The following is a 72,089-nucleotide window of genomic DNA, read 5'->3' as shown; positions in this document are numbered from 1 at the left end:
TCCATTGATTATATAGTTTTTACGAACAACGACGATTATTGTTATTATATAGTCTTCAATCTTCATAATGTTCAGACAAATATGACACTGATAGGTATTTACTGTTGGAACTGTCATTGAAAAAACTGGTGAATAGGTTAAATCTTTTGTGGCATCTGACTGTCCGAAACAATGGTAGGTATAGTTAGTATAGAAATAAAATGTTATTGTTTCCACAATTTTCGAAGATTTTCACGTAGTGCAATATTAATACTTAATAAATATGAGGGGGGTACTCATACTACCCAGATCCAGAATATTATTATTTTTATTTTTATTTATTTTTCAAGGAGGTAATGGACCCCAGTACCCCACTGAACATATTGTTCATTATATAAAACTATTTAACTATTTCGTTGGGTATACGAAAAATGTCTGACTTTAAATTGTATAATATTTAAATAATTTTTATTTATAATTTAGTAGGTACATTAACTATGCGTCACAAATAGTCAATAGTTTATAATATTTTAATCGACACTTAACATTTATAATCTATACACAATCCAACCGTTATAGAAATAAAAATCATCAAGAATTTTTTGTTTTCTTGGCAAACGCACATGACGTGAACAACGATAGTGTGGTCAAAATGTTACGATCATACCTACTAAAAAATCGCACACGCGTCTCGCAACAATGCAATATTATATATTATTATAATGTTGTACAGCGATGATATGCGAAATGGGTTTCTAAGAATATTAGTCTCACAATCACTTCGTCGTACCAATGTGAGTAAAACATTTAAGCGCCATTATACCTATCTGTATACTAGTTCGACCGAAGAAAATATATAGAGATGTTACGCAGACACATAAAAATAATATATTATACTCGAAAAACAGCTACAGGCGGTGGTAGATCCTATACCACAGTCGTGTAGACAGCAGTGTCATTATACGATGATAGTTATCCCGAATAATTTTCCGTCGGCTTGAAATATTTTCCGATAGAATTGATAATTGGCGAGTATAATTAGTAGGTACACATATTTCCGGACACCTAGTCACGAGTATTGGTATATGTAGGTATAATATAATGGTATACAGCGGTCGGTCCTTGGAAATGTATAATGTGAACATTATAATCACCGTAGCGGTGGCGACGTGCGTATACCTAAATGAGGATGAACCTACAGGTAGAGCTTCGGGTGTTGAATGTCATATTCTAAGATCTCGTGAAAAGTACTTACAAACAATTCGAGAACCGTTCGAAACCAGCCTTGAACAACGTGCGTGCCAATAAAAACGAGGCGCGCTATAATCATATAAAAATTTCACGCACCCGGTTTACTTATTAGATATAGCTGACACCTCCGTCCACCATTTAAATCACGTCACGATAGTATATTTTTACACGTGTAATGCAAGGTGATCCATTTAATTGGCTACAATAACTTATATTTTAATACAATTTAATTTTGAAAAAATATTTAACCTACCGTTATTTATATATACGTAGTATACTAATATAGTTAGGTTGTGAGTACTTGCGAGGTAACGCGTGTAACAGTTACACGAAATCCACGGTGTTTCAAAACAACAACAAAACACCGATCCGTATTATATTACTATTCAATAAGGCATACATATTTGGAGAGTATAATATAACGATTTAAATAAGTAACTGTTCTTTTGGTAACTATACAACATGATATATCTGTATTCACTTCATGTAGGTATATGAAACAGGGACAGCTCCAAAGATATGGTTAGGGTGGGGCAAAGTCATAATTTTTTGGCAATTTCGATGATTTTTTTTTGTAATTTTGTGTTTAACATTATATAACATTGTTTAGAAACACAGATTGGGGGTCCTAGGCCTCCCCCTGCAGCCGCCCCTGATCCGACGTGTACATGTGATATGTGAATTGTGAATGTTTTTATTATTTTAATAAACAATCATCGTCTATGCAACTAGAACAATAGGCTGATTACTAAAGCATAAAACTATTGGTTTACAACATTAAAAACATGCTGCAGTAGAATCCCAGTAGTACAGTCGGATAGTAATTATGTATAACAGAAGACACTATCACCGCCAACAGCAGCTAGCAGTCTTATTAAAGAACTCGACGCGTACTTTTATATAATATATTTTAATAAGAGAGGGATGTTGTCTCGGTTCCGGGACCGACCCTCGTGAAATAACGCTATACCGACAATAATGATTATAAATACGTATACTCGGTATACACTGCAGCGATTCGATAATAATAATAATAATAATAATAATAATAATAATAATAATAATAATAATAATAATTGAACTTGACCCTTGGTCCAATTTCCGTTCTCTCCCCACGCCATAATACAACTCTCCCTCCATCGAATCACGTGATGACGTTGTGCTGCGCCGTGGTCAAATCGTCAACAAGTCTTCGGATTTCGGTTCGTTTACATATTAGTATATTACAATTATTATATAATGTATTATACACTTATTATAGTTATTACTTTCAATTACACGGATTCTGTGGGTCTACATGTGCGTGTGTTAATGACTCCCTCGACAACTTACTGTAATCGGGAGAGGGGCCTGCACCGTGATACCGATAAACGTATGCAAATCGCATGTAAAGTCCACTCGCATCCTAATTAATGAGTCCGACTCGAATCGAGTGACTATAAGGGGATTTACAGAGCTTTCGCGATGGTGACGAATAATTACGACCAGGACAAAATGCGTTTATTATATTATTATGTAACCATTATCATTATTAATATTATGGTCGTCAAAAATAATAATATATAGGACTAAATTTTTTAGGTACTCGATAAAAAATATCATTCTTGGACGATTATTTTAAGAAAGGTTGAAAATGCGAATACCGGACAATCGTTATGTGGATTAGACGCGATTTTTCTTTTCAATTCGAAAATACAAACGTATTATTAATTGTGCTTTGTACGCGTGCAAAATTCAAATACTACAAATTTATACACTAGGACCTGACATATACAGTGTGTTCACGAAAACAGGGAACACTTTATCACTCATTACCCTGTTAATATTTTTCAATTCTATTTGTGGGACATTCAAATAGACTAGTGGATCATAAATTCCTACAGGTTAATTTTTTTTGACTCATGTATTTTGTGCATGCGCAATACAACTTCATTTTTTTTTTATGGTTACCCCTATTTTGAATATTATTTTTGGGTTTATCATTTATTTTCAAGTAATTTTGAACCTTTAACTTGTATTCTAAACCCAAAATTGACGGAATTAGAGCTATGTATAAATTTTAAAAATATTATTAAATTCAATTTTATTTGTTTTTAATTGTACTATTTGTACGTATTGTTTTCTTTTTACTACCATGATAAAAATTATAATAAAAACATGAACATTTGGAAAAGGCCTATCAGTAATCATTTGTTATTAAGCCAATAATTGCATGGGCGAGCAAAGACTTGCAACATGATGCATTATGTATACTTGCCACAGGGAGCAAGGGCATTCAACCAGGTGAAAAAACTTACAATGGCGAATTAGGATTTGAAACAACGAGTAAGTGCTTGCAATGAAGATCAATGACTTGCAACGGGGAGCCAATACTTGGAGCAGTGTGCAAGAACTTTCGACAGCTAGCAAGTACTTAATTGCTCGTTGTTGCAAGTTCTTGCTCGATGTTGCAAATTCTTGCTCATCGTTACAAGTTCTTAAACCCTGCATGCGTGCATGTGCAAGTGCATGTGCAATGTGCAAGTCATTGATCGTCATTTCTCTTTGTTTCTAGTACTTGCTCTTCATTTCAAGTACTTGATCATTGTTTCAAGTTCTTAACTCGCCATTGCAAGTTCTTGCACCTGGTTGAATTTCCTTGCTCCCTGTTGCAAGCACATAATGCATTCTGTTGCAAGTCATTGCTTGACGTTTCAAGTACTTACTGGCTATTGCAAGTACTTTTTCGTTATTACAAGTACTTGCTAGATGTTGTAAGTTCTTGGCACTGTGTTGAAAGTGCTTGCAAGTCGTAATTGCAAGCACTTTCTCTTTGTTTCCAGTCCTTACTCAATATTGCAATCATTATTACTCGCCCATGCAATGATTAGTTTAATAACGAATGATTAACTATAGGTATTTTCTACGCACAATTAAAATAAAATAAAATTGAATTTAATATTATTTTTTAAATTATACAAGTTGATGGATCAAAAGTACTTAAAAAAATCGATCAGCCCAAAAATAATACTCAAAATAGGGGTTACCATTTAAAAAAAATGAAGTTTTATTGCGCATGCGCAAAACACACAATTTAAAAATATTTTAAGTTATAGGAATTTATGATCCATTAGTCTTGTTGAACGTCCCACAAACAGAATTGAAAAATGTTTACAGGGTAATGAGTAACAAAGTGTTCCCTATTTCCCTGAACACACTGTATTATGCAAAACAAACGCTGCAATCTTTAAGGTTAAAATATCGCCGACGATCATTAATTTTCCTGTACAATATAATATTATATCGTGAAACATCTATGTTTTTACATTGGGCAACAAAAATAATTCATATTATAGAGAAATTCGTTACATAATATAATACGACTGTTTCTCAAAAATATTTCATTAAACAAAAAATTTTGTTAAATGGAAGTTCGTTATAGCCACTTATAATAGGTATGGACGTAGTATAATGTTAGGTATATTTTATATTATATATAGGCGTGTAAAATGCAGTATACACAATCAGTGATGGATCCTAAGGAGTTATCCAAGGTGGATAATTCTGTTTTGTTTTAGATATTTGTATATGGTGGTGGACGTGAGTATTACGTGACGTCAACGCATAATATTATACACCTTATTATAATATATTTATATATTATTATGCTCAATAATTCATCACAGGTATTAATTGTTCTTTAACCGACCTCTTCGTCAAGTCATAGATTCACTGACAAGTACAATTATTAAACGCGTTAAATACAGTATGACACTTTTATAAGCGAATTAAGTTATCGTCATTGCATCATTTACGATGCGTTATAGTTAAATGTTTTTATTATACCACATATGGTGGTAATATCGGCACGGCGGTGAGTCACCATAAATAAATTATTTATCATAAATTCATAACAAATAATAGTTGAATAAATCAATTGAATTTTTTTATGTTATCGTGATCTCGCATGTAGGTCAGATACACAATATATATGGTTGTACAATCGTTTGAAGCACAAGTGCTCTTTTTTAGGTGTCTTAGCTGCTATATATATTATTCTCTCTGATAATGATTGTGCCGATTACAGCACGATCGTTAGGATAGATCAACTAAGTAAACAAATAAAGGTAAAAAAAATAGAGGTCTAGAAAATCAATTATTTATTCTGAAATACGCAGACACAAACATAAGCTGTTAATTATTATAATATAGGTATTGCAAAGTTCATTATAATTATGATGATAATAATAATAATAATAACATAATATTATGTTGTCTGAAGGTCTTATCTCCTTGTTTTCTATACGCGTGCGTTTAATTAACAGTTAGCTTTTGATTTTTAAGAGGTCGGCAGGAAATGTTTTCAAAAATAAAATAAAACAGTAAACAAAAGTAAATATTTTTAAATTAAAGACCTAACTCAGTACCTCTTAAACACGCATAAACACATTTTTAACATAAATGAGGACATGACTAATAGAACAGCTGAGACACGATCTATTACTGTTATTGTATACATTTACGGTCCAATATAATGAATATTGATCTATAGTAAATAATATGAATAATAATTATATTAAATTCGATTTGTTTTTATCAGACTATTATTATTATAGGCACTATCATTAATCATCATTATTATTTTAATATGTTTGTTTATTTATTTTAAACGTAATAATTTTTATATTGTCGATATCAACGGCCAAGAAAATGATTTAATTGGATGAAAAACACTTAATTAAAAACACATGTTACACGAATCGATTTATATAAGCGTGTTTTGTAAATAACTCACATCGTACAGCTCAATCTTTGATAACGAATAAGATTGATGTCGGTACTGCGGTTATTGTTATATTCTGTTTGAACGTTTACGAGTTCGAAACAATAATATTATATTATATTCTTAAATTATTTAATATATCTAACTAACACGCCAGTAATTGAATTAATATAATAGTTATGTATCAGACGACAGATTCACCGATATTACGACGATACACATTATTATTATATATAGATGGCCCGTAAAACGCGACGAACATTTAATAACGCAGCTGATGCGATGGTCGACGACATCAAAAAATATACAATTTATACAGACGGACCACACTATATATTATAGTCTTGTCTACAATAATACTATTATTGTAATAAGTGCAAACATATAAACGAATAAAATAACGATATAATATATATCGTCGCAGTGTGCGTGCTGAATCCGTCGGAAAGGGATTTTGGATGAGCGCGTGCCACACACACATACATATATTATATTATATATTATGATATATCGACATGGCCGTTCAAACAATGTATACGTACACATAATATAATACTATACAATATAGGTGAATCACCCAATGCCCTACTGCTGCTGCTGTACATCACCACGGTGTGCACTGTGTATATTTACTCAGGCCGGGCGCAAAAATCGCACACTCCCCTTGCGTCGACGATATGTCGCGAGCGTCTGAAAGCCGGCCGCCGACGGGTGGAGGGGTAGAGCGGAGATCGCGCGCAGTCCGACCGAGGGTGGCACCTCCCCGGCGGTGACACAAAAGGCGAGACACGGATTCTGTTTATCGAGTTCATTGTGTTTTTTTCCCTCCCCTACACCTCCGCCCCGTCGACGTATATATCTCCCTAAATTTTCGCCGGACTCGGTCCCCGGCCGCGGGAGGGTCCATCGCTCGCGTATACTGATTTATAGGTTAGTCGGTTTTCGGAACCCGACCCGGTACACGCGAACACACGACCGACAACCATGTCCGCGTACGACTGGCATCCGCAGCAGCAGCGGCAACAGCAACAACAGCAGTTTGTCGTAGACGAAACTCATCTGCACGAAGTCAAAGGTAAGTCGAGAATATGATATTATGATATACTACCTATAGTCAGTACGCAATATATATTGTATACGACGTAGCGGGAGACGAAACACTATTAATGTATGACGACAAGACTTTTGTGAAGAAAAAATCACTTTCGGTAGACTCTATAACCCGTCGTATTATAATATATATAAACAGCTCGTTATCATCGGTTTTCATATCGCGGGGTTCACGCTGCGCTTTTCCAGGTGCCGGCAAGAGGTCCAGGCAAACGTACTCCAAATACCAGACGGCCGTGCTGGAGACGGTGTTCCAGACTTCCAGGTACATAGTGCGGAACAAGAGACAGCAGATGTCGGCCGAGCTGAGCCTGACCGAGCGGCAGATAAAGATATGGTTCCAGAACAGGCGGATGAAGGAGAAGAAATGTCACAAGGAAACACCGAGGATCGTCGTCGACCAGCATGTGCAGCCTCGGGTGCAGGGCGAGTGCTGTCCGCCGACGGCATTGGTTGCCGGTTACGCCGAAGACTACTGCAACAACGCCATCGAGCCGGCCGACGACCCGAGGGACGACGACGTTTTCGGCGGAGGTTACCACCCCGCAGTGACCAAACACCGACCGGACGACGGCGGTGGTTACGCCGTTTACGGTGGATACGATTTGCTGACCACAACTACGGACCCGTACGACCAACGTGTGGCGAAACAACAGTGTTGGTCTGCTCCCGTCGACTTCCATCAAGACTTATACGGTGATGTGAGTACTTTCATTACAATAATATATTATATCAATTTGTTCGCAATATTTTTAGAATATTATCTTCCAATGTACGCGTAGGTAGATATATTATAACATGTGAGCTCATTCAAATGTATAAAAGACTTAGATAAACGCGCTCGGTCGCCATGTCCCCGAAAATACAAATAAAGTTATTATTTGGCTCATAAGATATGTGACTTCCCCCTCCCGCTAATCAACCACATCCCATTTACTTATTGTACTACACATAAATACAGATTGTAAATATAAATTTTTGTTCAATAAAAAAAAAAAAAAAAAAGATATCACTCAAAACTATAATAATATATCGTCTCGAATGACACATACGACATGGTCAATTGCAATAATGACGTAACACGATCATGTTCTGTAGATCCCATTATCTTCTTGAAGAATAAATTAAAATAAACCTACGCTTATATTAAATATTATATATTATATAAATATAGTGTAATTGATTATTATTTAGTATAGAGCCGAGTAACTTATATAGTAATTTTGAACCTTATTTTTCTTCATCAGAATATTTTTGAAGACCCTTAAGTTAAAAAGGTGTTTTCAAATAAGGTACCTGTGTTTATTTTAAAAACCAATTTTATTAATTATAAGTGATTAATTTTTCAGCTCGATTCAAGCCATTTTCAAAGACTTTCGACGAATCACCACCACTATCCGTTGAATTCACAAGTAATTAATGTTATTAAACAATACTGTTTGTACCCATATAATATAATGTTATTAATTTCCATTACTCGATGTCGAACGAATTACGTTCTTATATTAATACACAATTAGTTTATCAAACTATTCGAACAAGTAGATTAACTTTTAAACTTTACATCAAAGACCATTCTAATGTGAATCACCACGAATTTGTATATATATTAAAATATTTTCACGGCGGCGACAGCGCGTGTCACGATATTATAAACTATTTATTAAATTCGGTCGATCGTGTGTCACCTACCTACATATTCTAGGTTTGTAAATTCCGACCAAAAAACGTTTGTATCATTATTACTACATGGGTTACACGACCCTCGTTCCTTTGACTCGAGGGCCCATAAAGTAATATAAGTCTCGACATCGTATTGTATTGTCTACTCGTCGTAACGGGGTGGGGCACGTTTAATTTAATACTTAGTATATGTACATACTATACAGGTACAATATGCACCTCAGAGTCGTTCACATTTTAATATATTAATGTGTATGTATTTGTGTTCACAGGTACAGGACTACTGTCCGCCACAGCTGCAAGCTGCACATGGTTATTGACGGTGGTCACTGTATTCTTCAACACGAGTATAAATAGTATAATATGCAGTTCGACCTATATATTATAATATTATATTATTCGTTCTTGCATAATATCGTTCGACTGCTACATGGTGATAAAATTCTAGTCAATTCACAAAAAGGTGCTGTCCAGCTGATAACAGTCGTCTCGTAGGGCCAATCATGACAATATTACTATAAGATATCATGATGAATACGAAAACTCCGTCAGAATTACGCGCCCTTTCGGATCAGACCACCCACACACTGCCACCGGATGACGCTGCAGCTACTACACATAATTCGGTCCTAATCTCACTTAACACATGGAAATATGTGAATCATTCTTTATCATTATTATCATTATTAAGTATTATTACTTTTTTTTTTCTTAAATTTAAAATTCTAATCAAAATTATAGTATATCGTACGTTAATATAATTATTTTAAGTATATAATATATATAGATAACATATATTATAATAATATGTTATTGTGTGCCTACATAATATATTTTCCTGTGTGTTTTATTATTTGAAATATAATATAATATATAATTAAATATTAATAATAAGTATTTATTTTTATTACACTATTAATGCCAGTCAGTTTTTTTTTATTTTGTTTCAATAACAGTCAACATATTATTATAATCATACAGGTAACGCAAGTCTGGCACTTTCTGGAAAAATACCAATACATTAATGAGTGAAATAAAAAATTAAATGATACAAATTGTAATAATTATTATGGGATGGAGATAAGATGCCGCAATACGCATACGTATTTCGCTGATCGAAACCCATGTATAACACATAAATATATATATGTGACAATGGCATATACCCATATAATATTATATATAAATATATAATATTGTACACGTGAGGAGTCTTTCGGGCACGTACGCGGGGGTTGCTCTCCTGCTGCGCACGACCATTTAAACGCGCAGCTGCCTCGTCACCGTTGTGCACACGACGATATATTTTTCAGGTAAGCCGAGGGTTGCGTGTGCGTGCAGTCTCGTGCTGACGTCCTGACTGCGGTATATACCGGACGTAAAGGTAGGTATATAATATTGTTAATATTTATTATAATGGTTTTTTTTTTTTGCAGAGACAATATTATGAATTACGATTTTATAATATTCTATTATATATAGCGGTCTTGAGACGACGCTACCCGTGCATTTGATCTCAGACGTTTACAACAAACGTACGGCATAGGAAATGTTCACTAGTTTAAATAGCGCGCTGTTGGTTTTGATATTAGAGGAAATCGACCTTGTAGTCTAACTTATAGGTAAGAACATTATTACGTCATAATTTGTGCTTAAGCGTCGACAATTTGTTCAATATTTTAATTTTCAAGCAAGAAACGAGTAGGTGAAATATCACAAATTAAAAAAGTTCATAATATCTTGCTTGAAAATTAAAATATTTAAAAAATAGCTGACACCAGATAATGTTCTTACCTAAAAGTTTGGTTGTATTCAGTCCAATATCAAAACTAACAGTGAATTATTGAAACTAGTGAACGAAAAATTGGTAAGTCGTACCTACGTGTAAAAGACGAAGACAACAAATGCATATGGGTAGCGTCCTCTTAAACACTATAATATATAAACGCTCCGCTTATTGCGCCGACCGTATACTCTGCACGTATTTTGTCTTATGTCATTATTCACACCCCTGCCTAATTATTATATAAGACCTATTTATAGCCATATACAGTGAAACCTCGATAACTTGAATCGGTCGGGGACTAAACCAAAATTCATTCTTTCGAAAATTCGAGTTATATAAAAAGTTGTATGTATATTATATGGATATTGAAATGCAGGGGCAAAGAGATTGCTTCGAGTTATCGAAAATGCAACTTAAAGCGTGTTCGAGTTATTGACTATTAAGGTTCCACTATATATATATAATATATAAGCGATGAAAACGCACAACTATTTTACCTAGATTTTACTAGAATTTTCCAAATCCACATAAAATAAACACATATTATAATACGTATACGTATATATACCTAAGTACAGTTAATTATCAATAACGGTCGTCTTAGAGGCATTTATTATATTATGAAAGTGTGTATTCCTATGAAACCCAATAAATTTCTTACCCTGACGCTCATAAGTCGTAATCTGCTTGAAAACTATTGATGTGTTTAGTAAAAACAAATAGTTTGGCAATTTGCAGTTTAACCATCATAATAATGCGTTTTAATTCCCATTAATTATACTTCATATTATACTCGTTCGTCCCTGTTGCGTGGTGATGGAGTATTTAAAAGACGACTGACTCTGAGATTTTAGGGGTGAGTGAATGGGCCGTGACTCGTGACTGGTGCAGGGTTTAAATTTTATATAGGTACCAATTCCAGGCTTGATGTTCCCCGAGATATTTATATCGATGGTGGAGAGGAAGTTGATGCGGAGAGTTTATAGAAAATCTCGCCCTTTGCAATAAAATATTTAGTTGACCACAATACAGCGAGTTTTTAAAGGTCTTAAATAAAATAGGGTATATATTATAGACTTGACACAAACTATACGATTTATAATAAATACGATGTATCTAAACATTACGAATTTAATATTTTCAAATTAACTTTCATAAATAATTGTTGCGGTATTATAGCCGAACACGATATCATATATAATATATAGCTATATCGATTAAATAAAAGTTGTAGTAGGTACTCACGCACACGTCGATTTGCACTATTATAATATAATATTATTATTATATCCTTCAATTACCCATAACTCGTCGTTTGCTAAAATACCACTGCTGATATATTATTTTGTATTCGTATTCTCGTATTTAATAAAATATATAATATTAATAATATATGTGGGTCACAGCGCGATGGCCGATTGTTGCGACGTCATCGTTGCACCATGATGACGATGCGCGACGCGGCGGCGTAGAAATAAAATACGAAATGGAGAACGGCGGCGGCTGCGGCGGCGATATACACCTAATCTGCAGATGGACATTAAAAACACATTTACGATATGAGTTTTGCAAAACATCGTAAATTAACTGGCACTGTGTGGGAAAACTATGATTTGTGGTCGATGAGTATACCTACCTACTCACATGTATAGTAGTAATAGTTGTAGTAGCTGTACATATAGTGGTTACCCGTAAAGCCTCGCAGGTAAATTTCGCTTTCACAAACGACAATTACTGAACAATCCATTTATATATCTAATATTTCTGCATGGCCCAGGCACAGGAGCATGGCCACTCACCGGCTGAGTATTGCTTCAGTGACTTGTATTGGACACAAATGTATTATTATTTTTAAGATAGGAAGGCATGTTTCCGAAAGTAAAAAATTGTGAATTAGGCAGGTATACCTATTTGTGATGGCTTACACAATAATAATTTATTGTCGTGTACCAGAACATAGTTTTTTCACGAAACAATGTCCATCCGCTGTTTGAACTATCGCAACGAATAGAAAAACTATGAATCCAATGGCAGAAGACTACCGAGGGCCTACGACGCTTAATACTGTAGGTACTTGTTTGAGAGCACGATTCCGTAAGCTAAATAAATTTTATTGTTGTGAGGTGAAGCTATTTAGTCCATATTGAACAAATTCTTCAAGTATAAAAAACCAACCAAATTAAATGCATTTTAAAAACATATCTATAGATGAGAGCTTAGAACAGCTGCTTATAGTAGCGCTTACATAGAAGCATCACACTAATTACTATAAAATATAATATATTGTAATATATTATAATATTATGTTCAAAATTATTGGAAATTTAAGAAAAAACAATAGTGACACAAATGTGATTAATTCTCGAGAAATATCCATAATAAATGGCTCAATCTCATTATATCCGGTTTAAAACACATTCAAAATCCAATTAAAATACCTGCATAATAAATATAATATTCACAAAAATGTTTTGATGATTTATCTTCAATTGGCTTTGTTCCAAGGAAAAAGTTTATTTTAAATTATTTACGGCGAGTTCAGTATTACAAGCTGACAAAAAAAAACATACAATTTCATAACTATTTTAGATTCTGCGCGGAGCGAGGAAGCTATTGGTTTTACAATGGTGTTTATTTATTTATTTATTTTTTCATTTTATATCCTGTATACAAAATTTCTATCAGAAGGAATACTTCGATTTCAACATATAGTACCTTATCTTTTAGCAAATTGGATCAAGATGGTACTTTAAAGAGGTCATTTTTCGATTTTCTCAATAGTTATTTAATGCCACGGGAAAAACCACCGAAAAATTACGAAAAAACGCTAAAAATGGGATTTTAATTTCTAACGCTCTATTTATCACCATAGAAACGAATAAAAAATTATGATATTTTAATATTAATTCAACTTACATGATAAAATAAATAAAAACAATATAAAATATCCAGACTGACAAACCGTCTCCGCTCAGAATCGTTTTTCTTATACAATCATAGGCGAATCTACAGGGTGTGCCTGGTGTGCCAGGGCACACCCTACGACTCGTATAAACCTGTGTAGGGCCCATAATACTCATTTCAGTTACAATGGTTTTAAGTCTAAACATTAAACATTAAGCAATTTGTATTTTAATTTTAATAAATCGTGTCCGCGTCAGGGTTCAGATATTGTCAGTAAATATTATCGTGATAAGCATAGTTGATTGTTGATAAGAGATCAGCAATATTATCAAGAAAAGAGAAAACACTCCTGTTTATTTATAGCACGGCTACAGTCGTAATTTATAGCCATAATCATAGTTATTTTATGTAATTTAATTTTACCAGTTATTATCATTTTTATAGTTATTGACAAAATGAAAAATACTTTATTTCGTATTAAGTATTAACATTTAACACAAATGTACCTATAAAAAATAGTTGTTAATTACTACCAGTTATATTATAAATTTAATACAATTCTTTGTTATAATGATAATAAAATCAAGTTATATATTTAATACAATTCTTTGTTATTAATGATAATAAAATTAAGATGTTATATTAAACTTCCAAGAATTTTAAACATAATTTATTAACAATTTAATTGTTGGTTGTAAGTATGTCCAAAAAAAATAATTGAGTAACATATATTGAACTTTGCAATAGTTGTAGTTTATTAAATTGAATAATTTTGAAACATAACATGTGTATTTTACAGCATGAAAAATAGCATCTAAACTAGGTAATAAAAATTAATCTTAATATTTTTTAATATAATTAATATTGTTATTTCAAATGGGAAACATATTTAAACGTGTGATAACTGAGAGGTATTTTGAACTACAGAGGGCCTTTTTGAGGTAAAGGCACATTCTGCTATGAATTCCTAGATTCGCCTATGTATACAATGATATTTTATCATTGAATTCAAGTCTAATACAACCCATTATACAATAACCCACATGTAACCTACTGTACAGCAAAGCGACATCCACTTACCTGCTTTTTTTATAATTGTTATTTATTTATAAATTAAGTCTATTTAGTATGCAATCGTGTAGTATTTAATTGATTCTTTTGTTATTCTAGTAATATACGTTATCAATTTATCATATTCCTAAAAAGTAAAATCATTTAACTATCGGGTTCAACACGAATTCAAAATTCAATATGTATGAATAATACATTAATTATAAATACCTACTATTTAATCTTGGGTACTCGCAGAATGCATCCCTCATCAGTATGTCTAGAAAACGAAATTGTTATTTTTTTATTTTTAAATATAGATTAGGTACATTAGTCTACCAGCTATTCCTGTAGTAACAGCCCTCCTCCACACATAATCGCGGGTTACGTCACACGGTTGAACTGGAACAATATTGTAGTAGGTTTAGGTCAGTTTTTGAGATTTGTCGATTTTTTTGTAAAATAAAAATACCACAATCGAACTATATTGTGGACATTTTCAAAAGATTTTTTTTTTATATATAAACACCAAAAGAATGTAAAATACTTTTGTATAATACCTTTATAATAATAATATATAGATACATTATATACCAATGAAATATTTTTCCGGAAGTATTTGTGAAACATGTGAATTTGTTTTTTCACGAATTTTTTTAATGTTTACGCCTTCACAAGAACAAAACATTCGGACACAACGGTTCACAGTCGGCGGTGGCGGCGGATCTTCTTAATGGTTTTTTCCGTGACGATCTCGGCGCGCGGAAACACCGTGACCGAAACGTTGTGCATTCACCTCCACCCTGCGTCGCGAATCAGCTGCTGTCCCTTGTTTTTTTTTTTGAGCACCCTGAGCAAATAAAAAATAATAATATTAACACACGTCCGCCGATACAAAGATGACTGATGATCTCTCTAATCGACCACACACACGTCATATTATTTTATATAATACATTGCAGCATAATATTATATATTATATTATATTAATGTGATACGTGCGCCAAAATAAAACTATCAAATCCCAAAAAATATTATAATCGATAATAATATACTGGTATACTTTATGCACTGTGTCGCTTTATAATAACAATATGCGTGACTATATTAAAATATAAAATACAATACTATAACATATATAGTCACTAACCCTTTGTCATGCGCGTACTAAAAAATATACACCACGGAGCGAAAGCTGCAGAATATTACAATAAATAATGTTTTACGTTTTAGTGTTTTACTATTAATAGTGGTTCTGAAAACCAAAAACCATCAACATATTGAGTACCGGAAATAAATATATAAATAAATGCTTTGGAATAACCGAACCCAGGAACATTCTGTTTAAGCTAATAACGAATACTAGCTAGTATTTTAAATTTTTGAAATATCTTCTTTTATTTAAAATGATAATATGTACTTTATTCTTAAGTTATTAATAAATTAGTGACAAAAACGATTTCTTCGTGTTTTACATTTTGATCAAATCATAAAAAATCTTTTTTTAGTTTTGGAAACGATTATCATCAGAACTGCAGGACAGCCCCATCGTACGTATTTTGAAAAACCAAAATGAATCCAAGGCGCTAAATTCATAAAATGATCTATAGATTTTATAACCTTAACTGAATAAATCGAAAGGTAACCGATCCATTGGTATACGCTACGATATTGAAAATATCTGATCACAATTTATTTCCACTCGAGAATCGAATTAAATAGGTATAAAAATAATAATGTCGTAGGTACATATATTAAAGTCTCAGAATCTCTTTATAGTTCACATTCGTTTAAGTCTCCGCGAACATATAGCAGTCGGTAGTAGCTGCAGTGGTCGCCCGACAACCGTGAAAAATAATAATTTAATAATATTCTGTCGATGAACAAACGTATATTATAGTGTCACGGTAGGGAGGTGTACGCCGTTCGGCAGTGTTCGCAGACACCAGGTTTCCGACATTATAATATTCACACTCCCCACGCGGCGGTAATAATAAATGCTCACGCGCGGACGTTTGTAAATGATGTAAATATGAAAATTTTTCTCGCGGTTATAATCCTGCGAATAAAAGAAATAGGGTGCGGTGGCTTCGCTCCACCATACGTCGTTTACGTGATAAAGTGAATTCGATTACAATAATATCAAGCCGAGCCACGCACGCACACGTATATATCATATGTATATACGCATATTCGCACTATACTATTATTTATGCTGCTCTTAAATTCATGTTCGACAAAATTTTTCACTGTTGTATAATAAATATATATTATACTATCCAACTAGAATCGCCGGTACAATTTCTACGCGGTTCGCTTGCCCCGCAAAGTCGTTTTCGTATATAATACGCCCACGACAGCCACCAAGAGTGAAACAAAAGCGTCTCGGCAATATTCGCGATTGAGAATGAAAAAAAAGTCCATTAAATCGAAAAAAATTTCAAAGTAACACGCCAATTTGGTCGTCATCATTAGTCAAAAGATAAAAAAAAAAAAAAAAAAAAAAAAAAAACAACAACAACAAAAACAAAAACAACACCAACAACAACACAAAACTCAGAACCCTCTGAGAATTCCTTTTATATTCATTTCGAATGGTTGCATGTCATACACATATATATATACGTACACGACAGCGATACGATGACGGGCGGCAGAGGGTGGTGGTGGCGGTTCCGAGGAAAGGGTGGTAAAGCGGAAAAGAAACAATGCGTGCGTACGCGGTTCGGGTTTTAAATTTTCTCTCCGGGCCAAGGGGCGGATTGTCACTCAAGTTTTGAACTGCATTGACTAATGACACCGGGCCCCGGTATTGGCACACACCCCTCCACCGCCACCGCCGCCGACGTGTACACTACTCTCCGCGCTGTAGGGCTGTCAAATACATAAAAGATGGATGGATGTTCGCAACAGGCAAATACGCGAACGCACGCACACACCCGCGAGTACGCGCTGCACACACACGCCGGCACTGGTGCAGAGACCATTTTGAATTTTTTTCGCCTTCGACCCATCACGGAAAACAATACCGCACACACGTCGTTATAATAATAATATTAACGTTTATGCGTGTCGGTAATGAATTTAATGATATTTTACGTGTCCCGATATTTAACTGTATAGATAATATGATGATCGTATAATGTTGTCATAATGTACCTCTAACCTAACCTTTTGTCATCTCGCACCAGATTTTTATTCTGTATTATTTTTTTTACACATAAACCTGCGACTTCCGAAAGGCATTTTCTATTTGAACACTGCGGGAAGAGTTATAACGAGTTAGGAATAACTAACATAATTTTACTATATAATATAATATAGGTACATTCATATATTTGAATAATTATATTATACTTGTTATAGATATGACCGATATCTGCAAACATTTTTACGTCTACATTCGATTAATCGTTTTAAAATGTAATATATTTAGTTATCAACTCCTACTATAATTTTCTCAAAAACAATTTATCGTATTATGCGGAAACGTAAACCTATATAATACTATTATATATGTACAATATAATATATATGTTAAAAGATGAAGAAAATGTACAGGGTTTGCGAGAAACATTTCATATACTATACAGTATTGAAGAATCGAATAAAAGTATCCCCATCAATTTTACCTATACCTACATGAACGGCGTTGTTCGTGGGCGTATTCGCAAATGGAGAGGTAAAAAATCAAATCGCAGAAATTAAACGATAATAATAATAATATAATGATGTCATACGTGACCACAACTTTTGTGGCTGACTTGCCGCCGCGGCTGTATAGTGATTTTTACAACAATAAAATCGTCAGCACGTGTGTGTGTGTGTGTGTGTGTGTCATTATTTATCACTGTCTTCGCGTGAGAACGACCGCGACGGTGGCTTATTGCGCGTTAAACTGCAAACAGCAGCGGACGACGGGATCGTGTTATTATACATTAAATATTATAATATAAATCGCACCGCGGGGCGCGCGAGGTCGACCGACTCGAGTGCGGCCGAATGACGGGATCGCCGGTCGTACAGTTTACGACGCCGCCGCCGCCGCCACTGTTTTATTATTACCATATTATTAGTGGCGTGTTACATACCGGTATATATACGTATATACCGGGCCATAATATAATATGATATAACAGTACGACATTTAGCTTCGGTGCAGAGAGAGAGGGCTGTTGAGAAATTTATCGGCTTATGAAGAAACGGCGGCGGCGGACGCGCATGTGACGAGCATCTGGTCAATACGCACGCCGGAAACGCGAGTAGCATTCGACGGTTTACAATGTTATGCAATATTATATATGTTTGGCACCGCTGCAGTTCCGCGTAGGTATATAATATTATATTATAATATATCATACTATGCGATTCTAGCTTGTTGCGACGGTATGGGGGGGGCAGGAGGGAATTTTTTATTTGTTTTGAAAACGACGCTTGTCGACGTATATTATTGTTTAGGTATACCACTTGCACTTCTTCGACAGTTCTCGTAGGTTGCCGGCAATGTCTTATCTTCACACAGATTTGTTTTATCGAGAAAAAATCCACGTGGCATTTTAAGAGGGTGTCAGCGCGATATTTGTTTTCTTTCTCTGGTCCACGAGTGCATCATAGCAAATTTACGTTTAGCAGAACCAACCCTATGTTATTACTTTCGATATTTGAGTGAATTCACTGTAATTCTATTATCGACCTTTAAGTTAAAAACATATTTATCTGTATCCCTGCGTTGGCTATCTTATGATATTTTAATTTGAATTTAAGTTATGAGCGTATAAATTATTAGAATTTTAAAAATTCTTATAAATTGTGCAATAATTAAAATATCGTAAAAAAGCTACTTTAGTGACACAGGTCTTGTTCTTAGCTTAAAGTTTGATAATTGATGAATTCATTCTAATATTAAAAGTAACAACAAGGTTGGTTCGGCTTAGCATACATTTGCTATGTTGCGCGTGGATCGGAGATAGAAAACAAATGGTGCTCTAACATCATCATCATCATAATACGCTCTATTATTAGTCTTTTATTATTTCACTGTCATATTATTATAAATAAAATAGGTATACAATATCATTCTTTGATTTACTATATCAATCCAAGTTAATTTTATCATCTCGCATGACGTATGTAATAATAAATGAACCTATTGCTAAACAATAATAGGAATATATATAGGACGTATTATATAATAATATAATAGTATAGGTGAATGAAAAAATAGTGGATATACCATATTTTCAAGATTACATCAAAAATAATTATTCGAAAGAAGACATCTCGAGTGACGTGTTCATCGGACATACTGACCACCTACTACTTAGGAATATAATATTACTGCGAGTACCTATCGCCGATGTATGAAATTACAATAATTGAATAATCTTGCAGTGGCGCGTGACGTCGGTGCGTGGTGCATAATGAGCCAATTCGAATATCATTATACTTGTGGACGTACCTAAACATAATATATGTTGTAAATGCCCCAAAGAACCTTGAGCGACGTTTTCCCCCGTCAAAAGGCGAACGACACCGAAAAAAAATTCAATCTATCGGGACAACAATAATAATAGAATATGCATTATTACTTCGATGCGATTGTGAATGTGTCGTGACGTTTTATACTTTTATCATGACAATATTATAATAATATAATGCCACCGAATTCGTTGTCCACACACACACATACACATTATACACACACACACACATAAATGTAAACATAATATACACACCATCATGTCGTGTATGTGCATAGCACACAACACTGCGAGGGATTTATCATCTTTTTTGAATAACAAAACGGAATAACCCTTATCATAATATCGTGCGTGTACGAGGCGACGATATCATCACGTTCTATTGGTAATTAAACATTTTTGGCACACCGCTTGGAGGGTGCAGACGTGAATCTTTATCACAAAGGCAACTCGGAGAGTCGCGCGTCAGGGGTGGTGGGTCGGCGTGACCCCAACGCTACTGTTGCAGTCTTTTTGGCACTCACATAAATACTTCACACATACACACACACAAACACATACACATATACATATGAAATTACTTTTTTTCTTCACCATCGGTTGCAAGTAAAACGCTCTTTTTCACCGCCATGGTTAGTGCACTCGAATGAAACGAAAAACGATTATCGCGCGTGTCAAATATAAAATATAATACATCATAATATACTTATAGTAAGTATAATATTATTATAATATATACTAACCTCGCGCGTGAAGTTGCCATGCATATTATATTAGTGTAAGTGCTAAAACAACGCGAATGCCACCCACGTTTGTGTATAGATAACGAGAAAAGCTATACTATGCTTTGCGATGATTCGCGAGTTAATTTGTTGAAATTCGTTAAATTACGCACCGACATCGTGGAAATGTACGAAAAGTACGGTAATCGGTACGTTGGCCCACCCGAGTCGTCATGTAGAACTTTCGAATCGGTGTCGATTTGTTCCTCTTGAGTGCACACGAGTCTCGTTTCGGATAGCTGTGCGGTGCGTGTCGTATATATAGGTGTGGGCAGAGAGGTATATTAAACGCCTACGCGGGAAAACATAATATAATATTCGTTTGTCTCGTACCCGTATGGCGATCAACAAAAAAAGCGGTGTTGTCGTGGAACACGCTTAATCGAAATCTGCAAAGTAACTCTAAACGATGAACGATACGTCACGCGCAATAAATATATATATTATATTTAATAGTGACGTCGCCATACTGCAATGTTATACGAAAGTGATAATATTATAGAACATTCGAATGTACCAAAATATTATTCATAGCCCAGAGGCAAGTGGTAGGCAGGACGTATGCATGATGTGGATTTCGTTTCGTGTGCATTTAAGTATAATCCGTTTATGAGTGCATACGAAGGCGAGTTTAGACGAATTATATTTATTATTATAGATCTACGACCGTTGTCAGTGTGCCGAAATGTTGCGGCTGCAGTGTATACAAAATTCATCGACTTCACTTTAAACGTCTTCCGCGGTCCGTTTGGTGTACAGCGATGTCGCTCGTGCATTACAATAATAGTACGATACACCCTATTGTTTGGTATTTGTATCGTACGTTAGAATTCGTTTCACGCGTGTTAAATAAAGAAAACAATAATATAACAAATAACAATCGATGAACTGTATACACATACTGTCGCCAAACTGCGCGTGCATAATATTATGTATATACATATAATTCGCGTCCGATCGCGGTTCGAACCGTCGTGAACATTAAATCGTATTTTATGCTAACGGAATATCGCGTGTACACGCTCATGGTACGGACTGCCGAGTCGCAATACGAATGTTATAAATCATTAATCATTTTCGAAAAGTATAAAACATATATTGTACTCGAACGATTAACGTTTGACGGTCTTTTTTTCCGCGCATATTTAATACTGCGGCGGTCTGCACACCCCTTCGTCGTATACGTATATTTAAACGACAAATGGGCATAAAGCAGGTGACGGTTAATATAATAATATGAGTATCGAAACAATACATTTCTACTATAGGTATATTCGTATTGATACGGATATAATATAACATTTATAGGAGACTTGAACCGTGTGGACAGAACAACATTGGCATGCACGCTGCAGTACTCGCGTCTTAAATAAGGGTTTTGCTTATCACCTTATTCACTGCAGTTTTTTGTGCATGTGTAAGTGCATATAATTATTATGCAACACGAGTGCACCGCAGTGGAAAAAATCGCCGCAACGGACGGACTCACCAGCTTGAACACTGCGTACACCATTATTAAACTTAAACTTTAAACCATATATGCCAAGTAGTGGCAAGTACGTTTACTGACAGCACCTAGGTATATTGCTTGTATTCAGTAAATCTGTCGAAATACAAAGCTATACAAAATAAAAAAAGGTAAGTACGTATTAAAATCATTCGCGTTCGGGTATTTTGTATTTTTTTAGAACAAACGGCAATCCGCCTATAAGTTCATACAACGTTATATACTCGCCTATAACACGGTTACCAGCTAGATCGTACTACTCTAGTAGATAACCGTGGCCTATATACATATTATTGTATCGTACGTACAATTAATATTATATTAGTGATGGTTTTTTTAATTTCGTAGTACATATGCGAGAAACGGTTTCGAGGGTCGTCCCTCGCGTTGCCGCCGTGTACATCGTCGTCGACACAGCTATAGGTAATATTATTATTATTTGAGCACTTACGCAAACCGGTTCCGTGGGCAAAGGGACTCTTTCTGAATTCTGGAAACACTTTGCACGAGGGAAATAAAAAAGGAACGTCACCATGTGCACATTATAATATATACATATTATGTATACTCGTATAATATATAGTCAAAAGATTTGGAAGACCTATTAAATAATTCCCATAACGTAACCTGTTGTGTACATACTATATGCACCGCGCTTACGACAACGAATTATATATACATAATAAATAATCAAGGGCAGCGGCACAATTTGACAAATCGTCAAGTTGTTAAACGCGCATAATTCGTTATTCAACATTTCGACGCGTGTATTATATAATATATATGTATGTATATGAATGTTTAAACTCGGTTAAAATTATAATAAGACTAATTACTCTCTGTTCTATCAAACTATATCAAACATATACACATGTATCGTAAACATGGTCATGTTTACTCGTCTCTTGTGTATACTTCTTGAATCATGTACAATAATATCATATTATATATTCATACGGAGGAATGGTAGGAACTATTCGTCAGCTTCGTCAGCGCTCGAAATTTGTACTTTCCAACGGTTTTCGTCATATACGTATACAACTAATTATTTACGTCTGCAGACTCAAAAGTAGGTAAAACATTATATTACACTTGGGGTGGCTGCTGCAGGTTACCGATAGCTGAAACGACATACCAATAATATTTGAATATAATACGACCGTTTGTTACGTTGCTCTAAATTCCCCCCCAAAAAATACCATTCAAATTGTGTATACATATATTATATTATATACTCTGTGCGCGGCGAGAAAACACGCTGCCCGACAAAAATCGGTTCTTCTGTGCATCCCCCGAACATCACGTGACACCTTGCCATAATGGAACCGAGGTCTCAATTATGGCAGGGTGTCAGGATCGGCGTGTTCTCTCGTTAGACAGAGTATACCTATAATATATTATATAGTTTATCTATATGAAATAATATTTTTCGTTGATTCGAAATCGTATTCTTTTCATTATACTCGGATCGTCTAGACCTTATCTAGGTAAGGACCTAATTTAACCCCTAACCATCACCCAAACTGTAATTTTTTTAACACCATTAATATTATCCCTTAACTGTTTGATTATTTTTCTAATCAATCGTTTTTACACGAATTATATACAAGAAGGTATATAACGATAATACAAATATCGACTTCTGAGTTTGTGGCGGGGCCCATGCGATCTTCTTAAAGAATAAATATATTAATAGATAAAATCTGTTATACTATAAAGTGTTTCAAACAGCAAAAAAATAAAAAAAAAAAGACCTTGAACCGGAGTTAAACCAAACATACGTATAATTTAGCCGTTGAATATTATATAAAGATCACGTGCGCGCTTCAAAAATTAATACAACGTGTATTGCATCTGTATATATATTGTATCTATATACAACAAGCGGGTATATGCGCAGTTGTAAATAACAATAAATAAAAAAAAAAAAAAATAGAAAAACTCGCAGAACGCACATTAAACATACGAGGAAAAAAATATTTCCTCTTAAAACACTGCCGCCGAAAACGCTACCATCTGCGCGGTATATCATAATATAATACAATATGTATACATTTTACGACGTACAAATTAGACGTTATAGTTATCCATCAGCTGTGTCACGTCGTGCGTGGTCGAGAGAAATTTGGGGGAATTCCGTCGTCCGCCGGACATTATTATGGGGATCGGTCAAAGGACTCGGCCCGCGGAGTGTGGGTCGATCGTACTAATCGCGCGGACGAGCTAAAACGGGACGAAAATATCGTCTCGAAACTACGTCTTGCGGGGCAGGTGTTTGATATAGTTATATCATGGTCGAAATATACAGGTTATTGCATATCGAGTCGAATCGTTATCATCAGAAACAAAACGGTTGCGTAAAGGGATATCACAAATATAAATTTTTCTTATCATCAAAAATATACGCTGACATAGCTAACAAATTCAAAATCCCGCGCATACATACTCGATATTATTATGGGCTCTGTTTAGGCTGCCAATTTTGTTTTTATCATCAAATATTTGATTGAAAAGCGGGATGTATATGTATGCAACAACCTTGTATATTTCGACCATGACCTATATATTATAATATATGCAGTTCAACACGACATCTAAGACGTCCGACTGTATAGCCTGCAGAGGGTTTATCGCATTATAATACGTCGATACCAGCGAATGACTCACCGCGCCCTGTCAAGTCAGCGTGGCGAACGCGTTATCGCTGCAGCAGGTTCCGAGTGGATCGCCAAGTGACAAACGATGTCAATCTGTCCAAGGTGCGACTATATATGGACAAAGTTTCGGCAAACTCAAGGAAACGTCAAGACTGCCTGTATACACACACACATTAGGCATGTGTAATATAATATTATGTATAGATTAGACGCAGACACGCGCTCGTGCATAATCATCTATATAGCGATGCTGCGGTGGACCGCGAGCGGGACAGCGGGTTTTCGGTCAAAGTTTGTCAAAATCTTCGGCCGCGATAGAGGGGTCTGTCGACAGGCTCGTCATGTGTGTGTGGGTATTTGGGGTGGGTGGGTGCGGGTGTTCGCGCGCGCGCGCGTGTGTGACGCGTATTCGATAACAACCCTCAAGAATCCGTGTGTGGGGTTGTTGTCGGGCCCCGCGCGTTTACCGGTCGCGTAAGACATGTGTTAGACACACGCACACACCCGCACAACTATACAATAATCCAATAGACACACTGTATACAGTTCTCTGACTTACACGTGTGCGTCGAACTCGACGCTGCAGTATCCTCCCATCGTATATATATATATAAATATATATGCATATCCTGCACCAGCAGTAGTAAACGACATAATATTATTTATATGCTATACATATAATATATATATATATATATATATATATATATATATATAGGTTAACATAAGCATCGTACGCTGCGGTATTATGTAAACGAGTAAACAAAAGGTTAGGTATATCACAGAGACATAGGAAGACGCACGCTATATAGTCCCCATATTATATACGTTGCAATAGACACTAAACATTTAGTTAAGAAACTACATACCTATATATATATAATATATATATAGTCTAGACCTGAGATGGAAGTGGGCCGCCTACCCCTTTTCATCCGGCCCACGCTCACCCTTTAAACATGCTTCTTATTTTGACCTATTTAAACAGTTTGAATAATATACGCCGCCTTTCATTAGAAAATTAATAATATCGTCCAAACATAATATTATATTATATTATGCTTCGGCTCAAAGGGATTGCAATCTTTAAAAATTGGCACATATTAAATTTGAGGCACACGTCCTTGCACGAACAATTATTAGTGTGTATACATTATACCCTATAATATATTATATCCCTTCAGCTTCCTAATTTGTACAATAATTAATATAAATATAAATAAACAAGTATAAGCATTTAATCAATCACGTCATATTGAGAAATTGGAATATTTATTATTTATGATGTTTTTCGTTTCAGAATGGTTCTTAGAATAAAATAAAACGTATGTATACCAAGCCTTCAAAATTAAAAAATCCTATTTAATTTTTACTGATTGGAACCAGTTTCAATATAATTTATAAATAACTCAACCAAAAATAAATAAATACTATATACTATAATTATACGGAAAGATGAAGCTTTTGGTTATAGCTAGCAAAATATCGGTTCCTGCAGAACCAGTTTTTTTCTTATGGTTTGGATTGAGTCCCTGCAATTGTATGTTGGATGGAATTCGTGGCCATGGGTTATTGCGGCTTTCCATTTGAAACGCATTCGTACGTAAATAAAATCTACAGTATAAATCGATGGCGAAAAAATGTCACATCACATGGTGAAAAGTAAGCAAAGCGTTACGGAAAAATATCGATTCGGATAAGCCGATTTTATTAAAATATTAAACTGACTATATGCACTATATAGTGCTGCATTGAACTAGCTAAACTCCACATGCTACAATCGCTTCCAAAACCAACTACTTCACCATTACAATCTACTTATCACTTGACTCTCTTATAAGTAATAAGTATTATAATACAATCCCAGACAACCCCAAAAAATAAGATTAAAAATACAATATTGTGTCTTAACCTGCTTATCTTATTATATAATGATAAGGTATAAAAATAAAAGTTGTTTTAGGTATATTATACTAAATATATAATATATACTTACATACAACTATTTCATAACCTGATGAATATAATACTACTCAAATGAACAAACACTAATTATTTGACGACGGTCCTACTGGGAGGTCTCTTCACACTATATACATGCTAGTGTAACTAATATTATCTATATCAATTGATCTTATAATGTATTACACATGTATAGTGATGTTATAAATATTTAGCCCATATTGAGACCTTATGTAAAAAAAAAATTATATATAATTTAGACACCAGTGGCAAATGGCAGACTGGCGAGTTGTCGGGAAGATTCCCGATGGACCGATCATATTGTGTTATATGATTTTATTACGGGGGCGGAGTCGACCATCTGGATATCTATAGAGCGTATTGCAAACGAGATAAATTTTTAGCAATTTTATGGTCTGATGATCATTTTCACGTGTTTGCAAATCAGGCGAGTACCTATATTATAGAGCTGAAAATAAAAACTTGTACTTACATAGACATTATGATTACACTTTGCTAATATAACTTAAAGTTAAAGACGACCGCGGCACGTAGGTACCTATAACAAAATATATTGATGTCATGTGTTAAATTTTAATATTTCAGTATGATTATAATTGTACTGTATTATGTGTTATTATAATACGTAGGTTACAATTAAAATAATTTGCAAATAAATAAGTAGGTAAGATTTTTATAAAAAAAGACTGTGTTTCTTTAATATAATGTGGTAAAGACTGAGGTTACTATTTAACTTAATTTATACCAAATAGATAATTTCAGTAAAACAATCAAAATAATTAGAAAATTATTAATAAAAATTGTAACCACCTCCCCTAGGTAGTTAATCCTATTAAATCTCATACCGTTTAAAAGTTATTTGTACACTTGTACATTCTTAAAAACAAATTGACATCTGGAATCCCATATTCAAATAGAATTATCAACATTTTATAATAATATAATAATAAATCATAAGCAATTAGGCATTGAAAAATCTCCGAATAGCTTAATCTATTTATATTACCTAATAAGTAATAACTATACTTAAAATATTCGTGTGATTATAGGGTGACATGGCGTCGCGGGCTATCGACGTTACATTTAAAATATAGCCGTGTTGTGCAGCAATAATCACGGACAAAAGTGATGATCATTAATCATTATATCATACTAAATAATATTATTATGTAGACATGTAAAATCACCGAAAAGTCTTCGTGCTGCATGGGACGCGATTAGTAATAACGGATTTTTGATAATTACATTATCGCGTATCTTGAGTTGAAAAATAGTTTGTCATTTAATACGTCATGTCTGATTTGTAAGTTTTCGATGTGTTTTCTATCAAATAAATAAGTTACGCTTTCGTGTTTTAAGGTAATATAAGATGAATTGATTAGATATTAATATATATAATATATATAGACGTCCGACTTCGGTTACCGATAACGAACAATTGACCATATCGTCATCACCATAATATTTAATAGGTACATATAAAATATATATTATATTATTGATATAGATATATAGTATAGGTACTTAACTAAATATTTTTTTTCTGGACGATAGAGTTGATGTGGAAAAATATAAACTTGATTATTATTTTATCATTTGAAGAGTAAAAATACACAGATAATATATTGGACGTAATTAATAATGCAGAAAAACAACTCTATTTCACTTATTTAGAAACTAATAAAAATACATTATATTAGTAATTAGGTACATTTATATTATAATATAAACTATATAAGTTATATCTTAATATTTTAAACAATATCGAACGGGTTTACATTAATTGCTGTCCCTATATCTGGTATGGTATTGCCACATACAAAAAAAAAATTGTTTATAATATATTTGTGCATATTTACTTATATAGGTAATAGGTAATAACAATAAAATCATTTTTATTTCTCTTCATTTATTATATAATTTTCATAAAATTTTAAATCTCTTACTTTAATGTAATTCCTTTAGACATACATATATATGTAAGAAACACTATAATTACTTGTAATAACTATTAGGTAACTAATTACATATAACTATTGAACATCCATTTATAAATATATATATATATATAAGTTACATGAGCCTATATAACCAATTCCACAGAGGGTTTTTATAGCTATAAGAAATAATTTAATTTATTAAATCATCACAAACCTATATAAGTATATTATAATATTATATACATAAACACAATAATTATTATTTTTATTCTTTAATATAATTTAATTATTTGATGTTAAAAGTGTTACAGCCGTAATAAAAATAATGTATATCGTTAATCGTAAATACCGATTACCAAATAACTAAAAGGAATTATAATTAGGCAGTTATAATAACTACTTGTTATAAAATAATAATTATGTATACAGTGTTGTGACATGCAATCTATAATTTACAAGCAACATTCGATTTAATCTTACATAAACATAATAAATTGAGTGTGGTTTCTGATAGAAAATTGTAGATTTTGTTGGTAATAAATAAATTTGGGAAGTAGAAAATGGGAAAATAACCATTATTAATAATTGAGAGAATCTAATAACACATCACCAATATTCACGAAATCTATTATGGTGTTTTTTTTTTATGATTCAATAAATAATAATCACCGTAGAGACTTTAAATATTTATTCTAAATACTTATATAATTCAAATTGTCTAGACAATAATTACAATTTGTGTCGACTATTTTTTTAGCTGCCCATTTATATTTTATATACATTTTCAATATTCAATTATTTTCAGTTTATGTTGATAACATATCAGTCAAGTAATATGTATACGCATTTACTACAAGATTCCTCATAATTTTAGTTGACAATAGTCATACATATCAAATATAAGTACATCCTCAAACCTTTATTGTATTAACATAAGAACTTCGAATTTTGAAGAACTTGAATATTTAATCGAAAAATAACTATTTTTCCTCTAATAATTTTAGTTAATTTGATATAATTCAAAAAATATTAACCGTGAAGACTTGAAACATTATAGGTACTTCTGGACATTATAATATGTATATTACATTATTACCATTTACATATCTTATATTTATATGAACCATTAAATTTTCAAAATATTTAGACAATTTTCAACCTATTTTTAGGTCCTACTACAAAATTATTCATACCTGCAGTGGCTATATTTATGTTGATACTGAGTGAATGATATGCAATTTTATTGGAACATATTAATTCAACATACCAAATTAATATAATAATAATATAAATAATATAACATAAACTATACCCTTAGAAATAAATGCTAATTCAGTAGTAATCCACCCACTTCCCAGAGATGGCTGTATCATTTTTTATACTTTTTATTCATATACACAATGATTTATCATTGAATTCAAGTTTTACTAATCCTTTAAAGTGACCTACTCAATCACTGCAGGGCACATAGAAATACATTATACTGAAGAAGTGAGCTTCCATTGTTTTTAAAAATATTTATATGGTGTAAGGGCAAAGGTGGGCAAGTTCATGAAAATAATTAACTGTGGCAAACTAAGTTAATTAAGTTAAATTGCCTTCAGTTAAATGTTAAAAGATGAGTTAAAAGTTAAAATAAAAAATAAAATAAACTTAACTTGGTTAAAAAGAAAGTTATTTTTTTTAATGCTACGATATTTTTATGTCATAAACTGCCCTAGTATTTGATTTACACAAACATTTCCCAAGAATTTTAATATTGTGTAAAAAAATAAATTATTATAATATATTATAATTATAAAATAAATGACTAAAATCGAAAAAAAGTCAACGAATCTCTATTGTCTAGTTGGTTCTGTATGACATGAAAAGCAAATTAACTTAACTGCACGACAATAATAATTAACTACACAAAATTAAGTTACAACAATGCAAAGTTTAACTGAATAAGTTAACAAGTTAAAAACAAAAATAATTAACTATAGTTAAGTTAAAAAGTTTAAAAAAATAACTTTTTAACAAGTCAATGCGCACCTTTGTATAAGAGATCGGGAATTCCAACATACAATTTAATTTTAATTACTAACTTTCAGTATTTGTTATTTTATAGAATTAATTGTATTTTTGTTACACAGTCAATCAATCTGCTCGAAGTGTCCGAACGTCTTATACATCTGCGGTTAACAGTATTATTCGATATAGAAGCCATTATTATTAATTCTCGTTAAGATATTATAGCGAAATTTAGCCTAAGTTCTACACAATGCGAGATGCGAGTACTTACAAATAATGTCATAAATAATTTCTTTATTAAACCTTACTCGTACCATTTGAAATACAATACTTAATAACATCAGCTAACGAAATAAATGTATATTTCAAATATTCAACAAAACATATTAATTGTTGTAATATTATAGCAATTGAAGGTATAATCACAATCCCAACAAAATATGATAATAGACATGTAATATTACGTATGCAACTTATAAAATATATTACCTATAAGATGGGAAACGGATAATAATATAATATACATATTATAAACCAATTGAAATATGTGAGAAAATCAAAATCAAAGTTATTATGAAACAATATTAAAATTAATAAATTTACCAACAAGCATTGGAAAATAATAATATTATAATCCATAGAATCGTTAAAATTAATGATATTAAGTTGTTATACATTATTTAGCATTATTATTTGGTCATTATGATTGTTTCATAATTATATTTAAGAGCAATCTCATTTTCACAAAGTTAAGACATAAATTATTTATTTTATATCTGTGTCAAAAAAAAAAAAATGTACTTAATCTCTAAGATAAAAATGTGTAGGTACTAGTCGGCAGTGTTCATACTACATTGCGAAAACGACATGCAATGAAATAATTCACGTTAGGACATTATAATATATCGTGATTTATTAGAAAATATAATATATTTATTATAATATTATTATTGTTTTCCGCTCGTAGTTAAAAGAACAAAAAAATAATAATAATAATAAATATATTAAAAAAATAATAAAAATAATAATAATAATAATAACATAAAACCGTGTATACGCGAGCGCCTTGGCCGGACGGTCACCGGCAACAACTCGGACACGGCTGCGTGCGGCGTACGAAACAACGACGTCCGCGACGAAATAGGTAGTCCGAAGGCGGCGGCGGCGGTCACGTTCCCCCGCCCCCACCGCCACCGACGGCGCAGCGCACACCGGTTCATTCATGCGTCGTCGTCGTTGCCGCCGCCGCCGCCTCCGTCGACGGCGGCGGCGGCACACGAGGGACTGCCAGATCCGAGCGCCGACCGTCCGGCGTCCCGATTGGTCGACGGCCGCGGTTACGTTCGTACGGATACGCGCGCTCACACACAGGCGCTCACACACACGCACACGCACACACAAGCACACGTACACGCGTACACACGAGCGCGCGAACACGCGCACACAAACGCACGCACACGCACACACGGGCACAGCGCGCGCACGTCTCCAGCCGCGTCGGAAGTTGTCGGGTTTCGGAGTGAGTTCGGTCCTCCGAGTCGGTCCGCTGTACTGTTCCACTCGCCTCCGAACGCGGATCGCCGCCGCAGTCGTAAATTACACTAGCACGTGGCCCCCAGCCCCGTCCGACGGACACGTACGACGGTACATTAACATTATTGTTGTCGTATTATTATCGTAATTTAATATTATTATTCGGCCGCGGCGCGCTTGGTGATTTTTCGACGTTCGACGTATTATTTATTTTATTATATTATTATAATAATAATATACTATTCGCGTAGATATTCCGCGACTATTTAATTTTTTTTTTTTTTATTTTCGTTTTCAAGTGCGTTCAATTTCGTGTTTTTTTCCGGATAATTTTCCCATCGATGCAGCAGACATTATGACGCGGTTTTCGAATGGCATGTTGGAGACCTGACGACGGACCACTGTCAAACATAATATTTGCACACCGTTGTCCGTAAATATATGATACATATTTATATATCGTCAAAGCACGGTTCGTCGGCCCTCCGGTGAGCTTTGTATATAACAGACGGGCACAGTGACCGGTCGTCGAAAGTAAACGTCGCATCGAAGCGCGCGCGCGCGATCCGAACCGTTTAGATGAACATGAGTTCGTATCAGTTCATGAACTGCTACCAGCAGAGCCAGCAGGCCCAACAGCAACAGGGCCGAGCGGTCACATCGCCGGTCGACCCGCTACAGACGGGCAACAGTCCGGGCGGCGGCGGTGCCGCTTCGGCCTCGGCTGCCGACTACTACGGACAGGCTGCCCAGGGCGGTGGCGGCGGCGGTGGCGTGTACAACGCAGGCCCGGCCGCCGGCTGCTACTCGCCGCAACAGTACGCGTCGCAGTACATGCAACAGTCGTCGCCGTCCATGATCGACTATACGCAACTGCACTCGGTCAACCACCAGCAACAGCACCAACAGCACCAGCAGCACCAGAGGCTTCAGGCGGCTGCGGCTGCTGCGGCCGCTGGCGCCCACCTGCAGCACTTGCAGCACCACGGCGGTGGCGGCGGCGTCGGCGGTCTACCGTCGCCCGGTGGCGGTGGCGCCATATCGCCCATATCGTCCGCGCTCAACAACAACGTCGTCGGCATGCCGTCCGCGGCCGGCGGTGTCGTCCAGTGCAAGTACGAAGTGACCGCCTCGGCGTCGGCCACGCCGAACGGCATCAGCTCGCCGCAAGACCTGACCACGTCCGCAGCACCGCCACCCGGGTCCCGGTCACCACCGCCCGCCGTCGTCATGAAGTCTGTCCGGTCGTCCGGCGGCCCGGTGGCCGGTTCCTCGCCCGCCACACAGGGCCCCGTCTCGCAGACGTCCTCGTCGCCCGCCTCGTCCATATCGTCCACGTCGTCCAACGGCGGTGGTGGCGGCGGCAACGGCAACGGACCAGCGTCTTCGGGCGGCAAACAGGGCTCCGGCCAAAACCCACCGCAGATCTACCCGTGGATGAAGAGAGTTCACCTCGGACAGAGTGAGTACACCCCATATATTGTTAATAACCGATTATACCCATATATACCGGTTTAGGTACCTGATTTTAATATACATATATGTGTAGGTACATGTTATATTATATAGGTAGAACACAATATACCGTGTGTCGAATGTTACTTTAATGACGATATTGTTTCAATAGTAAAAGTCATAATATAGTATACACCCATCAAGTGTCGTATCGTAGGATTTCGTTAGAGTATCGCGATAATTGAAATATAGACAAAATATTATTTACGTATGGGAGGTGTAGGTAAAGTGAGTTTTTATTTCGTGTTTGAAATTCGCGATTGTAAAAACGATAATCACTGACCTATAAATATATTATCTGAAATTTAAAAACACCTATGAATAATATAGGTATTGGCAGTTTTAAATTTTCGCATAGTCAAGACCTACCCATTTCGTAAAATTCTAATCGTGAAATGTGCCCGTTGTGTGTGAAATTATATAATTTGAATAAATAGGGTAAATTGTGGTTAAATATCTGCTTGACAGAACCTGTTTATGATTTCTCACATAAATCATCTCACACATATATAATATGTGTACAAAATTAAATCTACATACTTTTCGTTTTAAATCTAATACAATATTATAAAATAATTAAACATTTCCATAACTGCACTTTTTATATCGTTAAATTTTGAAGTGCTCTGACAAAAATATAATTATTATAAAATATGTTACGTATAATTTAAAGTAATAATATTATATCATTGACAGTAGATTTATTTGATTGTCAAATGTTTAATTTTCAATGATTTAATTAAGTTTTAACTAACCACGAAATCGTGGATTCACGATTAGAATTTGTTTGTGTTAAACATCAGATATTTAAAAATCAATTTATATACAATTTATCTTGAATACTTTCGTCTTATAAACATTAAACAAACATAAATACGATAATATAAATCAATTCTTCTCGGTAATGGAGATGTTGTGCACTCATGTCTTAAGGAAAATATTTGCTCATGAAATTAAAAATCAAATTTATTATTAAAATAACATACCTATTTAAAAAGTTGTTTGATGGACAAAAAATAAAATCTCAAACCGTTTATAATTAATTTTGGTATTTATAAAAATCTAACTCTGAGTATATTCTGTTTGAACGTGAAATAAATCACGCTGGGAGTCTGGACATAAAACATAATGATATTATAATAATCCGAATAATAAAATAATGTTAATTTAGAGTCAATAGCATACCACTGAGGTCGCGCGCGGGTAGTTAAAACTCGATTTGAACACCGATAAAAATAAATTATTATTGTGGTTAAAATATAATTTGAAAAACAACCCTACTTTGAAACAAACAATGGGACTGTATAACACATTAGCTATTGGCGTAAAAAAACCACTAACGACGGTTTAATTGTTAAAGCATTTCTTTTATAACACTCCTGCAATGTTTTGTATATTAAACTATATTATGCATCGAATTGAACGAGAATAATATACACCAACATTATTCGTTACTGACGAATGGATTATGTATAAAATAATTTTTACCGGCCTACATTAAAATATATTCTGTTATAATTCAATAACACGTTCGAGCGAAACACGTTCGAGATATCATAATATTATATAGAGTAGGTCAAAAGTAAAAAATAGGTACTGTATGGACTACTAAATACTAATATTGTATAACTCGTAGGTAGGTATGCATAATATATATAGGGACATGTATAAATTTGAGTACTACTTGTGAAAAATAAAAATCTAGTTCGACATCAGTGATAGACCGTAACATTCGAAAAAACGATTATCAGTAGAGCCCAGATCTCAGCAAAATTCACACTAAAAAATGGTCTGATTATTTGCTAGGTAGGTAGGTTACCTATATAAAGCATCGAAGGACTTGGTGCGGATACCATATAATAATGCTCCGTCGTTTCAATCTATTTGTTCGTTTTGTTACAACTTACAATCACGATTTCTACGCCAACAAAACTTTGTCGATAATTTCGCGAAATACTGTTTAACAGCTGAGTATAATAATACATTATGTCACGAGTTTTCAGACTTATCGGCTTATATAATAACAAGAGCAAACGAAGTCGGTGAAACATAATAGTATATGGTACTATAATTTGGTACTCATACAAATATTTGCTCGCACCACAATTTCTCGACCAAATTCTCGTGTCCCAGCTATACTCGTATATAACATTGCTGCCTACAATACTGCTTGAAGTGTCTCATCGGCCAAAATCCCAATGCAGCTATAGTATAATAATATGCCAACGAACTTGCCAATACTAGTACCTATACCCTGGTTTCGGTTAAAAATGAACCGCTGCAAGTTTGCGTGAAAAAAAATACTGTCTCATCAGAACCGTCTCTGGTATAATTACACTAAAATAATCGGCAACCACCCTTTTTCACTCGCTGACCGACTTTCTCTTATCGTGTGTCTTAATAAACACAGAAATGCGAATACATGCGAAATTCAGATGGAAATTATTATATAATACAGTGTACCCATGATAGCGTCGGAGGGTCGTAAAATATGTGTATCACATAATATTATCATTTATAAATATACGATTTATTAATTTAATAATTGGTTGTTTTCATCATCGTATAGCTGCATGCAAAACTCTGCTCACCCTGCAGCACGGGCCACGGCCAAATACCAAAGTAATAAAAATATTGTGTACGCGAGCCGAGAGGATCAAAATCTCGGGTCGTACGCATTATTATAGTTAGTGATATATAATCACTGGACTCGCAAGTAGGGGATTTTTTTTTATATACACACGATAGGGATCCCTCGTAAATAAAGTGCGAGATGATCGCCCGCGACCGCCCTTCCCGCTTATAATATGTATATATAAGACGCCTTTTCGTGTCAAACGTCGTCGTCCTCGTCGTCACTGCCGTTTTTCGAGGTCCCCTCACCAGCGTGTGTTTACATTTTATATGCGTGTACCTATACGGAAAACGATTACCCCGATTACCACCAGTGACACACTTATTGGTCGACGATCGCTCCTCGGCTTGACTATAATATATTATGTACAATAATTTGGTTAAATATATGTAACAACCGACGTATATTATGTCAAAGTTGTCTCCACAAATTATCATAATAATATTATTACTGTAATGGGTGCACGTTCAAAGGTCGAATTGTAGAAAACGCCGCCGAATTACGCACGGTTTAACGAATATCGAAACAGTTATTATGTTATATGTATATCGTCACACCACCGCCGTGTGCCCGTGTCTGCAGCGATATCGTGTACACTGTACAGTGCAGGAAAACTACGAGTAGAAAATATATAATATATATATATATTATATATGCATATGTCCGCATATAAGTTGCCCGAATCAAGTCCTCGTGGAATGTATATGCGATGGGACCAACGACTGCTGTCGTAACTCGTAATGTATAGTCTGCAGCACATATTATACGATGATAATATTATATTATAGAAGTACCTACATAAGTACAGGACGATAATTTGAACGTCAGCGCCGGCTTATTTTTTTCTTATTACCAGCCGCAGACGATATCCACCATGATTACTGTACCATTATAATAATAATAATAATATATACGATGGTCGACGTTGCGTAACGTGTTTTAATGAAGAAACTATAATATAACACAACACCATTCAGTGCGTAAATTATTATAAATATTATAACATTAAACTATATACAGAAGCGCCCGTGTACCTATTATATTAAATAAATGCACGCATGATATTAATTTTATTAATTCGTGATTATAATATTATATTGTATAATATGATAATCCATAATAATTGGCGTCGGCTATAGTTCGCTTGCTGTATTTACATAAACAGGACGGATAGTACTTGTTGAATTTACGCGGACATAATACGCGCTCCTTCAAAACCGAAATGTATACTACAATACGAAAATGAAATTTGGGATAAAAAAATACTGTGAAGATTTCAAAACGTGTCGCAAATCGCACCCCATTGGAGGCAATTTGCCGATGATCGATTTTTGTAAGCCACGAGCGAACGCCCAGCAGGTATTCTACATAATTTGAGTTACCTATAATATATAGGTACGATTTGACAGTATAATGATTATATTGTACATATCGTTTCAAGTACTGTTTGTTTGCGACACATCACGAAACTCTATAAAACGCAGTACCTATCTCGATGACCAACCGGCCACCGAGTCCTATAATTTGTCCATATATACACTCAGCCCACCGTGTCTTAAGATTTTTATAACGTTGGACTACAACTTACAGCCTACTACCATTACTGTAGTATCACCTGTACGGTTTCATAATTCGATTCAATCATATCTTCTATACTAACGTTCGTATTGTAATTTCGCATCATCACATGAAATAAAATTTCCACCAAACACTCATGACTGCAGGCCCATCGAAAATTTCTCGGGATAGCTCACCTCCCTAAGCCGGGCCCGTACGGTTTCTGCAGTGAATGGCGAGATCAAAAATCGTATTCCACACACCATAGAGCCCGCGTGCGAAAAAAAACCGCAAATTTTGGTTTTCCTCCCCTCATATATTATGTATAATAGCCGACAATCGAACTAGCGTTTGACTATTATAGGCGATCGTGTACATAATAATGTACGCATAGAAGTCGGGAGTGGCAGGTGTTGTCGCGTAATGGCCGTTTCCCCCTACGCCACGTCCTCGTGCGGTGACGACTTTGGTACCCCCGCGAAAAATCAACCCTCGCCGATACAATGTGCTGCAGCGATATAAACGCGCGTACAATATAAATGATACAATCATTATACGCAAACGGTGATAAAATTTTGAAATAAAAAAATCGGACGAACAAAACTGTCATTTTCCGAAGTACAATGCTTAAAGGGGGTTCGGGGGCGCAAATTTTGGGCCGTCGGCGGCGGTTACACATACACGCGATAAGGGTCGTTCGGGTCCGGGTCCGTCGCGCGTGCAGTTGTGGGACGGTCGGCTGTCAGTCAGTCGGTCGTATCGTCGTCGCTATGCTGCAGCATATATATGTACGCCACTTTGTGTGTAGCGCATAATATATATATATATATATATATATATAGGTACATATACAGCTATTATTATTATTCCAGCGAATGGTGGAAATCCTCGTCGCACCTCCGTCTCTGAGTAGAAATAATAATATAATATACGCACACGTGCGGCAACGTACAAAAAAAGGCGCCACCGAGGTCGATGTGGCAGACGTTTTGAAAAGAATTCGGAGTGAGGAAAAAAAACGAAATCACTTGATATGCCGTATCGGCGTACGAACCATAATAAAGAAACGGAAAATCGTAATTAAATAATTATTAAATCACGTTTATATACGGCTCGACCGCACGACGATTCGGTTGTATCGCGTCCCCAATCCATAATATAATATTATCAACCTACAGCTGACGAAGGTTAAAAAATATATAGGTGTAGGTATATAATATATTATTATATGTGCGAGCCGGACGATAATGTTTTTATTATATTGCGCTCGTTATAATATACCTAACCGATCACACGAACAAATGATATTTTACAAATTAATATTTCCCACGCGATTTCATAATAATTACGGAAATGTGTCACTGCGTTTAAATTTTATTTTTTTATTTTCCCAACATGACACCCCCCCGCCCCTCGCTCAGCGTTGGGCGACTATATATTTGCCCGTGATAATAACACACGCACGCGCCCGCGTAATACGCGTCAAACCATAATGACTTTTACCATTAAACATTATTAGGTATATACTGGTAATCGGTCGTCGATTCAGGAATGAAAAAGGGGAGGTGCTATGGTCGATAAATCATATTTAATAATACGCGCGTATGTACGGTGCAGCAGTATATAATTGTGCATCGAAAGCCTAAAAAAAAGTCGCATTTAGTAGATATAAATATTAATCATGTACCTATCATAGGACTTACATTGGACTTTTAATACTTCTTGGTATTCGATTTGAGCATATTAATAAAGACATTTTTTTTCATACACAACTTTACTTATAAATTATAATAATATAGTCAGATCCGAGCTTTATATGGACCTATATCTTTTAAATAAGATTCAATATTAAGCGTTTCAATTATTATACGGAGGTACAGATTATTACATACTACGATTTGGATCGGTTCAAGAATGAATTCTATAATGAAGAATGAAGATTGCGTTATCGGTATTTAGGACGAGATTCGCTGACTATAGATATTATGATATTATATAGGTAGGTACAATGTGCATGTAGGGCGATCGAAATGTTGAGAAATACTCAAACTATACGTGAAGCGTATTGTACGTGCGTTTTGTACGTATATATAGTTTCCAAACATTATAAGCACCGTGTATATATAATTATATATATATTTATGTGTTTACGTTTTGATTTTTTTCGTTTGTTATAATGCAGTTATTTTTTACGACTCTCGTCGTCCGTTTCCGAGTGAGAGCAGTAATAAAACGACGACATTTTTTTTTAACACTTAACACACTCGCCCGTGTGACTTGTTTACTGTAATATTATATTATGGCGAACGTTATAAATATACGATTGCAGCACCGTTACTAACTATTTATTTTATAAGATCGCGATGTATTGTTACGAAGGGCTTAAATATGTCGTGAAAAAAGCGCGAAATAAAAGTAATATTTACCTATATACATATATCGTGTGTCCTCGAAAATCGGGTACACTCCATAAATCAGTTACCCACATTACTCATTCATTACCCTAAACACATATTTAAAGATTCTGTCTGATTGACGATCCAACAGTTGAGTTTCATATCGAGATAACGGAATTCAAAAATATCTATAGTGCATAAGCACCGAGTACCTATAATATTGGTAATTTAATTGTACAGCTGTGTACCTACCCTGTTTTCGCGGACACACAGCATATTATTATTATTTTTTTTATTACAAAGATAAACCTCGGCAACAAGGCCATTGGGAGATATATTATATTACAAAATTATATTGCAGCAAAATAAAGAGGAAAAAAAACAAACAAAATTCTATATAATAATGTACATGTTTGTTAAATTAATTTGAACAATCCAGTTTGTTGGAGGAAGGCGATTATGTTGGAGACTGGCAGGTTTGGTCCGAGGCTTTCAGATATATCTTTCGATAGATCCAGCTTGTATCACGATATGTGTTACACTCGGTCATGATGTGTTTGATTGATAAAATTATTATTATATAAAAACGAACGGAATGAATAAATATCGTTCGGCCAGCGTATTGCGTGTGTGTTTGCCGCTCGACGGAGATGTATTTTAGAAGGAGCTATGGCTAGGTCGGGTCCGGTCTAAACTTTTGCTTTCGACAAGGAAACGGTCGTAATGATAATAATAATAATATAATAACATCACTATGGCGCAGTGCATATATAAACCGCATCATACCCATATATATTATTTAATATATAATATGCACATATATGTATATAATAGTTATATGGTGTGCGTATTATAATGTTTATATATATAATATGTGTATTATAGAGTATTATGCTCGTCTCGCGTATCAATAATTATTGTTTAAGTCTCGCGCCTTCGGGCACAGCCGCCGCCGCCGAAACCGCCGCTGTAGTACGAGTTTGCGCTTGTTTCATGTACCTGTGTACAGGACGCGTCCTACCAGCTGTGGTATTATAATACCAGCGCAGTACGTATAAAAATGTATATATATAGGTATCGTAGGTATACTGACCGGTAATTATCGTAATCGATCGAGTCGTTGACGACGGGGGCGTTTATCCGTGTACATACGAAAAACCACTATATACCAGATACATATATATTATATATATATTCGTAAGAGCCGGTATATTATATACGTATAAAATAATAATAATATTGTAAATCCATAAAAAAAAATATAGTAATTATAAGATATAGAGTTGTATACATATACCTACGTATAATAATATATATATATAATGCCGCGATATTTTACTATATATTGTATTATAAAATAGTATCATATCAGCAATCCAATTGAGAGTTTTTTAATCGTGCGCCCGCGTGCCATCAATAACACCGCACGTTACATTACTATATATTGTAATTATTATTACTGTTATTCATTGTATCACAATAAAATATACAATAATATAAGTATCGAATCTTCCATTTCGAACGGTCGTCGTGGCTTCATGTTTTTTATACGTCTCTATCGGTTTTTATTCGCATGAACTTTTTATTCATCGTGCCCCATTATTGTCGTATACGGCACAGTTATTAACACGAAATGCGCATTATATACACGGGCGATGTATATTGTTATAATTACATTATATTTACATTTATAAAATGATATATTATGTATATATTTGTGAGCGTACCTACATATGTTCGGGAGACCGCGCGCGCGCTCTCGTCTATAATTAAATCTTCAAGAAACCGCTGAATGAAAACAGACGGAACGTAACCGAATTTTCCTCCGCGGTCGGTATACAAAACTCACGAAATTCGTGTACTTAATTATAGGAATAACAATATTGCTGGAATAGTGTCGTTATTTTGAAGGTATACATTAATGTCATCAATTGTCGTTGGAATTTTTGCGTTGCATCACCGACAAGACATAATTTTTATTTTTTTCCGTTAAATTAATAATGGAATTCCTACGATCATAATTTGCCCAAAAAAAATTTCGGATTTGCATTGCTTAATTTTCGCATTACAGGCCTACGCATAACGCACGGAGGTAGAACAGGTAAAACTGAAAAACTGTTGTCCAAAATGCATATTATAGCAATAATAATAATATGTACACAGCATTGTACACTATAAATAAAACAAACTCTCTATATAGATATTATTATGACTGAGCCTTGGCCACCGGGTAAACACCCAACTTGGCGCTGCTCAACATTACGGATGTTTGACCGCATTCATTTTTTATATACGTTACCAAAGGTTTAATTCAAACGGGCAAATTAAAATTCGTAAGTGTTTTTTAAGAGATACTGTCGCTCATGATTAAACGTCGAGAAATGTAATTACTATAGAGCTACTCTAGTTATTTTTCCTCGTGTTTACAAAGCTATTTAAATATAACACTTGAGCTAATCAGAAATGCGCATGTTGAAAAAAAATCAAATAAAACTCTACATCTCGACCAATACTAAAATAAATCAAACTACTACTAATCACAGTAGCACAACACCGAGATTTATGTTTTCAGTCTCACTCTTGACAACGACGTTTCAATTCTCCTGATATAAGATAATCCAGCTAAAATGTTTTGTACACACATCTCCAAAGAAATCTAAACTAAATCGTGCTGTAATTATTAACATAATAACAAACGCTAATTGATAAAAATATGCTGAGTACCTATTTGAACTGTATAACTATATAATATTATATGGAATAGTCTGAACGTATTCGAATGGAAATGTATTGATATCTGCAGCAATACCTATGTGTGCTCCTGGCGTTGCGCAGTATTAATCAAACAATAAAATATAATATACATTTTAACTTTAAAACGACCGTTGTATACAATTAAATTCAAATAATTTTTAACATAAAACAAATGTTATCCGATATATACAAATCGTATATCAACGGGGGCAATGGCACATACCTCGCGCGCATTATAAAATATTATATATTTATATTATTTATATACAGGATATTATTGTAATTTTTAATTACTCGAGTGACGTTAACGCATTCGATACTATGACCACCGATTGTCATCGCAGTGAGACCTGCAAATACGCGATGGATCGAACGAATCTCCATAGTTAGAAATGGGGGATGACCGTAATAGTATATTATATTATTTATTGTTGTAAGACTCAATCTAATTTATAAGTTATTTCTTGTTATACGGTACACATTGGATGAATCTAAACACGACTCTGATACACCGCATATATTTATATACTATGTAATTAAACAAACGTGCGTGAAATTATACTACACACAAACACGCTCGTATATATACCTACTATTCTTACCATATAATTTACTATATGATTTAATACTATATATTATCATATACGAGAGATAGCGATCGTATATAATATCATTCTTCCAACAACAATACACTGTGACGTCTGCTCATGATGTTCAATCACATATGAAAATAGTATATTTTATAATATATAGGTATATTATAGTAAACCATAATCAGTCTCCAAACGTAAACTTTTCGGAAAGCCATAAAATCGATAAAAAAAAAGAAGGTTTAAAATAGTGATTCAATATTATATCCGGTACATATTATATAGTGATCCTAATCAAAGGTAAATTTAAAATTCGTAACATATACGACTTGATTTTGGTTTATCTTTTTTGATTCCAATAAACGGTTAAACCAGTGCGAGCGGAACTCACTGTGTACTATTGCGTACTCGTATAATACTGCAGGTTGTAGTCTTGCAACAGTTGTCTTGGCCCCTGCAGTTTGATGCTCGTTCGATTTCCGGATATTAATTTTCTCGTACAATATTGAAAACGAATCCCAAGATCGTACGACTTGTCCGAAACTCTCGATCAGTAGTACCTATGAGCATGTAAAATTTTGTTCTGTGAAACCCGTTCGAATGGATGGGCCCCGCTGCAGCATACAATCGCGTGTGGCTTATATTATTGTCGTACACGCGAAGATGATTCGGAAATAGTTTTCCGGCACACATGAGACGGTGATACGATACGTCCCGAGGCGGCGGCCTATACAGAACATCACAGTCTGTCGCGCGTGGTGTAAATTATGTTAACGAAAAAAACCGACGGAAAAAAAACCGCGTCCGTACAAATGATTGGAGTAAAAAATACACGCGTACATGTATGCGGGAGACGCATACTCGTATAATATATATATATATGTGTAAAGTATACATCACACGCGGCGTAAATAATGTGTTTTTGGCGATCGAGAAAAAAAAGCGAAATAATAGTAAATCATATACACAGAAGACGTTTTATGTATGCCGCCGACGACTGACTGACTGCGGCGGGAGTCAAATCGGTCAGGTTAAATGTGCCGTGTTACGCGCGTAGTCATCCTCTCTTTTGACTAGTGCGCCAAAAAGGGGAGCGACGGCGTGTGTTGTAGCATATTATTATAATAAGTCGTACAATAAATTAAAAGGAGACAAAAAAAAAAAAATAATATAAATAAAAATTCTAGAAAAAAACGTTAACCCCAATTATCGGCAACATTATAATAATGTTACACGCATATCGTGTAATACATAATAATATGTGATATAGGATTTGGGGTCGTTCAAAACTATCATCACCACCACCATTACTACTACTTCTACTACTACTACTACTACTACTACTACTACTACTGTCTACTTCAACTACAAATATTACGATTGCCACTATCGTCGGCGGCGTGTGTGTAGAGTAGGCAATCCGTTGTAGTATAGTACAACTGTATACGGCGTTTTTAAAGGGGGCGACGGGGACCGCATATTATATTATTACAATATTGTCGGCCGGCCGAGGACGTCGTAAATTATCGGTGGCGGGCCCTCCGCCCCCGCCATCGCACACGGCCCCGGTCGGGCGTTAATTAAATAACTGTAATGGAGATAATATTGAAACATACGCACAACACGCACTCGCGCTTAAAGCACTATATATATATATGGTGTATGCGTTTAAGACGTATATTATAATAAACTACTTGTAAAATTAGAGTGTGTGTGTGTTAAAATTTTCGATGAAGACGTTTTTTTTTTACGGACCGCGCGTTTGTATATATACAAATATATTATGTGATATTATGGTCGTAGTTGTACCGCGGCGTGCCGGCGGTCAGATTCAATTCGTGTCGGAATGATTTAAAAGCGTACGTGCAACCGACAAATATAGATATATTATACTCACGTATATATATATTGTATAATATGTGTCCGATATCGTTTCCGTTTATATATTAGCGCGAGTTGTAATATATTATATATTATGTTATATTATCTCTCTGCCGACGACCAAGTCTTCTGCACAGGTACCTTATATAATATATCATCGTCACGTGCGTTTCGAATCATAATAATAATATATGTCCACCCGAACGGCATGATATCTCAGACCAGACCGAGATTGAAAGTCTACGAGTTCGCACCGCGATGTCACGGTATGCATATTAGTATATTATTATATTGTATGGGTACCTATTGCAATAATATACCGTGGCCATGGTTCGTAATCGTTTTGAAGCAATTGGGTGGTGGCCAATATTTTAGTTAAAAAAATTAACGCACTATATATCTCTATACAACCATTGTGTTATTAGGAGGAACGAATACAAACAAATTTCTCGACGATATGTGTGTTTTCTGATTATGAATGTATTTATGCAATGTATACGATAAACAAAAATATATACACCTATGACCTTGTTATATAGTGCGGTTGCTCTCGTGCGATAAATCATTGAACGTTTCTCGTCTACCGTCATATATATATTTCGATAAGCGCAGATCTATAGTCACACGTCTACAAACCATATTAAATGTAGGTATTTATTTTAAAACCGTTCTGAAGTACTATGTGGATTTACTTTTGATAAAGGTATTACTGGTTATACCAAACAATACCAATGACTATGACGATCTGTTTACATACTTACTTATATAATTCTCAGGTACCTATATTTATTTTTGCATGGTGGTTATAGCACAATATTATAACACATCCGCATTTGCCACTCTGCACTCACTATATCGTACCTGCTTGTATAATTCAAAATTCAAATCAGGCAAGATCAATATGATATAAATTCTTTCACGTCTATAATATCATGTTTTATCTATAAATCATTATAAATATTCACTCAAGTGTTATGTTTTTTTTTTCATTACAGAATTATAAGTAAACAGGTAATTTAAAACATATTTTATACATAATACAAAATAATTTTTTAAACCAAACTTAACAAATTTTTTTTTTGAAGTCGTGTGTTGTATATCAATATTATAAAAACCTTTATTTCTGAACCTACGCAACTTCTACTTAAAAAAACTTTTATTGACCGCGTATCACTATATCAGGTTATACTGCGATCGATCGCGCGAGACCTATCGCGATCAGTCTAGTAATCCCCAACCCCCGATTTAACACGATTATACACTGGCGCGCTTTTATCGCATTGTGGCGGCGTTCAGTTTATTTGTACGACGAGGATGGAAAATCGTTTCGTATATGAAAAGCACACGTCGCGCCCGCCGTACACAAACCAGACGGAAATGCGAACGCGTAAACACAAGACACACCTGCAACACCGGTACGAACCTCGTCGACGGAAAGACGAACCACAACAGTACAACAGTTATTCTAGTAAAAAAAATAATAATTAATAATAATAATACGATATTAATAATATTTTCATCCCTGGGTTAGGTATAATATATATTATATACCTACCTAATAATAATTATTATAAGATGTTGTACAGACGAGTTTACAGTGTTACCTTATACTTATGATATACCTGCACGCGTGTTATTATTATTACATGTATAGTGTCCGTTGTCGCCTCGGCAGCGTTTGGTTCGCGTGATTTATATCCTATAAAGTATACTATAAACGACGAAATCAACGGATTTTTGTCTTTTTGGCGGCGGCGACAAAAGAAAGTTATAATTAAAACTTTGTTCGCCGCAAGCGCGCGTGCAAGTATGTGCGCGCGCGTGTGTGTGTACACAGTGTTCTGGCAAAGTATTTTTTTCTTCTGTTTTAATATTTATATACATATAATATATATTATAAAACCGTTCAGAGATTTTTATTTTTTAAATAAGCGTTAGTAGTGTGTTTTGTAGAATGATTTATGTGCCGAACGCAGGCGTGGGCCATGTAGCGTACATGCTCTCTGTATTAAACCAGCTACTATTATAATATTATGTGTACCACCACACACACCCCGCGTGCAACAGTATGTCAGCCACCGATACGAAGGAACACACGAAATAATAATAATAATAATAATAATACGATTATAATATTTTAAATGTATATAAAATAAGCTGTGTGTAGGTATAATATAATATTATGCACCTACCTATAGTCTTATCGATGTGTGCTGTATGGTGTTATGTTTCTGCGAGTATATTATTATGATGACAGAAAACAGGTTCGAACTTCGAACCGAATTTTATTATGGCAAGCGTAAAATATATGAATGGGTTGCGGCGGTCATAGTATAACGGCGTACAATCATGGATTCGTGCGAGTCCAGGGGTAGTCAAATATTTATGACTCATAAAATATGTATAACGTTAAATACAGATATTATTATTTTTACAATTTTTTTGGAAAAAGTTGACATGTAATGTAAAAGTTTTTCCAGTAGGTATATTCAAAAAAGTTACTATCGAGGATATCCAGCGTTAGCCATATATTTCACCGTTAATTGTATTATCTATAATTCATAAGCTTTTAATATTGTCAAATTGTTTTATTGTTGGTAAAATTGTAGTCCCATAGAATAAAATACTATTAAAGTTGAAAAAATGTCAAAAGTTTAAAAACATTTGAACTATAAAAACTTTAGGTTCTGTCTACATACTTACAGTATATAATAATATGATAAATACTAATATTATAATATATTACTCTATATATATTATCAACGAATACGATGAACGATGACGGACGAATATAATATAGTATGGAAAATGTCGGCGACGACGCAAACCATCGCCACCCGAACAAAATGTCTGTCGCAAGAGCAATTCGCCAATCGCTATGACATAAAATTATAAATATATATGATAATAATATTACATATTTTAATATATAATTCGTCACACGCAAGTCATACGACATATTGCATATTATTTTATATTAGCTGTTTAAATTTTTGTTTCTGTTTTTAAATTACGGTTTTGTTGAAAACTTGCTTCAACCCGAATGAATTCGTTTATTTATTAACTTTTAATCACGGTGACGGATTGCTACAAAAACCACGGGGATTAGACGAACACGATTTATTTATACCTACATATATTTTATACAATTTAATTACACCATGATTTATGTTCAGAGAAATGAAACGTTGTTGCATAAAATCGCATAACACGTTAGGATGGTAACAGATATATAACAATAGGTACATAATATATAATATTGTATATTCTATGAGTAGAGAAACGATGACATTCGTTCGATAAAAACTACGTCTTATATAGATACAACGATTACAACGAGTGGTGCCATATTTTATAAAATCACCACGGGAACATTATTAGGATATTTTTAATATTTTGAAATTTTATAACTCCGTATTCCGAGATCACATATTATTTATTATAAATTGATGTATCGTTATTTTAATTTTCATAAAAAATACAGATTTGGGTTCGGTGAAAATGTTAATTTCACACGTCATCATGTTTATGCGAAAAAATAACATAAGTCATAAATATACATAATAATATTATTCATCACATTGACACTAATAATATTACATTATAATATTGTTCATTAAATATTTACCGCGGTGGACGAGGACGATACATGATGTACGAGCTCCGCCAACTCATTTTTGAAATTTCTATCCATAAATCTTCTATGTATCATGCCAAATATAACTCTAAGTCTCTAATACCTATCGTATGCATAAAAAAATCGCGTGTGTGTGTACGATTATATATACACTCGTAAATGTTTTATTACAGTTTTTCTATGTACACAATCTGTATTTACAGGCCTAAGGGAGGTTTGCTAAAAATACAATTTAAACGAAATGCGTACACCATTGTTCCTAAGTACATAGCTGTATAATATAGTGTATATTATATACTATATATACCTACCTATATTTATAACATAACAGGCCGAGACGGACAATTAAACAACGACATGAATAGGTATTATATAAATATGGAATTAAAAAACCGTATCGGAATGAGAAAAAAATAACAATAACATAAGAGAATAGGCGAAATAAAAATCAATTTTCTCCGGCCACAGTCTCGTTTTGTTTTTTATCGTTTGACATCCCGACCGCCGCCCGTGACCCGTATACCCATATATATATATAATATACTCCACACGCGTGGTGGCGGCTTACTACTGCTTGTCCCTTACAGTGTACACACGTACCTACGTATATAATACACCACGCACGCAATCTCACGTTTGATTTACGATCACCGGGTGTGTATCAATTAAACCATTTCCCTTTGGCCTGAAAACACACACACACACACTTAGGAAACGCGGGGGACCCTAAAAAACAACGGGTCGAACCAATTCCCATGGTGTTTTATCAGTAAAAAAAAAAAAAGTTCGAGGTCTATTAGCTCGAGAGCAACACCCCGTGGGAGGAGGGCGCCGCCCGCGGTACCTATATATATATGTAGTATGTGTATATACGAACGTCGAGAGATAGCTGCTGGCCGCACTTATTCTTTATTATGCGCGTTATTTTTTGCACCGCACTTTGACCGCAGGCGGGAGGGCGAAATGCTAACTGGGGGGGTGTGTTTGTGTATAAGTTATATATAGGTATAAATGTATAATACATAGGTGTATATAATATGCGGTGCGCACGTTGTATAAGAAAACGGTAAATTTCCTTTGCCCTCCCCGCGGCGGTCGACCGCCGCTGTTGTGCGTGTAAGTAGCACACACACATACACACACACTTATTCGGGCGCGTATATAACAATATATATAAACATACAACGACTGAGATATCTCCGGCTAGCGAGTGACAGCCGAGGAATCCGGCCGGGCACCCAATCTAAACGCCATAAATTTCTTTTGGGCCGCCGCCACCGCCGGTGGTTTTTCTCGCCGTGCGTGTGTATTTTATTTTTCCCCTATATTATATACATAGATGCGTATATCCATCAAATACAGTGCATTATAATATTATTGTATACGTGCACCCGAAACACGACTAGAGTGTTTAACTTCGGTCTGTTTATGTCGTCGGAACGTCGAAAATTGATTTAAAACACACGCCGCGGTGCCACTGTAGACGTTATAATAACAATATTGTGTACCTACATAGAAGCAACTGGTAGTCGCGCATTACGAATAATAAATAAATATAGGTATTATATACACATAAAACCGAGTGCGATGTTTTCGTTCGCGTACATAATATATTATTATGACTTGTTGTGCGTGTGCGGAGCGGACCAGTGTGCGCTCTTCAAAGGGTGCGGTGCACGTCGCGACCGGGTGAAATGACGCGCGCGCGGTGATTTACGGGCGCACCGCCGCGGAATAAACCGGTACGACCGGTGGCGCGATCGCGGTAATTACCACGCGCGGTAACGTTCCTCCGGGCGTTTGTGGGGGTCGTGTCGCACAAAATATGTTCGCCGATCGTATTGTACAATAATAATTATTCATACGACGGTGATGACGAAGAACTAGCAAAAAATATTATATATAGGTAATATTATAATTTTTTTTTTTTGTAAACGTCATGTTATATATAGCTATATATAATAATATGTCGACAATATCATTTGAATGCGCGTCGTGAGACGTACTCGACGAAAATTGCTGGTTTCAATTTCTCACTCTCTCTTTATAATATATAGGTAGGTACATAATATATATATAGTTTGTACCACCGTCTGTCCGGCCGTCCGTCTCGTCCGTCTCGTCTATATCGGATATAGTGTTTATACTTAAACCGTCGTCGCCGTCGTAGATATATACCGACCGTATATATTATTATACGTAATATTATTATGTATACACCGAGGTATACGTATATGGACAGTCGTCCGAGTCGGTTGAAGGTGATTTATTGCGTGTGGTTTCGTGTGTAGCGCAGTCACATTATTCATATAATCCGGACGAACTTATTATTGTAAGCGGCCGTACAGGATTTCGGTCGACTATGCTCGTCGTTCGCGTTTACAATATTTACAATTATAATTTTATTTCGATATGGAAAACAGCGCGTGAAAGAATGACGAACGCTGACAATATCACGCATTATAATATTACATATTGTCACCTATTTATATGTATTGCGGTGTTGTTAGTTTATCGTGAAAGATTCGTTTGACCCGCGTAAAATATAATCGCTATAAAAAGGTGACCTAGTCAGATATGAGTAGTTTTCATACTACCACAATAATATAATATATAGATGAAAACTCAACCAAACACTACGTCATCGCTTTGAACCGAGACGAGTATAATTATTTTACTACACTATACGATAATAATGCGTTTATCAGCACGAGGATATAATAATAGTGGCGAACGAGTCATCTAATTCGCAATCATAATAATATTATATTTTAATAACTGTTGCCCAATTTCTTTCTTGTTATCATGGCTCGTTGTACTCTATAACGAGAAGACGAAAAGATTCGTAACCGCTCTCAAAAATTTGTACATTATATTATATATATACACGTTATGTTAAGTCTTATCGCGCCTGTTGTAATGCCTACGAAATTACTTATAAGTAGAATCCTTTTTTTCTGGTCTGAGTGATTAAACACACACACACACACACACACATCTCAGCGTTATTTTTGTCACCGGTCATATCATTCTTGTTCACGGTACAGGCGTACAACAGCTGCAGGTTATCGTTGCGATATTATATTATATTTATCATGACATTATGACATACATACGCTGATGACTCTGTCATGAACATAATACATACTATTATAATAGAATAATGTATATATAGTAACATTTATGACGTGATGAGACAAAAAAACCGATAATGCACAACGCGATCACGTCACATTACTTAATAATTGCTGTATCGAGCCGATTTATGTGTGGGTGATGGTAGTAGAAAGGGGGCAGGTATGGAGTTAAACACGCAAAAAGTTGTTTTCTAGTAAATTTTTAATATACAATTATCATAATAATATAATATAAAATCCATGTTCTTAAATTGGCATTTGGCATGACTATTCTCTTAAACTTATTATATACCTAATGACGTGTGACGTCGTACTGTTTTGGTTATATTAAAAATTGAATGAGTTTCAATCGGTACCGGAAAACCACGGATTGTACAAACTATATAATTTATTGATTTCAACAAATTCGTCATGTATGCAATCGTAAAGTAATAATATTGGAACCTACTCACAGGCCGTATACGATTATTTCCACTTGTTTGGTTATTAATTAATATTGATCCTCATAGGCCGGAACCATATAATATAATACAAATATACCATATGCTATTGTTATATTAATTATATTTTAAACATTATTTTTGACGGAATGCATTCGAAATCTATTTTCGTTTTGACGCTCTGTGCGATGTGGACGAGTATTTTCCTATCAAATTCCTCTCGAACCTACGAAAAACACAATATTATTGTTGTTGGGTTGACAAAATCACTCGGCCTAATCGCCGTCGTCGCCGCCACCACCACCCGCAATCCGTACACCATAAACTACGCGCGCCTGGCCAGTGTCCAAGAGGCTTCGCACCCCAATGGGCGAGGTATATTATGCACATCATATAATATTGTATTATATCATATCCAGTGGTGTTTCGTCCGATGGGTAACTAATTATACTCCAAAAACTGTCATGGGTTTGTAATTTTGTTGAAAAATCATGTGCACACTACATATTATAATGACATGCTGTGCAAGTGCGGGTCACGAATATGCAAAATAATTCGTCAACGCTGTATTTGCTGCAGGTCCTGTCTGACTTTCTATAACTTAACTGATGTGGTATATAAAGTTCGAATCTCGTCTGAGTGGGTTGACCTTAAAGTCTTGGTGTGGTGGAAAAACTAATAATATGGCTTTTTTTCGAAGAGCAGACTTGACATTCGTCAACTTATGTAATTCATCGATTTTTGTAAAAGTATTCGTATAGGTTTTAAGAAAAAAATTGTATTTAAATTTTATTTGTGACTGAGTCAACACTTCTGCACCCTCTACTAATTAACCATCGGTAAAATATAAAATATCCACGGTGTCATACAAGTGACGGGGTCATATAGGTATACGGTATAGGTACAATATACAATATAAAACACTTTGGTGCACTTTAAAACATCACTATTTACATCATTATATCATTGTCGTGGTATGTTACTGTCATATACCGATCTATACATCAAACAATCTTTACAAATAAACAATCGTCGCAGTCATTTAACACCGTCTCTTGACGGTTATAGTGTTAGGATATCAGAACCCGGCGGGGCCGATTCGTATATAGAATGAATAATGTGCACTTTTGTCGGTCAGTTCAAAAAAAAAAATAATAAGTTCTTACTTGGAAACATATATTAGGAGAATTAAAAATAATATTATATTCTACAATCTACATTAAAGTAAATATGACGCACTCACGATTGTGGTGGTTCGATAAAAATTAATTTAAAACAATATAGTATAATAATATTATAATAAAAAATGTCCATAGTGGACAATGCAAATTTAAACAATATATTATAATTATTTTAATCTGAAATACTGTTTTGTTGAAAGCTAATAAAATTACAAATTATGAGATAAAATACACTTGACACTAATTCATTATTTTTCCACGATAATATTATTTGTAACAGTAATTATTGTGTATGATATTAATTTGTATCATGTATTCATCAAAACTGATAATATAAAAAACAAGTGTACATTTTGAGTAAAATTTATTTTTTATGCGTTCTAAATTTATAATATTTCAATATTTTGAATATTGTGATGAAAATAGAATTCTGATTAATTTTAAATTTAGGTACTATATAAATAAACGTACGAAAATCTTATGTTCGAAAATACTAGTTTAGAAACGAGTTAAATTGTTTGGAAATTATATAATAACCATTAATGTAAAATAACCTTTCGATGTTATCGAGTTACGTCCTTACTCTACATATTATTCCTATGACCGACAATCATATAAAGTAAAAAGGGGTCCAGAATTATTTTTTATCAGTTTACGATGAGTCACCGGATGCATATATGGAGTATATTATTATCGGCTGTACAATATTTGTAACAACGAATAAATACTATAACAATTTTTACTTATTGCTCAATAACATTGTGACAAGAAATTAAATAAAAACTTTATAATACAAATTAAATAGGTACCTAATTATGTTAACAATGTGTATGCATATTATGCAATACAAAAGTAATTGACGCGTTTATTTAATTTGTTTTAACACTTCGTCCATTATATTATGTGTAATGAATATGAAGACATATAAAATCCATCAACGATAATAAATTATTTTTTATGGATATGTTATCGACAAAACTGGTGTGTCCTAAGTAGACAAATATAATGATAACCATAGAGTAATCACAATTAATTATGATTCAGTAATAATATTTTTGTACAGTTTTACCTATAGGTTACGATATATTATACGTAGTTGACAGACTTTTCCATTAGAATGAATTCTGTTATAGATTTTGAGCAATAGCTAAGTAGCCTAGGTATACCTAGATATTACAAATCTAAACATTATGTGTTTTTTTTTATATTTATCATATTATGTCTGTAATCATTTTTTAGGTATACCTACTGTATAATAGGAGTGATCTTATGGCCCCTGCACACTTATCGTATACATCCGGTAGAAAATTGTATGTTGATTAAAGGTTATTTTTTAATTTTTAATACATTTAAAAAAAACAGCTTGAATCAATAACATTTTTTTTTAGATATTCTATTCTATTCGCTTGTATAAATTATAAGAATCTATGCAATATACAGATATCGCGGAAAATACAGCTATATAGTCCTACAGACTATATTATACTGCAGAGATAGACAACTATGCGAGTGAACAAAACTATTTATTTTATTTTATTTTGTTTTGGCAACGTTAACAAATTGCGTTTAAATCGAGTTTGGATACGGTACGCGAGTTTTAAAGTATATTATAATATTATTATTATTATTACATTATTATACATATGTATATACATATATATGTGTGTGCGTTCGCGATCTTGGTCACTTCCATAGCTGATGTGGGAGCACTTGGCAAGTACGGGCGAATCGTTTATTTTTAACCATTTTTAATCTGGCGCTTAGTATAATATATGCACATACGATTTCGCGAAGTCGCTCGTCGTGAGTATATCAACGCGTTATTTTTTTAATGGCCCGTTGTTTTTTTTTGAATATGCACAGGTACCTCTCTACATACTCCAGTATATATTACACTAATATTACACACTTGAATGAGTCCCGCGACTGTTATGTTAATGGACTAAACGTTAATGGATACAAACGACAATAATTTATATGTATTGTTTATTACATAATATTATGATACTATCGTGCAGTCCCGTGGTCATATAAACGATGCAATGTATGTACACTATTGTAGTGCAGTAGAAACTATCGCGGTTCACGTTCGAATGTCTCGGGAGAAAACTTCCGTATATAAGTAGATATTATTCTATTCTATATATCCGGACTTCCACCCCGCACAATTAGTTTTATATATACCTATATGTATACACTATTCCCGCATTTTGTGACAGGGTGAACCGCTGCCCGCACACAGTCGCACTCTCGAGCGCTAGCGATCCGGAGCTATTATAAAAACACACCCTTACAATACACCCCTTTCCACCACCTATAGCTGATGGATATATATATATATATACGCGCGACGTCTCTCTGACCGGTACTATTATAGAGGTGGTAGGGGTGGCAAGGGTGGTGGTGGTGGCGTCTTTGCCGCATGTGTCATAACCGCGATATAATTTGCCGTTTGAAACGTGACGTCCCACCCTTCTACCCCAACCGCGGTACAACATTACGCGAACGATTTGTACTACGGTTTCTCGGACCGCGTCCGCGCAGTGCGCCAGCAGCGTCGCATTCAATTACGCCGCTGTCGAGCTCCAAGGAACTAGACTGCTGCACGTCATAATATTACATATTATATAGTATAGCGGTAGGTCGTATACCCATGGTAAAGGTATATACGGGCGAAATGTTATTACATATATATATATTTAGGAAAAATTCCGACTCCCCCATCCGATTCAATTTGTTTCAAATATCTCCCGCCGTAAATTGTTGTGCGCACGTTTACCTACCTATGTTATATATTATTATATCGTATATCGCTGCGTCCTTCAGCCTGCACTCTTTCTCGGTCTTCGTGTGAGACGTATTATACGCGAGTGGTAGTATTATTGGTACCAGCTATACACTGCATAGGTGTATGCGTTTCGTGTACATGGGGATTTTTTCGTATTATTATTATTGTTTCCTCTCGCTCGCACACACGCGCGTGGACCGTTGTCGCGCACACGCATGTAATATCGCCACGCCTAGGTATATATAGTTAGGTATACTCGGTTTCAATAAACACAATTTCGAAAGCCGCGGAACTCACACGCGGAGGTTATTTTTTTTTTGTCCGACGGGGATGAGGGGCTACGAAGGGGTGAGTGCGCGTAACGCCGCCGTCTGGCCATTTATAACTGTCCGGGACTCTCTTTTCAACGCGCGTGTGTATATGTACGCCACGCACTCGGGTTTATATACGCTCGCGGGTCGGCCCGTCACTCAAATCGTTTTCACTTACCTCGCGGCACATATATACTGTTGCAGGGCATATAGATATACAGCATTATTGCACCGTTGCCGACGCGTTCTTCTCGCGAACGTTTCTTTTTCCAACCTCCCCCCCCACACACACACTATACAGTTCCTCTTCCGAAGGCCCGAGTATAGGGTGTAACCGCGAAGGAAACCGGGGTTTTTCCCAAGTCGCGGTTTTCCATTTCCATCACACGTACCAAGAACACAAAACATGTTGAACACAAACAATATTGTACAGTTGTTGTACCTATATTATGTGTGTTTGATATATTATTATTACGAAATACTCGATGTCCAGCCGTCGACGAGCGTCAACGAAACGAAATTATTATTAACTATAGATACGCGAGTCGCAATATATTATATTATACGGGGGCTGGTCCATATTTCGCGTACAACACCTTGGTATATATTATTATAATACTAACTCGTTGAATATAATACAGTTGGCCGCGATCGGTCATGGCGGCGGCGGCAGCGAAACGGTTGGTCGGGATCAAAGTCGCACGGTCATCGTCGAAAACGTCAAGTCATTCGATGGGATCCTTCCACACAAAATAGTATAATACAATGAATACGGTATAATACCTCGTCCTAGCGTGTAATATAACTACTCGATTGATGGAAAAATGGCTGAAGTTCTCGTCCCCACATTTACTAGCTACTACCCCCTCCCACCAACACTAACTGGAAATTGGTACTATCAAAAACAACTTATTTTATCACACGTGTTAATTTTTGAGTTTAATTCATAAAAGATTTTATAAATAGTATACTCGAATATTTATTACCTGCAATGATATTGTGATAATATTATAATTTTATATTGTATTGAATTTATTTTATTATCGTAAATTATTATTTATTATATAACATTTTAACGGTATGAAATAAAGAGAATACTAATTTAATGGAACACACGTCAATGTATATGATAATATTTTGGATACTAGGTATGTAGTCTATACATTGACGGTTTAGAAAAAATATTCTGAATAGATAATAGGTAATCATGTAATCGTCATGTTTATCACAGACTGACGAATTTATGGTTCTTGTTGTTACAATAATTAATATAGGTACGTATAATTTTATGTTATACCTATACCTCAAAATCATTATTTCAATTAACGAGTATTTTTAATTTATTTCATAAAAACACTGTGATACTTAAGAAAACAGAATAATCAAAATAACGAATATAGTATATTTATCTTGACAGCAGTGTCTTCTAATGAGTAATGCTCTTTAAATTAATCATTTTTTGTTTTCAAAGAATTACAGCCGATTTAAATTATACGAACGAGCGTTTGCTAAAATTGGCCTTATTAAAATACTTTAACAGTGTGCACATGTAAAAAAACGACCTTTTAAAATTTCAAATTAACCTCTCGATATTTTAAGTCTATTCGAATGTCACTTGCTGCAGACGATTGCCGCAGCGCAAACCATTTACTGTCTTCGGTTATAGGTTTTTATAGACACATTTTAAAATATGAGTGGCTATTTATTTGTACCTATGCTATACGCCTGTACCTATAGCATTATCAAAAATATATATTTGCGATAAATATATAGGTATTTATATTATCTTATTAATTCCTTGGTATTGTATTAAGAAAATAACTTACACGAAATGGGTCAATAGATCATAATTATATATTTTAATATCCATCGTATATGTATACTATGTATGTTTTGTAATGCATACTGTTGTAACAACGATAAATTCGTTACTAATATTCAAGGGTTAAAATAATAAATATATTATACGAAACGACCACAGACAATATAGTTAACGTATGCAATGCCTACGTACCACACCATTGAAGCGTGTACGTAGAGCTATTTAATTTAGAATATTATAATAAATTATTAGGTACCTATATATATGCAAACTGGAAAATAAATTGGCAAACGTAATCGAAATAAATCTCCGCGAGCGTCTGCAGCTGTAAAACGATCGTAAGTGAGCTTTTGTCAGCACGTCGTTATAGACTATAATATAGTAGACATACTATATAGTAGCAGTAGTACTATATAGTAGACATTAGAAAATAAAATAAACAAAAATTAATATTTTTTATTGTATTTAAGTATGTATATCGTAATATTTTTAACAGACGACGTCGGTAATAATATTTGTTATTGAGTCCCACCCAAGAAAAAAAGTTCATGATAAGAATTTTTCTGACCATCATATCCGCGCACTCTATACAATGTTTGCGACCAGCGATCGACAGTGGATATCCAGATATCTATGATCTTACGCCAACTACCACTAAAAAATTGCACTTGGTAAAAGGCTTTCGGAAAAAGTTCACGTCTATAAAATACTTTATGGCTAATATACGTGCACAAAGCTGCAGCTGCATCGTATAGGTACCTTTAATAATATATTTTGTAATATATTATATTTTAATTTCAACCTAACTTCAAAAGAAGTTAGGTTTTGTGTTTATATTATATCGTTGAAAATGTTTAGACCAGAGAGTACATATATAGTGTCCTAATATAGATATTATATAATACCTAATAATAGATTTATTATTCATTATAACCATCGCGATTTGCATAAATACGATGATATATTATGATAGAACAGAATGTGACATTGTGACGACGTGGTCGTGGTGTGTATAAACACGATAGAAAAATTAAAGGCCAGTTATTTTTTTGTCTTTACAGCGGTAGCGATCGAGACGAATCGTATCACCACCGATCTACGCTATATCCGTATAACGAAACTTGAAATAATAATAAGCTTCTACGGCGGATGGAAATATAAATATACATATTCATGAATAATATTATGGGATATGAAAAGTCTAAAATAAAACATGGACCCGACGATACACGTCAACGGTTAATTTGTCTGATTATTATTACTATCGTCACCGCTAGTCGTCGAAATGTCTGTTCGCGGGGCGAAAATTCGTCGGTGGTTTTGACGTTTTCCCGAACAAAAAAAATATATAAGTTTAACAATTTAAAAAAAAAAAATCGTATAATAATAATAATAATTACTGTGCGCCCACTCGACGACGGCGACGGTGACGACGACGACGTCGTCATTACCGACATGTCTCGTATCGCAGGCGGATCTGTCACCGTTTTAGACGCGTCGTCTGCCGCGGTGACAACCGAGTCCCGTCGTCGCGACGCGTGAAAAATATAAACAAGAACCTCGAACCGCTGGAATAATTGGTGCCCAAATCGACCGTTGGCTGACTTCGAATTCAGTCGCTCAGACGACGATGTATTATTATAATATAATAAAATATATTTTACCTACGCGCAGGATCGTAGTATAGCCATATAGGGTGGGGTAGACACGAAATATAGCATTAAATACCATAAACAAAATATTATATAATCATAGTATAAGGTACACAGTTATTAATTATTACATATAATATACTGTTAGGGTCTGTAAAGTATTACACAAATTTGTGGGTTAACCATCGACGAGAAAGAACCTTTGAAATAGTATCCAAGGGGGGATACTTCAGCCCTCGTAGCAGCTTAACTCGTATGCGTCGGATACATGCGTTGTAGCTTGTTACTAGATATTATAATAATATCGTACGTGAGTCAGCGAGAGGCAGAAGGAGGCATATTTTCGCGTCGTGTTTTATTGATGTTATCACGTTTTTGACTATTTTTTTGTTTCGTGTTTTTGGCAACCTCTGAACGCGCGTGTCATATACACGTCACCACCGACAAGTAGAATACACGCGCGGAAAACAAAAAAAGACATGCCCGTGTCGTGTAAGTACACGAAATTTGTCTCGGAATGTCTACTTGAAAACGATCTCCCCCCTCCGCACCAGACCACTAATTCCGGCTGCACAACGGTACACGGTCTAGACGCTGGCTGGAGGATTAAACGTTTTTCGAGTGTGACGCTCCACGACACTATATCGGATCGTATACAGTGATATTAACAACTGATTTAAAATTATACATAGTGGTATACACTATCGCTATATAATATACGTACCTACAGGAACCCGCGACGAAACGGATATCCGGTGTTTTTGTTCCGTTGTGTAAGAACTGCAGAAGTCGTTTCGACCATCGATTTTACCACTTTTGTTCAAATCGTTTTTTTTTCATCAGGGACATTGTAATATAGTCGATTGAGTACAATAATATATTATTACGTGCAGGTATATATAATATAGTAATAAAGACGTCAGCAGACTTCATGGCGCTCGTGTGCTCTCCGAACAATTAACGCTTACACCTCTCTGACGTATTACAGTAATAATAATAATAATAATTATAACACACATTAGCTATACGTATGATAATAATATATAACTACGTTGTCACGAGACGTGTTGAAAAAATGCTCGTTAGACCGTTTAACAGGTTGTCTAATTATACGAAAGATTTATCACAACTGCACTGCGCGCTTTTCAGCGATTCCTTTATGCTTGTAAACCTATATATTTATAGGCATATTTATATATAATATATACACGTCTTTTACTAAATATATATATATATTATATGTATATAACGATTACAGTGTGTACGCGTGAGCTCTGTTTCGAGCACCAGTGACGAACAGTCAATTACGTCGTATTGTCTGCTCGCTCAATGTATATATCTGTGGTTGAGTCCGTTTATATACTTGATGGTGTACACAAATTATATACCGAGCACATATATATATATTATATATATACGTATAATTATACATATTATACAGTAACGACTTCTGTGTTGTACTTCGGTAAAAAATTTCACATAATAACACTCTGGTATACCTATATAGACTATACGTAAATGTATAAATATACATGCTATTATATATGTGCATATCGTATATACTATATTTAGCTACTTGTAAACGGACGAACCTTGCAATTTGCGCACTCGTAAATCAAAATATGTCCTCACATAATATTATATTTATACGCGATACTCCTATATGTGTAATATAATAGTATGTTTATTCTTAATTCCAAATCCTAGATGCTGCTGCAACCCATAATTGTGCTTTCTGTTTGCACCGTATAATAAATTTTTAAAATTATATTATAATATGACGATTTTATATATACCTCTATATTATGTCCATATATAGATGTTGATAAATACTAGAACTTAGTAGTATATATTTTATAATCTACAATGATACCACAATATAATATACCCAGGGTCTTCACAATAGGGTGGGTGGTTGGACATGGAGTACAGGGGCCCGGCTACCTTTTTAGGGTCCGCTGAAAAGAATTTTTGATAGGTATTCGAAGATATAATTGTACGCAATAATATATTAAGTAATTTTGTAGTAACGTGTTTGCTGTATATTATGGGACACCGCAGTATTGTGTGTTTTATTGGAAGTTTTGTATATAGGGCACGCAAAAACATATTTTAGTACAGCGGCCCAACATTTTATGTGGGTATTTCCTATAATACCCACCCTTCACACGTCATTTAATATATCGTATAATACCTTTATTATAGACAGCTTATGAGTTATGGCAATAATTGACAGACACCCATATTCATCGTCATCACCACCACATATCTATGATATTATTGTAATAAGCGTTTTTTCTCATGCGTTTTTTGTGTTCGATGTTTGCAGGTACGGTGAACGCCAACGGCGAGACGAAACGGCAGCGCACGTCGTACACCCGTTACCAGACGCTGGAGCTGGAGAAAGAGTTCCACTTCAACCGGTACCTGACCAGGCGGCGGAGGATCGAGATCGCGCACGCGCTGTGCCTGACCGAGCGGCAGATAAAGATATGGTTCCAGAACAGGCGGATGAAGTGGAAAAAGGAGCACAAGATGGCCCAGCATGAATATGGTGCCGTACCACTATCACATGGCCGCCCAGCCCTACGGCACCCCGTACCCCTTCACGCACCTCACCACCTGAGATTCGTATTATTAATTTAACGGTTCCGTTTAGGCGGCGCCGTCGTCGTCGTCGCATTCGCCGGATGTCGGTTCATCCACATCGAAGGCGGGCAACGGCCTCGGCGTCGCTTATAGCGGCGAGTACGCGATAGGTAAGACAACCGTTAAATTAATAATACGTAAAAAATTTTTTGAAAATAAAATTCGTTAGACGTGCGAAAACGCGTCACGCGAACGTTACACGACGGACGGGTATGCGTGAAATTCGCGACTCCGCATATCGGCCGTCATAACACTGTAACTATATATGTATGTAAAAAGTGTACATTATCGATATTAAAAAAAGTAATATATATAATATATTATAATTATGTATTTATATATTTATATTTTATAGGTGAATACTATTTTATTTCATTTATTATTGCGATTTGTATTTAATTTTATCGCTTGGACATCATAATTTAAATAATATTATGTTGTATCGTGTAATAATATTGTGTAAATGTGTTTTTAAATAATATTATAATAAAATGTAATGGAAGCACGTCGTATTAAAAAATCAAAAAAATCAAAAAAAACCTTTCGTTCGATTTCGTGTTATATCATACCTATGTTATAGTTGACCCCGACCGAGTATAATAATAATCGTTATATGCTGTGACAATAAATTACACACCCATTGCAAGACCGATTTTAAATGCGAGCAATCGTAAAATCTACGGTTCGTATATAAAATGCGTGATACAGACACCCCATAATAATATTACACCCAACTGCTATATATACTGTTTCCGGACGGCGTGAATGTAAAGATTTGAGTACTGTGTACCTGAGCACGAAAACAGAAAAATAAACAACCTAGGAGACCATAATATTTTAATTCTCGGCAGAATATAATAAATAGATAACACCCGCAGTTCGTGTGCGTGGTGTAGGCGAGAATTTGCATTTAGGAACTATTATATAGGAGGTACCTATAAATTATTATTATAATACTCGTTACATACATCGTGGCAATAACCGTTTGTGCAATAGAGAGACAATAATGCGCGATACTAAAAAAATTATTATAAAACAGGAGAAGACATTCGCGCAGGATCGATCGGATGTGTAAAATATTATTAGCACCTATACGGCGCGCATAAATAACTACATATTATAATAATAATATTATGTGTCCGGTGTATAACATAACATTTTTTTGTACGATAATTATTTTGAGCGCACGCGATCGATTTCGGCGGTTTTCGTCGACGACATTCGTCGCATCATTCGCGTAGATCGATTATTTCACAATTATATTATTATAACAATAATATGACCATTGTTGTTTCACGCCGTTAATACGCCGTCGCACTGTCTCCTACATATAGGAGGCACCTACGGATCGTAATTCTCACGTCATAGAAAATTGAAAATATTAATATTTTCAAAAAATTGGAAGAGGGTTTTTTGTCAACGACCTTCCGCGATCTCCAGTAAAATCGATTGCGCGTGTCTTTCTCACCTACTCGATTTGCCGTTATCACACTTTAATTTTTAGTCTTCGATCCTGACAAAGACCAGGGGAGGGGGCGATAGGGTTGGATACAATCCGCACGCATGAAATGTTACACGCTTTTAGGCCGAGTTTTATCGGAAACGAACTCATTGGCAGTACTATAATATTATAAAATTATAATAAAACCTATTTATGTACGCAATATTACATAAAAATACAAAATCAATACAATATTTCGTTGCATTTTACTATTACAATCAAACCGGTTTTCACGAAATTAAGAAAAAAAATGTACAATGTAATTTTAAAATCATTATAATAATATATCATATTATATTATATTAATACGTCGTTGCATACGTACAACTATCGTGTTTATATTATTAGTATTTTTACTATATCATACGGTTTTATTGTAAATTATTCATCATATTATATGAAACAACAAAATGTAAATATTCTATTATATACATATACTTAAATAATATAAAAAGGTATAAAATATATTATAAATTACGCTGTAACTATTTTCTGTAAATGTGTTAACCCAGAGTCTGTGATTTTTCTTTATTTTATGATTATTATTATTATTATTATTATTATTATTATATTATTATCATTATTATGTTTTAGTTTCTAAGAACAAGATATTTAAACATTAAAATACCTAGTTGTTTTTTTTATGATTTGTTTTCTTATTTTATTGTTCTTTCTTTAATTATTTTATTATCCTATTTTTTTTTAAAATCATGAACAGTTTCCAGATTTTTTTTTGATTTTTTTCTATGTCGATGACGATATTCTGTTTCAAAACTATTTAACTATTATAAAAGTGCAATATTTATTGTTTGATTTTTGTTGTAAAAAGAAAAAAAATGTAAACTAGATGTAGAAAGACGATTCTATCATAGTGTATACTGTATAGAAAAAAAAATATTAATATATTAATTTATAATTATTAGTCTTGTCATGTTGCTGTCACTCATGATATATTTTTTTTATCTCGAATCATTAGAGTATCGATCGAGAACATAAATAAATTATTATAATCAAAACAATAAATTATATGTTTCAATGATAATAATTTGTACATAATAATATTATATACATTAAATTTTAAACGCATAGAGTTTATCTACAAGGTTTATTATATAATACGAGTATATACAAATATTTTCACAGTTCTACACACGATTAATAATATTATAACATAATATTATAACGTGTAGAGGAAACCTGCAGGAATTTTTTTTTAATTACTGTAATATTTAATATTATAATATGAATATATATACATATATAATATATTAATATATTATATACTATACAAAAAATTATATGCCTGTTTTAATTTTTAATTTTTTTTTCCATTGTAAATAGATAATATTATGTTAAAAGATGTTACGGTGTGTTTTGAAAATTCTCTGTAAGAATCCAAACGATGATAATAATAAAAAATAAAAAATAAAAAATAAAAAAAATAATGAAATAAACATGGTGTGCGTGTTATTTTTTTGTTCCTCGATTCTCGATTTGTATTTTAATGGGTTGTATAGCTGCTGTCGCAGCACTGTTTCCGATTAATAACGACTATACATAATAATATTATAGAATCAGTAATTGACTTTTTTGAGGGGCGCAGTCCTACAACGAACGAATAGCGTTTAATCAAGTCTTTATAATACCATTAAGTAGCTATATTATATTGGTATTGGGTATGTGTAGATATATGCACTAAAACCGTCGAAGAGATGGGAGGTTTTACGTTTTTTACGATAAACCCTTTGCAAGGCACGACGGCGACTGCAACGCCGTTATATTCCCTTCGCCACTCGCGTGTACGTTAAGTTGACTACACCACGCATTAACATTAACTTAAATTTTTTTTTTTATCGGTTTCGGTAAAAGTCGTTACTCGGTCATACTGTCGAACAAACATTCAATAGGTACACGATCGCATATTTGTGCGACTTGCGAGCGTGTTGCGCATGTGTAGGTGTATAATATAGGTAATAAAGATGTGAATTTATAATATCCAATCATGCGTTCAAACGTCGAAAAGCATAATAATATAAAGCTGAAACGATTCAATTAAAAACATAAACAACAACTTATACGAACAGATGTAACAATTAAGAAAAACAACAGCTGATTATTGTTATTTATACTCATGCGCTTAATGCATACTATTATAATATTATATTGTATATTGAGAATTGCCGTGTGGGTTAGGTAATATACTAACCTAACATAACCTATTGTGATGTTTATTTGTGTAGGTAACGCATGTTTACGGGTAAGTTATACACACACGTTATCGCGTAATAGGTTTATGGTTGAACATTATATAGGTAAACGCATATACCTAATGGGTAATAGCTGCGGTATTAACATAACCTATAATAATAATAAATATATTTTATATCGCGTGGTACCTTAGACACTAAAGGCATTGCTATCGGAGATGAAAACTTTATCGTTTAATTGTAATATTGTATATAGAATTTTAGTTAGTGATAGGTATTATTATATAATATAATATATAATATTGATTAATAAGAAATTAAAAAATTATATAATCTATATGACGGAAATTTCGATTTGATGTGGAGTGATATAAAATAATATATAGTTTTATAATATACGGTACTGTTGAAAAATTTGACACTTTTCAATTCGTCAGCATTTTTACAATGAAATCTTTGAAAATCAGTTATAGCTGCAGCAATCGAGGTTTCGTCTCGATCTTGACCCGAAGTATTTTGTTCAACTGAGCTCTTATGTGAATAATCGTCTTTTCGGGAATGCATTTATGCATTTATGTGCTCATGGTACATAAAAAGCCGGTCGCCGTAGACAGTGCAGTAGCTTGTTAATTATTGTGCTAGTAATTGCAGTGTGTAGCGATCATTGTGCTTTTGCGAAAATGCACATTTGGGCCCAACAACGACTCACAATAAAAAAAAAAAATTAATAAATAACTCCTAAAAATTTTTTTTATTTGGATTAATAACATATAGTAATATGTTGTTACTTCCTATATTTATTTGTTAGGGAAGTACAGCATTCTAGGTATGAGCTCCCTTCATCGACTTCGAGGCCCTCGTTTGACGAATCGTCCGCCCCGTGGTTACTACCACTGCACACAGATAGTTCTGTGGTCGTGAGTACACTTTTTTTTTAACATAATACAGCAAAAATAATATTTTAATAATACTGTCCAAAGGAAATGCACGCTGGTTGGACTCGTGTTCAGGTTTTTTAACACTCGAACGACGCACTATTATATTATACACCATTTATATACCTGCACAATACAGGTATATAGCTGGCGATACGCATAATCCGGACCTTGGTCCGTCGACCGAATATATTATGGTGCAATTTTTCTATTTCGGAATAATTCGATAGCCACTGTAAATTATTCATTTAAACGAGGCGGCGACCCGCGTTCACGGCCACATGGTATTCAAATTTTAAGACGAGACTAAAAATAAACGAAAGCCTATTCAAAAAAAGGACGGAAAAAATGAACACATATTGTAATTGCGTAACAACGCAATCTCTGTACTTCGATATCGCGAGTTTCCAAAGACCTATGCTGTAGGTACTAGGTACCTACATATTAAAATATCTTATGACGTAGAATATGTATTATAAAATGCGTACAGCCATACACACACCTACTGCAGCAGACGTTATTGACGTAAGTATATATTATAGATTCCGTTACGGTTTGCGCCGTTACCTGTATATTATTTACCAGTGTTTAAGTTAGCAGTAGTGTATAATATTCGTTTTCCACAAAGACATCGATTGTAACGTGCAAATAGTGAGACAAAACTCATACATAGCCTACCTATAGTAATTTCCGGTGTGCATAAAAATAATTAATATTATATAGCCATTCGATTAATGCATTTGGATTTCGCACTATTTCAACAATAAATGTATTCATTCACACATTTATGTGTGAATACATTTTGCATTAGGTCATTTTGTACCACATGAAGTATATAATACTGTGCGTATAATGCGATTAACACGTCGCTGCATTAGTGTTAAAAGAGAATTATCGATGTATTTATGACAATATTAATGGGTCTCAGCACTTAAATTGTTTTATTTTTCCAACTCCCGCGCGGACGGACGTCGCGGGAACTATTTTCCAATTTTTCGGTGCACGCAGACTGCTGAAGCAGTGTTATTAATTGTCGTCCGCGGCGGAAAAATCGTTTGTCAACATTTCCCCGACCATCCGAAAATTAACCATCTACAACGACGATTTCGGAGGGAAAGAAGCAGGGAGCATAGACAGTAACTGACAACTTTAAATTGCGTCGGTATAATATGACTTCGACACCCCTTCGCGCTGTTGCTGTAGTGCACGTGGAGGGCGCGTACTGCATAGTATATTGCGAACTGCTTATATAGTTCCGAAAGTATTTTGGACTTTCGACGGATTTGATTGCTAAACAAAATATTATGTGTAGGTACACAGTATAACGCTTTAACGTTTTGCCCTGTTATTATTATTATTATTATTATTATTAAATAACTAATAATTATAATAATACAATAATTCAATTATGTATGTTACGTAAAATACTATGGTCACCGCTTATGGCCGACGCGTATAGAAATGTTGTATCGAAAGTCTGACGTGATTTTCGCGCGCGCTAGCTCGTATAATATTTTTACATTATTATATTTTTATTTCATCCGCACCGAAATCGGTTTCGCATTTAAAACTGTCGGCGGTGAGCAGGCGATGGCTTAAAGTCATTCTGACGTTTGCGTTTTTATTCGAATCGCGAAAAACCTATTTTCGTGTTTCCTTTTTTGCATCGCCACGAGACTTTCGGCGGGCGAGCTCGCCGCCATCACCCCGCCCGCGGAACGACCATTAATCATGCGAGCCCCGCCGCCGCGCCGTTATCAATCGACTGTTTGATTTCAATAAGAAACCCACTTTTTAGAGAGAGTGGATATTGAGATCCTTTCGTTACACACTATGGTTCGTATTTTTTTTTCGTATTTTTTTTATTTCACTCTTATTTTTATACCCTACGCGAAAGGGTGAAGGGGATGGAGTCTACCCCGCGCTTACCTCGCCGTTCCATACTTGCGGCGTCGTCTCCGCGGTCGGTTATTATTTGTGTGCGTGAATGCCCCGCGGCATAGCAGAGCATATCGGTTTTTGCCGAGTTGTTCGGCTGATTGAAAAACAGGCGCGAGCGCCTTTTAACTTTTCGCTGCAGTAATGGCTTTTAATTGGAAAACTTCGGTGCTGGCGAGGGGAGGAGGCAGCAAAAATTCCCGCGGTGCGGGGAGGGGGAAGGGGGCGCGGGTGGAAAAATCCCGCTAGTGAGGGAGGTCGTTTTTTTGTTCAGAGCGCATTTTGCGTACACGTAACTGCAGGCACACGAGTTGAGCTGATAAAATTCTTATACGCAAATAATTGATAATGGTATAGATAAGTCGCACCCACCACACGCATCGTTACACTGTGGCCGCATACACACACATTATATATTAAATTATTTAAGGGGATCAGTGGCGGACGGATATTTTAGCCAAAACATATCAATCTTTATTCCATAATACTGATCAACCTACTTATAATGCGATAATACTTTTTAAAACTTTGAAATTTGTTATAATGTCTACTTGAGATCGGCCAGTCCACTTTTCCCGATTTCACCTACCAATAACTTAGTTTGAATATTTTGAAATTTCGGAATTTTCAAACTTTCATTATTCGGAATTTAAATCAGAAATCTGAAAATGTGGTTCGACTCCTCTCAAATATAGACATTATAACGAATTCAGATCAGTGTTCTGAAAAATGATATCGCCAATCGGGACAAAGTACATACAAATGAGCAAAAATTATATATATTATTTACCGTTCACCACAGCGGTGACTCGTACATGCGCGTGCGGGAACGCTATTTCTCTTACACACAGAAAATTGTCTAATTCTAACTACTTAAAAACTATCCACCTGCACCGATCCCTTTAAAGTACATTATCGTCCTAAATGGCATTATCGGATGCCCCTAATTTCGCGTCTTACTCTCCAGAATTAATTTCCGTGTATCTGCAGCTTGATTCATCAGAAATCAATATATCTTGCATGTCACTTTCACTGTACCACCTATGACCACGAACAGCATATTCACAAAAATATGATTCGATACCACGTTAATTCCATTCAATATGAATTTTGCTCGAGTTCTGCAGTGTCTCAACTGGATCGTTAATTTCTTTATCTAGTTTTATATAAAAATATGCCATTGCTGTTTTGTACGTTTTATCATAATATATTCTGTTAATCTTATACATATTTTGTATTAGGTACCTCTTCACTGATAATATATACCGATAACCTGGTTGGGCGTGAATAAATAAATATTAATAATAATAATTGTTTTATTATTTGGAAGATTTGAAAATAATTACTCATTGAGATTGTTATTTAAATTCACATAAAATATAAATATAAAGTACAATGTGGTTGAGATATATTAATTTAGGTATGTTAAAATGTCAATCAAACAAATATAATATATGTATATATAATATATTATAACATAATAAATATAGAAATGAATTTTCTCGAATCCAAGCAGGGGCCTACATATTGTTATATAAGGACCTATGTATTATATTATTATATATAGCTGTATAGATATTCTATTCCAAACATCATATTATAAAGCTATAATGTCAACTAGGTATGTAATACCTCCATCGTATAATAATAGTACCTACGTATGGACTATAGCATTATATTGTATGTGAGTAAGACTGTAATTTTTTTATAATATATTACGTTATGACTTCTGTTGTTGTATTCGAAAGTTCGTTCATATTATTATGACGAAAGAATAAATATTTATATTTCACGGTTATTACCGACCAATCGCATACGGGCAAACGATCTCGTAAAAGGTTAAATACTTGCAAAAAGGAAAAAGTACGAAATATGATTTATTCAGTAATTTTTTATAATAATTACTCCATTTAAACATCACAGTAAAAACATATTGTTTTTAGCATGACGTTTAATAAAACTATTTACGGTCATAATGTTTTAATTAATCGCTTACACTCGCGGGCTAGTGTACAAAAACAGTTAATTAGAGCTACTCATCTGTATTATAGTCTTATCATTGACAAAACATTTAACAATAATTAATTATATTCTACTTATACAGCAGCAGTTAGATAAATATAAATAGTGAGATGTATTTGAG

The 72,089-nt window shown here is 34.5% G+C and overlaps 2 protein-coding genes across 2 annotated transcripts; both read left to right on the top strand.

Annotated features, from left to right (window-relative positions):
* Positions 1-6,841: 6,841 nt before the first annotated feature.
* LOC100575970 (homeobox protein Hox-D3) lies at positions 6,842-9,530 on the top strand. Its single transcript, XM_003244126.4, has 4 exons — positions 6,842-7,067; positions 7,292-7,803; positions 8,452-8,514; positions 9,058-9,530. Exons 1-4 carry the CDS (start codon positions 6,977-6,979, stop codon positions 9,103-9,105), a joined length of 714 nt encoding a protein of 237 aa, XP_003244174.1. The 5' UTR covers positions 6,842-6,976; the 3' UTR covers positions 9,106-9,530.
* A 22,823-nt stretch (positions 9,531-32,353) lies between these two features.
* Positions 32,354-63,725, top strand: LOC100575340 (homeotic protein Sex combs reduced-like). Its single transcript, XM_008184306.3, is given in 3 exon segments — positions 32,354-33,882; positions 63,046-63,257; positions 63,259-63,725. Coding segments are annotated over 3 exon segments (1,179 nt in total). The 5' UTR covers positions 32,354-32,999; the 3' UTR covers positions 63,343-63,725.
* The last annotated feature ends 8,364 nt before the right edge of the window (positions 63,726-72,089 follow it).

This window comes from Acyrthosiphon pisum, chromosome A1 (genome assembly GCF_005508785.2).
Source record: "Acyrthosiphon pisum isolate AL4f chromosome A1, pea_aphid_22Mar2018_4r6ur, whole genome shotgun sequence".
Lineage (NCBI taxonomy): Eukaryota > Metazoa > Arthropoda > Insecta > Hemiptera > Aphididae > Acyrthosiphon > Acyrthosiphon pisum.
The sequence above is the reverse complement of the archived record's forward strand: the minus strand, read 5'-3'. Positions and strand labels throughout refer to the sequence as shown.

Bases quoted from the DNA above. Each gene is read 5' to 3' on its own strand.
- LOC100575970 (XM_003244126.4), top strand. From the start codon at position 6,977: ATGTCCGCGTACGACTGGCATCCGCAGCAGCAGCGGCAACAGCAACAA. The intron at 7,804-8,451 runs GTGAGTACTTTC...TTAATTTTTCAG, and splicing joins ATCAAGACTTATACGGTGAT to CTCGATTCAAGCCATTTTCA. The intron at 8,515-9,057 runs GTAATTAATGTT...TTGTGTTCACAG, and splicing joins ACTATCCGTTGAATTCACAA to GTACAGGACTACTGTCCGCC.